This window comes from Alligator mississippiensis, chromosome 10 (genome assembly GCF_030867095.1).
Source record: "Alligator mississippiensis isolate rAllMis1 chromosome 10, rAllMis1, whole genome shotgun sequence".
Classification (NCBI taxonomy): domain Eukaryota; kingdom Metazoa; phylum Chordata; order Crocodylia; family Alligatoridae; genus Alligator; species Alligator mississippiensis.
The window spans coordinates 68,952,317-69,019,584 of NC_081833.1; the positions used below are offsets into that span (position 1 = coordinate 68,952,317).

The window sequence follows — 67,268 nt, forward strand, 5'->3', positions numbered from 1 at the left end:
AATGGACTTTGGATCAGACCCTTAGAGTCATTTCAAAATGAATCTTGCTTGTTGAATTTAAATGTTCAGCTACAGCCAGAACTAGTACAAGACAAGGCCTTACTGAATAGAAGAATTATGGCATTCATCTCTTATCACTTCATAGACAAGCGAATACATAAGATTCATTGCTACAAATGGGATACCTCATCAGTAATGTGGATTCATGGCTCTTAGCATCAGCTGGGCCTTAACAGCTGGTTTTCATTGCTTTTTGAGGTGCGCATACACACAGTATCTCCCTTGTGAGCCAGAGGCCTCCTCTCTCGATTTGTTTTCCAAAAAAGATAACTTTCTGAATGCAGTAACTGCAGCCGGAGCTTGAATTAACTATTACAGACACAGACACATGGTGCACACAACCGCATAAGGCACCGGGCCATTTGAGTTACAGGACTGTAAACCTGCCATCGTTGGCAGGAGAGCAGTTATGAGACGTGCTTGTCTGCACTACTGAAGAGGAGAGTGATTTATAGCTTGTGTGCCTCTGCTCAAGGCTTGGGCTGGACAGACAACTTTATATTGGCTTTGTTACGTGTCTACAGGCAGGACATCACTAGCTAGCCTCTTGATAAAGTGATAATAAACTACCAGCTCTGTCGATGATACAGTGGTATCTTTTGCTGTGCCTACAAGATGCCTTGAGCATGAGGAGCTGCGACTCGATGTAAATTATGGCAGATGTCCTAGATTATTTTATTTACTTACTCTGGGGTCTATGCACGACACACATAAAGCACTTTGTTTCCCCGCTATGATTCAAAATATTTGTTGGTTTACAAACACAATGGATGTGAATATTCTGCGAACCACTTGGTGAATAATTACACCCAGGTTTATATTAAGTGTTTTTCCTTCTGTTGTGCTCTGGCACAAAGAGACAATTGTGGGCAACTGTGGCGGGTGTTTTCTTTCTTCTGGTGTGTGTCTTATGACTGGAAATGGCTCGTCAAGTGGACGACTTCATTACTAGCACCAAAAGAGGGAAAAGAGAGCTATGGTCTTGGTTACAGATAAGTAATTCCAGCCACTGCACAGAATGATTCAAAGTGTTAAGGGAGGATTTATGTCTTCAGTGTGACAGTCAAGTTATACAGTACTCTCTTAGTTGGAGAACGCTTATCTTGTGTATGATGTACTGAGCATCATTTTCTCCAGGTACTGTAAACCAAATTGGAGGGTGAGATGTGCTTTAGAGAACTGGAATAACGTTGTCCAAACATGGAGGGAAAAAGGCGTAGTCTTTATAAACGCTAAAAATAAGTACAGAGTTATAGATGGAGCAGAGAGACACCATTCAGATCTGGAACTGGACTCTGCTCAACTTAGCCTGGGGCTTTGGGTTCAGGTGTGCAAGTTAATAAGAAAAAGGGCTTGCATTCAGCAGCATTGAAATGTTCTGAAATGCCAGACATCTTTGGCCACAATACCACAAGAATCGCTGTTTTCATGAGATTTCAGATACATGTAAAATGGGAGCAGAACACAGGCCCTCCTCCAGGACTGGAACCGACCCAGAACCAAAACACAGAGTTTCGATCCAAAGTCTCCAGATCCAAATGACCTTGTGAAATTCAAAGGAGTTTGGATTGCAAGATATTCTTTGGATCCTTTCTACCTAAATTCTAACAAATTAGAGAAAGAAAATACTTTAAAGTATCATGAGAATATGAGCAACCAAATGTGCCGCTGATGTTTCTCTCTCTTTGTGACGACAGCATCCTTGATTTGCTACAGCACGTATGGTTTTCTGTCGAGCGGTCTCCTATTATTGAGCAATGCTACATACTGTTGGAAAACACTTGAAATGCCCTGATTTACTAAAACGTACTTGAAGGGCCCGATCCCACAAGTGATTACACATGAGTAAGAATTCTGTAGCAGGGATATAATTCTCTGTTTCATTATGCAGCTGATTTAGGGTAATATCTGTATGCACAAATGTAATTTCTGGTTTCATTCCTGTGAAACCAAACCATGGTATATGCCGTATTATGGAAATTGCTAAAACCAGTGAAATCAAGTGCTACCGGTACATGGTTTGCATGAGTCTGTGGAGCTGGTTTACTCTGAGACTGAAGTCTAGTAGCTTAAAGGGTCTGCAAAGTAGATGAGAATCAGGCCCTTTCTGTAGTGAAGTGCGTTATGGGATATTTAATGGCAAAGTGTGTTTAGAGCATCATTCCCTTGGGATGATGGTACCTCCTAAAAGCCATGGGGTGCGTCTCTACATGAGATGTCAAATGAGCAGTAGATTAATCCTACTGTGCATTATCACATCATGGCAAAAAGTCATACTAATACGTTCATGCGGAGTAGAATGAGTCTGCTACACATTAGCATCACTAAAAGACCATGCACCAGCACTACTGTGCATGAATTAGTACCTGTTATTACAGGTACTAAAGTTAATGTGCAATAACAATGGCACATTAATGCATGTGTAGACACTCCCATGGTTTACACCATGATAAGGGCCATTTAGGAACACAGGAACTGTCAGGCTGGGTTAGACCTAAGATCCATCTAGTCCAGTATCTTGTCTCCTACAGTAGCTTGTACCAGAGGCTTTGGTGCAAAAACATTACATGTGGCAGATGTGGAATAACCTTTACCATTGCAAATTAGGTGTAAAAGTTTCAGTGTGAGTGAGTCTCTCAAGCTCTTAGAGTTTTATGTTGCATACAGCTGAGCCTAAAGGAAACTAGAAAAAAAACCCCAAAACATTATCTAGTTTGTGGTTTGGGGCCTAGCTCCAGCTCCTAAAGAGCTCTGAAAGGTCCACTTCAGCTTGAGCAGCCCTTTGGAAATTCTGCTTTTGTAGTGAAACCCAAACGCTGGCAAAGCCTGTTGGATATCAGGTTTCATCCTGAAAGACTTGTGTATCTCTAGCTCTGACCAAGAGCGCTTTGTTTCTTTCAGATAATTTTATTTTTTTTTATTTAACCCCCCCCCACCAACGGGACTGAAGAGTTAGGGTTCTGTATGGACCAAAAATGCATAGCATTCAATCAAAGAGAGTCCTTACACAGAAGCTGTAAGCAGGATATTATGAAGCCGAGATGCAGCAAAGTCCTGAGTGAAAATGTTAACCAAATAAAGGGATATGGAGGGTTGTGTGCGCTCTGGCTATGGATAAAAGAACCTGCTTCAGAAACACAGAATGAAATGAAGCATCTGTTGTACAACTCTGGTCTAACAGTTTGCTTTTACATTAACCCCTTAAAGGAGGAGGTGGGGGCAGCCTATACCACCTGCGGCTGAGGCATGCTCACTGAAAAATATGACTAAGTCATAGATACCATTAGACAGATAACCAACATCCGGACTTTTGTAATCATATGGGTGTGCACAGACTGCAGTTTTTTCCTTTTACCATATCTTATGTGTAGTTGGCCATCAGTTAATATAATATGGGAACACAGGATGGCTCAGTGGCTTGGTGAGAAAGGATAGAGATCAAGGGTTCAATTCCAGTTCATGTGGATAGGAGTTAAAATCATTATGATCAGATAGATCATTAACGCCATAATATTAGTGGCCTTCTCTTCAATGTTTAGGAACATCATGAGCACCTGCTGAGCTGGCAGACAGCCCAGGGATTAAACTGGTATGGAGAATGGACAGAGACGTATGCAAGAAGAGAACGCATAGGGGTTCTCGTTATAATAATACCCGTGTGACTTGGGGCAGGGCACTTGACCTACCTTATGCCTTAGTTCCTATCTGTAGAATGGGCATAAGGGTGCTGTGAAAATAGGGTCCCTTACTGACTGTGTGGTGCTTGAATACAATGCCAGCGAAAGCCGCAGAGGACTCCTACTGAGATATTTCCCATGTTGTTAAAAACTACTTACCTCAGAAATAGAGAATAATGAAACTGAGATTACAGGAAGATCTTATTTATACCTGGGTGGGTGGGAGGATCCCAAAGGATTATAAAAGTTTTCTGCATAAGTAATTTTATATATCCCACTTTATGGCTCTTTGTTCCATTTCACATTTGGGCCTTGGCAGGTTGGGAAGTATACTCGCAAACTGCACACTAATGTGGCTCAAAGAAATGAATAATAGTGAAACTTGGTTTTGTTTTTTTTTAATCAAGAGCTTTTTATTTAAAAACAAAATTCCAGTGGAATAACAAGTGCTTAAAACATGTATTATTTATTTTCAGCAGAGTAAAATAGCCCCTACAGTATTTTGAAAGAATGTCTGTTTTATAGGTCTGCAGTGATAACATGTTGGAAGTAACTAACAATTATGTTATTTTTGTCCTCGCTAATAATGCTTAGGGAGCAATTGATGTTTCTTTTAGAGTTAATAAGAAACATTTGCTGCAAAAGCAGGGAACTGTGGAGATGAAGCAATTGGCAAGAAATAGTATGTTTAAATACCATAAAACAGCCAGGATCCAAACAGGTGTGAGATAAAGCGGTATAAATAAACTGCTCTGTATGCAGCACATCACACAGCAGAGTTGTGTAAAAAAATTGCATGCAATAACTTCACTCCTATCCAGAGGAAAATATAACAAAACAGATCCTTGTGCCTCCTAATTAGTCTAAGCAGCTGGGAAAACATTTCTCTTGTGGAAACTTCTAAAAGTTGAGTTGTTCTATAAAAATGAAAAACAAACAAGTGGTCAGATAATCAAACCTTTCGGAGAAGCAGTTTCCAACTTTTGTAAACCTGCCCACCAGCGAAAAATCAGGATTCCTGAGAGACAAGGAGCTCTTTTTAAACCTTTGGAAAAGTATGCCCGACTCTGTAAATTAGCTCTGATTGGTTGGTCGTAGTCTGATACTTGGTGTTATATTTATTGGTGCTGCTTTCACAAACACAGAGACATTGGTCTTTTCTTCATCCAAATATTTAGTTGTGTTAAGGATTGTTTGGTTTAGATTGGAGATTTTTATTTTTTTTTTAGGACCAATTGAATACAAAAGTTAAGTGGCATTTACAAACAGGAGGTGAAAACACTTGCAGATGCTCACGTGACTGATAAGAAAAGCTATGTAAAATATCGACAACAAAATTCATCTGGTTTCTGTTGTTCTTTCCAATTAAACCCCCCCCCCCCCCCCCCCCCCCCCCAGCTAGGTTTGTCAAGGTCCATGAGCCTTTCCTACAAGTGTGAGTACAGGTTTGGGCCAGCTATGGGATCATCTGTACTGGTGAATTAGCCATGAGAATATGCTTTTGGCTCCTATGGATATGAATGTAGGAGAGACATCAGGATGTTATTGGAGTTTTACCTGGAGTTTCTGGACTCTTTCAACCTCAGATTCAAAAGAAAATCAAGGCCTTTCTCTTCTATAGCTTGAAACCAACAAAAGTATACATGCATGAAGTCCAAAAAGAGCAACTGCTGAATATGATAGCTTAAGTACTATGAGCTTTAAAATTCATTTTAGCCTCATTCACCTTGTGAGTCAAATCCTTGCCCTGGTTTTGCTAGTTCTCTGCCACTACTGTGGTGCAAACCAGTCATCTACCGGCCAGATCGTCTCGTCTCTCCTGACTCTCCTGGCCTACAGCAAAGAGAAGGCGAGACCAGGAAGAAGAAGGCTGATTCATGCAAGCTAATATTTTCTGGCCGCTGGAACAACACTTTGGGATTGTAAGCAGTGCCACATAAATTAGACCAAATTTGCAGTCTTCTCTAACTAAATCCATGAACTGGCATCACCAAGGGTTGGGAGGAGGGGGATGTAATGCAACTGTTGGTGTCAACCCTGTGATCCTGTACTCAGCCTCGCTTGGCTGGCCCACGGGACCCAGTCCCAAGACCTCACCATTTGTTCTGTTATATCATCCCATTTGTTTTCCATAAGCTCATACTCACATTTGGTCGGAGATAGGGGGCCTTTACGTTGGCAGTGGTAGTCCCCTGGATCCAAATGGAAATGGAGCCCGTGGTCTCAGTACAGTGCAAGCACGGTAATAGGTGGCTCTTTTCCTCCAGGAATGTGTGTTAAACAGACACAACAGAGCAGAGGAAAGAGGTACCACGAACGAGCCGAGATAACAGGGCAATAGCCTGAACATACGTTTCCATCAGACACATTGTAAGGGGCCAAACTTATTTCAGTGACTGGCAAGACAGGTTTCCCTCTGTGAGATCCCCATGGCACATAGGAGCTCTTTCAGTTCCTGGCTACATATCTCGGTTCTTTAGCTCAAGCTGTAGGCATTTAGGCTGTCAGTTCGACAGGTCCCCAACTTCAATCCCTGGTGTGTCTGTCAAGAGGGCAGCAATTGCTCAAGCACCTTAAAAGAACAGAGATGTCTAAAGAAAAATTGATATAGCTGTGAGAGCTACATGGGAATGAGCAGGCTTCTCTTTTTGAGTGGGCTCTTTTCTGTTAACCACTGATGGACATGATAAAACTCCCTGCATGTGCTACTAATAAGTAAAGGAAAGGAAACCAGCGTTCTTTTACACTCGACACATGGGGCTGGTTGGTTTCATTCGTCGTTTCAGACATTATTTTTTTCTTGTAGCTAGTCATATAAATAGACCCCTTGCTTATCTGATCCTCCTCGTAATGTTTTTCATTAGAAAACCACAGTTAATTTTAGATAATTGTTAGAGATAATCTCAAATTTGTGTGTAATGTATGCCCCAGTTCTAAGAAAAACATGACACTTGTGGAAGGCACTGGTTGGCTTGCTTCCCTCCATTTATACCCTGGTATAAGATCTCTTGTTCTTGTCAAATGAATGCGAGTATCTTAGACATTCAGACTCCTACCTCTCAAAGCAGATGAAAGTTTTTCTTGCTCAATATTTACAGTCTTCCATATTGTGTAACTGCTTCTGAGCAGCCTGTTCAGGGACTGACTGTGCGTCTTGCTGAACCACTAGAAAAAAAAGCTGGGGGGGGGGGGGGTTCAGAAAGGCTCAGAAAAGGAAATATTTGACTCTTAAAACTTCCATTTGGCAGCATAATTTCTTTCAACATCAACAGCATGAATTGCCAGCAGAATAAAAGCAACATATATTTTAAAGACATTCTGTTATCTTACACCATTTAAGTGTGATTTGCATTGCTAGAGATTTAAGAGGAATGAAATACTACAGATATATTCCAGGGACTTGGGGAGGGGAGGGGGAAGAGAAAGCAACGTTTCCTAGTTCCAGATCAGCTATTTGCATACCAGTTTGAAATGGTTTTTCAAAACATTTACCAAAAACAGAGTCCACAGCAAAACCAGGATATATCCATTATGAAAAAAAATGCAAAAAATTATGACCTCCCAAAAGTCCTGAGAAGTCTGAGCTGACATTTTCTAAACCAAACTGACATCAGACATAAAATGGGGTAAAGCTAGTGACTATTTCCTTGAGCATTATATAATAGCTGCAGGAGTGTCTCTCTCTCTCACATGTTAGGTACTGGATAATAAATAAAACCTCTGCTCTTTATATCTTACAGTCTAATTAGATAAGATAGGTGAAGGCAGGAAAGTAGAAGTAGAGGGAGTGGAGAGAGAGGTAACAAGAGGGCATTAATCCAAGCCACTACAGGTCAGTAGCAGACTTAAGGGTTAGTATCCATAAGTCTTCCTTGTGCCGATTTTAACAGCTTATCCACTGGACTATATTGCCTCAAATTACTTCAGGTGCTGAGCGCTGTAGATCAGTGTTTCTCAACCTGTGGGTCGCAACCCAAGAGTGGGTCGCAAGAATATATGAAAGGGTCACGAACAAACTTTAAAAATGGATTCTCCTTGAATGTGGGGAACGGCGGCTTTTCTCTTGCAGGCCGGCAGAGCTCCAGCCTGCGAGAGGCTGCTTAGGACCCCCCATGCCCCACACACCCACTCCCTGCCCCCCACACTGGGGGGGTTGGGGGCAGCAGGTCGGGCGCGAGGGGCACTGGGTCGAGACTGCCCATCGATGTTTACAAATGGGTCCTGGTACGAAAAAGGTTGAGAACTATGGCTGTAGACTGAAGATGAACAGGGGTCTACCTAAAGCAAGGAGGCAGGCTGCTGATTTTGTGGGCATGTTACCAGACCAGCTGCCATTTTAATGAGCTTATTATGGCAGGGCCATCCCATGCCTCTGGTTCAGTGAGGGCCCCAGGAGGCCCTGCCTTCCACTACTGATTGGCTGAGGGCTGTCCATCTTGCGTCCCCACCTCTCGCTGCTGATTGGTGGAAAAACACACGGCCGCCTCTCAGCCAATCAGTGACAAGCGGGGGGGTGCCCAGCAGCCATCTTGCCTGCTCCCCTTCATGTTGGCAGCACCCCCTTCCCCTTCCCTGGACAGACCGCAGCAGCCATGGGACTGCTGGCTCCCACTAGGGAGCCAGCATTTCATTTTTAATATATATTTTTTCCTGTGGATTTCATGGACGTCAAGGACATTTTGTGAATTCTGCAAAGTCTATGATATTGCAATTTGAGTAGTTCCCTAAAGTACATAGTATTTTGTAGTACCATGCACACTTCAAATGCTGCTTTTCTGTCAAATTTGACAGGATGACTCCTTTTGACATCAAGAAAACTGGAATATTCCAGCATCCTGTTCTGAATTTTCAAGCTCCCTTTAGGACAAACCATGCTTCCTCAGTGATGTCCCATATTCACTGGAAATGATGCATATTTAAAGGTTGTGGTGAAATGTTAAACCCCTCAACTTTCAAGTGTTGTTGACATTTATTGCGAAATCCTAACATTTTTCTAATAGTGGAGTCCTGAGACAAAAGCTTGAATAATCAGTCCTTCCAAGTGTGTCATTTTATATCCTCTGTTTACAGTATGTGTGGATAGAAATGGATCCAAGCCTATAAGTAAAATTCTGATTACTATGTCAAGAAGCCTAGGTGGCTGGGGAGATTTCTTTGGGCAGAGAATCCAGGAAATCTGCTTACATGTCCCCAGGATAATAGAGAAACCGTTGTGTTCAAATTTAGTGTTAATCACCTTCAAAAAAAATTTTTGTACTTTAATGCACACGCTTTAATAAAAATCAGCTCAGTTTCATGCTAACATTAACAAGGGAGAATGGAGGCTGTGATAGCTCCCTTCGTATCCAATAACTCCACTAATAAGCTTCAGCCCTTACCTTGCTATTCTAGTCCTGAACCTCAAATGAGCAGACACTGTTAATTAGATCAGAAAGAGTGGTCATTTCTAAAAAAAAGTGATCCATTAACTTCATTATCACTTGTGGATATAATGGTTTCAATCTAGGTTTAAGAAGTTAAAAGCTAATATATGAACATCACATAATAGGCTAGCCTGTGTATATTTAAATTAAGATAAAATGCCTATTATTTAGTGTGGCTGTTCCTATTGCAAATGACTCTTTTTTTTTTTTATGAAATAGCAAATGAACAAACAACAGCAAACATGTAGCATCAAAAACATACTTCATGGCATAATAAAAAACCACTTAAACTACTGCAATGTACTAGCAATACATAGCAATAAATACTGTGTCTCTAAGGCAAACACGTTGCTTTGATTTAGTGGATTTAGCTAGGTTTGATTGAACAAATGGATCTGTTTTGAGTTTACTGGTTTTTAAAATATGAATTTAAGTATTTTGGCATCAAAAAGGCTCAACAACATAGCCAGCTTCATAGCCACGAAAAGGTAGCTGTAAATTAAAAAACACAAATCCACTTTCTTTTGTAAATCTACAAATGCTCAACTTCAGTAGAGGTGAACCTCATGAATGATCATGGATTAAGAAAGCTGACTTATTCTTTAGCAAACGTGCTAGGTAAGAGGGCCAAACCTATGATGATGCTTTACTGTCAAAATATGAGGACACTGATAACTTTAACAAGCGCATTTACATTCAGTGAACACACAGTACATCTGCCAAAAGAAACCTTCTTTATGAAGCACATATCAGGGAAGTTTATAACTCCAGTCTCTCGCCTGCACAAAATGTCAATGAAATAGGTTTACAATTTAAACAATGCCCTGCTTTTCAAATGTCCATCTAGTTATTTATTCACAGAAGATAGCAAACCCTTCTTCTCTCATCCTAGCAAACCATTGCAAAAGAAGGTGGAGGTTTGAATAAACCATTAGGCTAGGGACAGTAATTACACATAAATTGGTGTAAGTGATTGCAAACTGGTTCAAATCTGCAACACGACAGAAATTCAGTGCACATAAACCACTTTCAAAATGGCCAAACCTGGTTTAAGATAAACCTGGATATATGTAGTATCAGACCTAACTGATTTAGGTTAAATCTGTTTATTGGACTTTTGTACCAGATCCTCTTCAGATTCAAGTTAACTCACAATCCCCCAGCATCCCAGGATGCTTTGCACCTCCCTTGCAAACCCTTCATTGCAGCACGGACGGGCTAGCCATGGCCTGAGCTGTCTGCTCCAGCAGAGAAGGGAGGCATGCTCTAGCATTCCCCAGCTTCTGGCCTGGGCCACTGCAGTCATATGGCTGCATTTCTAGAATCAAAATGAATGTCTGTTCACTTGCTTATTGGTTCAATCTACGCAGTTTAGACTAACCGAAAAAGATTGAATTGATTCAGCCTTGGGCTTTTTGACTGTCTGTACTTAGCTTTAAGGACTAGGAGTCAGTTGTGCAGAAAGCAACTGCAGGTTGTGGTGGGAATCCTAGCTTTCATTTTTTAGGTCTACACCACTGATTTACTGCTCCTAATAAAAATCTAGTTCTCAGATAGCAGGTTTTATTTGTAGACCTCAGAACATTCAGCAAAGTATTATTATCCCTATTTTACAGAGCTGAAGCACAGAGGTGGGAAATAACTTGGCCATTATCACTCATTAGATCAATAGTGAAGCTAAGGCTAGAACCCTGTCAGCCCTTATGTTGAGTTCAGCTCCAGTGAAAGGATGCATTTGAACCCATAAACTTTAGTGGGGCTACTCTGGATTTATGCTTGTGCTACCAAGTACAATTTGTCCTGTTGACCACACATGGCACTTTCCCTTTCAGTCTCCTGTCTGCTACCCTTCGCTTCTAGGGACATTAGGGGTGTGCAAAATGGGCCGTATTTGATTTGGATTCGGATTCGGCCTGAATCAGGGACAGTGATTCGATTCGTTGATTTGGATCACTGTCCCCGATTTGATTCAGCCAAATCTAAATCTGAAGATTTAATCAGTTCTCGGGTGCTCAGAGAATCAGTGATTTGGCCATAGACATAACTTTAAATGTTTTTCCTCGAGGTACCAGGCATGGCTTGTGAATGCTGCGATGCTTGGGAGGATGGAGCATCCCACAGGAGCACGGGGGTCCCCCCACATGCGTTAAACCTGGAAGTGGACCGAAAGTACTTTCGGTCCACAGCTGAGCATGCTGTGGGAGCCCCCCATACCTTCTTGACTTGGTGATTGGCCATGGTGGGGGGGACCCCAGGTGCTGCCCGTGATCCAGGAGGCACCAGTCGCTGAGCTGGGGGATGCAGAGGGCCCCCCCCACCATGCACTCCCCAGTGGACCTGGAAGTGGACCGGAAGTGCTTCTGGTTCACTTCCAGGTCTGCTGCCAAGTGTGCTGGGGGGCCCCCACACTCCTGTGGGACAGTCCATCCACCCCATCATCACAGCATTCATGAGCTAACTGGTACCTAGAGGTATGTAGAAAAAACATTTAAAGCTGTGTCTAAGTCCAAATCACCAAATCTTTCCGAATCAATGCGGAGGGTTCCAATTTGATTTGGAGAGATTAAAGGGTCTCCTGTCTTGATTTGGATTTGGAGATTTGGCCGCCAAATCAGGCTTAATTCCACTGAATCCAATCAGGGGCTGAAGCTTCACACAGCCCTAAGGGACACCACTTGGCAAATGGCTGTAAACTGTTTTAGGCACTGCAGAAGGCTACAGAGCAAAGGACTATGGTGGTCTGCATTAAAAGAATGCTGATAAGTTACCTACAGCTGCAGAGCTCCACTTAAGCCAAGCCTGTATTTCATTGTTCTCCTCTACTGCAATCACAGAGTGCTAATGAAGATGACAAAAAATGCATCCTGCTTTCCAAGTGCAGCATAGTACAGAGTAGTTTTGGCTTCTCTGTTCTAAACAAGACACTGATTAGCTAGTAATCAGCCAGCGATTAGCAAAGACAACTGGGTCACTTGAAGTTCAGCATGTGCATTGTTTGCTGTGAGGCACTGGTATGCTAGCAACAAGATCAGACAAACGGATACTATTGTCCACTTACTTACTGATTTTGGCAAACTTTGTTTCCAAAAATCAATTTTCTCCCTATAATAATAATAAAAAAAAATCATATGCCTTAAGAGTACGCATGACAATAGGTGCATGGAAAACAGACAGACAGACTGATCTTGCACCTATACTGCATAATGGGGCTAATGATACCAACCTCCTTCCTGAGCACTCCGAGATCTACAGATGTAAAGTATGGCTGTGCGAAATGGCACCATTCCATTTTGACTTGTGCTTCGATGGAACAGCATTTCATTTTGAATTTTGTTTCGATTCGAAACTGGTGTTCCGTTTCATCAAAACAGTTTTGCTGTTTTGACATAGGCTATACTGGGGAAGCTCGAAACACCCTATAACTTTGTCATTTCTGGCCTGATTTGAATGAACCTTGCAGGAATGGTAGCCCCTTCTGAGGGCATAAAGACTACCAAGTTTCAAGGAGCTAGGTCCAGGAGTTTCAGGGAAACTGCACCTCAAATTCTTGAAGGCAAAAAATTAATGTCAATTGTATGTGTTAAGCCACAGCAAGGTCAAAACTGCAGGGATGGTAGCCCCTGTTGAGGCCATGAAGCCTGCCAGCTGTTGAGGAGATAGGTGCAGGGGCTTCTGGGTTCCTTGGCCCTGCACCTCAAGGCTGCTGACAGGCAAAACTCGTGTCATGGGTGCCTGTAGGACTGTGTCTGCCGTGGGGCACAGGGAGGGTGAAAACTGCAGGCCTGCTAGGCCCTCTGCAGCCATAAAGCCTGCCAGCTGTCAAGGAGTTAGGTGCAAGGGGAATCTGGGTTCTGGGGCCCTGCACTTCTAGCTGCTGACAGGCAAAACTCATGACATGGGTGGGTGACACGATGTGTGTGTTAAGGTGCGTCCTCACTCAACTGACACCAAGGCAGAGAGCAGAGCAGTTCAAATAATGCTGCCTTTTATGCAGTTTTTCCATCCCTCCCCCAGAGCACTGGGATTGGAAGGGACCTCAGGGAATGATCACAGTCACTGGCCAGCTACACAGTCAGCAATGAGAGCAATTTTCCCCCCTCCTTCACCCTCCATCTCCTTACTTTAGTTTCTGTTTCCCTGCAAGCAAGCCCAGCTTAAGCTTCTGCCTCGTTTCATTTCAAGGCCATTTCAAAGTTCTCCGTTTCATTTCAATTTCACTGTTTTGAGCTCAAAACAAGTCAAAACAGCATCGAAACGAAACTGTTGGTGAAATTTTGTTCAGCCCTAACGTAAAGCACTCTATTAAAATCCAGGTATTGTTATTAAATGGCCTTGCCGTATAGTACAGACTTGCAGTAACATTTCAGCATATGAACTTACTGAAATAATTACATGTTATAATGAGACCACTGTAAACACAATCTGCCATGATGTTCTGCCAAGTAGGGATCAGCTATTCGGCTAGGTGTCTCATCAATGGCTCATGCCAGGTTTGCATAATCTACAGACAACACAACAGCTTTTTCCTGAGCAAAATCATATATGGAATTTGCACTGAATTAAACATGATCCAATGTGTGGCCCTTACTCAGACCCTGCTGACTTGGATCCCTCACAATTTTCAGCGCAGCATCTTGGTAGATAATAAGTAATACGTATTCAAATAGTAATTTTGCATCATTCTGTTGCTGCTTCAATTGAATTGACCCTCCCTGTAAATACATAAGGCACAGCCAGACATATGGACCACTCAAAAAACTCTAAACTTGTAGATGCCTCCCCCATTTGAAACATTAGCTTCTGAAAGTCTGTTTTAACCTGTAATTGAAGGGAAATTTGAAACCATTTTTAGAATTAGAAGGAACTCTGTGTTATCTTCTTGATTCATATCCCAATATAAGCTGAGTATAAACAGATCAAGTAGGCAATTGTGGGTACAGCTTGGCTCATATGTCACTATAAACCCCTGTTTACATTAGGCTATGATGTCCTATGCATTTCCTTATAGAAAATTTCAAGACAGGGGAAATATTTGACTGGAAAAGAGTAGAAGTGTGACATTTTGGAGTAACTTCACACTCAGTAAAAGGATTAAAGGTTTTATGCAAAGACTGTGGCCTTGAAAATTAAGAGGAACTCAGAATCCAGCCACTACAACACTAAGCAATCTGAAGGGGAGACACATCATTCACACAAGGGCTGGTCCTAAATAAAACCCCTTTGCTTCTTCAGAAACTATGCTGGAATTGATTGGCTTCCTACTACACCTGTGCACTGTGCCTCTCAAGCTACGGAAAGGAAGTTGATGCTCTTCCAACTGGATGCCTATGCTATGGCCTCTCAGAAATTTTCTGGCTGAGGGAATAATGGTTGGAGTGGGTGAATGTACACGTATAATTGTGTGTGTGCGTGTTTATATATATATATATATATATATATATATATATATATATATATATATATAAAATCTGACCACTAGCTCCGGAAACATGGCCCTGAACTTTCAGGCTCAGGGCTCTATGACATGGTTGCACAACATGCCTCTTCAATGACTTGTGTTTCCTGACAATATGAATTTATCTGCTATTGGATTTCCTCTTTTCCTGCTTAAAACTTAGGTCCTGTTGACTTGAAAAAAATAATGTCATGTAATATTCCAGTAAACTCTTCAAAATAGCATTTTAAGACACATTAAGAAATATCGCATGGAGCAGACCTCTGCTTGACTGCTTCATGCAGTTCTACCACAAAGCATTTGTTCAGATATTGCAAGGGATGACTGTTTCAGATAAAGAAAACTGCTAGAGGTGAATAGGTGTTTTAAAACATGATGTGGCCTGAGCAAAGCAGAGTGTAGATGTTCGAGACAGTGCATCTAGTCAGGATTAGGCTGGTTTGAACAAATGTGGGCAAATCTGAAAGCAAAAAGGCAAAATATTTTTGTTGCTGATCTCTATGACAATACAAATAACATGGCATAGCAATGCCAGTGATGAAATACTAGAAGCTTTGTGTGAAACAAGAAAAGCCTGACTGTGATCTTTAATGCTACACAGGGCTTGGCCAATTGCAGATGCCCTGAAGGAAAACTGAGGAAAAGAAGAGGTATCACACATGAGTAAAATATGGTATAAGATTATGGCAATATCTGATTAAAGAGGGCAGACAGTCTGGTTTTGCCATGCACATGTTTTGGACCTAATGTATTGGAAGAAATGTGATATTAATCCATGAAACAGTAACAGAGTGTAGACATTCACAAGTACTAAAGCAATAATGAGGAATGAGTATTTCTAAATCTCCTCTTGGCCACTAAGGGCCCCTCTAGACATTCAGATAAAGGCATGATAGGATCCGATGTGTGATCCACTCAATCGTGACTCCAGCCATTGCAGACATGTGGGATCCAGCATCAGATCCTATCACACCTTATTGTTGGTACAGGGGGAGTCTGGGATCACCATCCCAAGCTTCCTTTGCACCGGCAAGTAGTAAGGTCCTGCAGATGCAAGTCCTATAGCTGATGGGACTCGCAGCCCTGGCAGTGCCTTATGGCTGCTGGGATGGACAAGTGCAGTCTTGGTCCCAGCAGCAACCCACAGCTCGTGGGACTCTCAGTCCTGGCAGCGCCCCATGACTGCCGTAGTTGGCAGGATTCTCGGTCCTGGCAGCTGTGGGTTGCTGCTGGGGCTGAGAGTCCCCTCAGCTGCAGGTCTCCCAATGCCAGTTGTGCAAGGAGCACACTTGCATGTAGGAGCCCCATCAGCAGGGGAAAACCCTGCTTCATCTGCAGATAAAGCTGGATAGCAACCAGCTATTGGACAGCTACAGACATTACATTTTAACCAGTATAAGGGATTGGAAACCAATCTATACTGGTAACTGTATCAGAACAGAAGTTCAGCGCACAGACTGATTTAAAAATGGCAGAACCTGATGTAAGATTTGCTCCCCCATTCCAAGGGGTGAATGTATGTTCTGCCACTTACAGAAAACCACATAGCTTAGATCAATCCCACCTCAGGCACTTTGAATGTCTGTACCTTGCCATGAAGTTATGGCACATTGTCCAGCTCTAACTTTTTAGCTTCTTGGAACTTTTATGGTGTAATAGTTACCAGAGCCGACCCAAGCGGGGTGCAGGGCCCAGGGCAAATCAGCTTGTGCAGGGCCCCACTCCTGCCCTGATCCCGTGCACCCTGGATGTGAAGAAGGTGCCGCCGGTGGCAGCGCTGGTGGTAGGGGTGAGGGAGGTAGCAAGTGGCTGGACACGAAGCCAGCGGCGGTGGCTCAGAGTCACCATGGCCACTCTGCCTGGCTCCACAGGGCCTCCCAAAGTGCGGGGCCTGGAGCAGTTGTCCCAATTCAGGGGACAGCCCTGATAGTTACTTTGCTCATGTAGTTATTCTAAATTAATTGCACAGTTAAGCAGTTAATTGCATAATACATGTAATGTGTAAGGGGGGCCTAAAAATATGCATTAAAACTGCATATCCATACCATCAATGCCAGACTTCTCTCTATTTTTTTCCTTTCCCGAGTGTGCGTAGAAATTGGGGAACTCATCATAACCTTTATTAAAATATGATTATTTAACAGAATAGGATGATACATAGGAATATGGTGTAGGAAGGCTCTTGCCTTCTTACTTGAATGGAAAATGCTACATTATGGCCTCACTATTATAACAAAAGCTGATAATCAAGAAGTCATTAGGAACCTTATAAGAAAACAGGTTAAGGAAATAAGGCATAAAGTAGTAAGACTTTGCAGGAATTAGCCTCTCTGTGCTACTTTGAGAAATCCACTTAAGGGGTTGAATTTCCCTTTACTCAGAGAGTTGGTCAAGAAATCAACAATATCCAATAAAGAAACATGCTTAAAATGTGTTCACAACGAGAAAGCTAGTGATTGTGTATGGAGAAGTAATAAGGCTGAAAACCGTACAAACGTTAGCATAAATTGCTTCTCACACGCAGAGCTCATTGTATGAGTTGATGTGAAAGGATGCTATAAATACGTTTACTGCCCTGAGTTGGAAATCTACATTATTCACTGTAAATCATCTGCATTTGCTTGAATATGCGCTACCCATAAAAGGGCACGTCTTTCAGAGAGATGTAGAAAAGAGAAACTAACACAACCTCAGCTGAATCAACTGATTAAAGACAAGAGCATTTGGAGACCCAAGAGAAAGGATTTAAGGACAAATTGACACATTTCACTCAGTTGGGGGGAATATTAAGAACCTAACTTTGTACCTTAGCCCCATCTCTTATATTGACCAGGTAGATCAGAGAGATGGGTGTGCATTGAAAGCAACAACAATGATCAAAGATTGCCTGATAATTTACAAAGTGAATAAAGTGATGTGGCTGTAAATATTGCACAGGCACTTCAGGAAATACCTGAGCATGCATAAGTAGTTTGGCCTGGGCCTTCTCTCTTTTTACAGCAGATCTGAGTTGACTTAACTCCACTGAGCCCAGTCTGAGTTAACTGTCAGGGAATGGAGGCATTTGCAGACTCACTGGTTTTATTTTTTATGGACTGACATTGTGGGCATTTCAGTAGCGTACACGGAGCAGGATTTTCAAAGCCCCATAAAGGGATCTAGATGGCCATTCCCTATTAATTTTAGAAAGCAGAAATGCTTAGAAATAGCGACACGATGAGCTTTGATATAATAAAAGGGATAAAGAGCAAAGAGCAGCCACAAAGAGGAATGGCCACTGTGCCTTGATCAATGCTGGAGTTTCAGCATTTGATTGCTCGTAGAATTGAATGGCTTGATGCAGTCAACTGGAACGTCTAGCAGACCAAGAGTAAGGATGACAATAGGTGCATGGAAAACAGACAGACTAATTTTGCATCTATTCTTCAGTCTTCCCAGATATAAACCATGGGATTTTTTAAATTGAAAATTATCTTAGCAACTATTGAACAGTTTGAGTAAGGAAGGCAAACAGAAGACTTCTAGTACGTTTCTAGTATGTTACTAGAAGTTCAGGGTACATGGCAAGTATTAGACTCCTGAAGCTGGAAATACAGATTTCCCAGAATGCACCTCATTATAGATAATGACGTGCATCTCCAAGACGAACGGGTTATGTTAAAAAAGATACTTTGAGCACTGTGCAGCGCTGGCTATTGTGGACCAGCTCAGTTGGCATATAATCACTTTTGAGGAAAATGCATTGCAGAACATCATTTCTCAAAGATTTAAGTTATTAAGGAAGATTAAGGAATTTCTCTCTGGAAAAGAGACTTCAACAGTGACCTAATTGAAGTTTTTAACATTCTCAAGGGAAGTAATAAAAATTAGTTCATGCAAATTCTTCATACTTTCAAAGAATGCAAACACAAGAGAACATTATTGAAAAAATAAGATTTGAGATCAAAAAGAATTTAGAACAAAAAAGAAGGGGAAAGAGAGAAAGTGAATCATTTGGATTGGAGAGGACTAGTGCTGCCAGGTCATTTAATCTATCCCCCGTCCTTAAATCATAGCAAGATTGATTTCCTTATCCTTAAATAATCCGTAATAGATGGGTATCTAGTTGAGCCAATGACGACAATCCCACAACCTCCCTTGGCAGCTTGTACTTTCAGAAGAATAAACATATTGAATAAATTATCAAAAAAGGGCTACTGTAGGCAAGGAGAATCAATTAAATCAACAGAAAGCTTGTTAATATAGAAAAAGAGGCTGAGAGATATGGAAGAAAAATAAACTAATAGGCCAGAAGCCTGTGGTAGATCCCCCGCCCCCACCTTTTATTATTATTTTACTCATATTTTTAATAAAATATACAAAGAGGGCATCCACATATAGCTCTGGGCATCCTAGGGGTAACTTAAAGATCAAACAATATAAAACAGCACTGGTAGCAAGCAAAACGAAGCACATAAAATAGCAACAGACCCACCCCACAAACATACGTGAACAGTTTGCTTCTAAAAACTGAAAAGTCCATACTTGGAAAGGATTGGGGGGGTACATATAACAACACATTCATGAACTGAACAGCATATATAAAAAGTAGCCTTGTCCATGTGAATCAGATGCATTAAACTTAGATTTTCAAGGATATGGGGATATGTACACATTTAGGCTCCAATCTTGATCCTACTAACAGGCACATATTTAACTTCACACATATGAAGTCCTGAGAGCAGTAGGCATATACATATGACTGCAGAATACTCACTGGGGCTCTACATGCAACTCTAATTGAAGTCAAACACAGTTTCTGGCTGTGTCCTAAGTAAACCACTGGCAAGAGTAAGGCAGCCCAGTTTTATTCAGTCGCTTACACATTTCTTGGATTGTATGCTTTATATATTGTTCCAGGCCGTATACTTGGATAGGGGTTTGAAGTAAGTTTAATTGGGAAGGTTATGGTCTCCTTCTTGGATAAACAGAAATGTAGCGTTAACCAAAAATGTGTTAGTCCTTTTGATCATGCTTTGAATAATGTGTTCCCTCCTTGTCGCATGCAAATCTAACCTCAGTTATTTATCTGTGTCTTTGATGATCATGCCTCCAATGTATTATAGTAACGTACTCTATTTTGGGCTAAATTTGAAGATGAACTGGAAACTTCACATAGAGGTATCTTTATTAGGGGTCTGTTTTAATTTCTTCTTCAAAACGGCACTAAGTTCCCATTAATTTGAGGATGCAAAGCAAATTCTTAATTTGATTTTATAAAGCATTTTCAATTTGAGTATTGGCTGGTAGCTAATTGTTTTCTGCAGGACTTTGCTTTCTGGTTAAATCCACTTGCCTACTTTTGCTCCATTACAGCCCTGTAGATAGGCCACAGGCCTTTTCCAACAGAGTAGAGATAGGTCTTGGATGTTTCCCATCCATTGGATTAGCTCATTTCTCTTCATTGCATTCAATATTGACATTGTTTTCCTATGTGCAATTTTGTATTCCAAGAAGGGCGAGAAACATTTATAACAGACGCATTTAATAGAGACCGAGAAAAATAAAACAGTTGCAAAACTGGGAAAAATGCTTCACCGTTTACAAGTCACAAATAAATGTGCTGGGTTTCAAGAGAGGCAGGGGTAACTATCAAACAAATAATGGACTTTTTTAGAACCCTTATAGATTTTCCAAACCCACATGACAGATCCTATAACGTTTGCCCTGCTGTTCAGTGCATACATATGGAACATTTGATCATTTTTATTCCTACCATCGTCGTCATTCCATGAGCCCCATTGATTTAGTTTATTTTTGGTTCAATTCCACTTTTACAACTTTGCTATTTATTTAGGCTGTTATCCATGGAATTATTGGTACTCTCTTGCTTATAAGCTCCACTTTCCAAGACATTTTAAGTGATCTGCAAACTGTAGCCTCTATAAGTACTTATTTTAGTCACATCTACTGTAGTTATGTATAGGTATTAAAGCTTAACAGAATTACAGGATCATTTCTATGTAGTTTTCGAATGAAGCAAAATACTCTTTAAAATGAAAAATGGTACATATGATCACTTCTCTGTATTTCTAATGCAGCTTTAATTTATGAAGCTCATAGATAAATCTGAAATAAATAGTTTGTCCTTGTATAGCCATTGCTTAGGTACTCCCATATGCAATAAATACAAACTAACTTTGCTTTTACTGACCAGGTAAACCTATACTTCCCCAGAGACATGCTGTCATTGAGTGCTTTCACATTCATACAATACAGACTTATATTTTTCAGCCCCTTAACCCCTTTAACACCGAGATTTGAGCTTCAGTTTTACTGTAAAATACATTCTGCTCTGAAATCCACCTTGGAAGGGTTACTGAAAATTCAAATGATCTTACCGCAGCCTAAGATCCACTGTGGGAAAAAGATGACAATTAAGACAAAGATTTTATTTTCCAATATTTATACTGCCCTCACTCCTAATAAATATTTAAGTGAAACTCAATTGAACGTAACTTGAGGATTATGTAAACTGGATAAGTTATCAGTTTGTCAAAGTCAACTTTTCTGCTCAGTTTAAAATCCTTGCGTTAGACCAAAAGGATTCTTTCTCCCTCAACGATAAGTTTTTGTCTCCAGACTTGCTTGTGTAATTGTTGTATGAAAGCAATTTTACTCCCCCCCCCCTGTTTTGTAGGAAAACAGATGGGGAAGAACTTATCTGCAGTTGGGATTTGCTGCATATAATTTATTTCACAGGATAAAGCGAAAGATAACTGTGAGCTCCGCACAAGCCAAACTTCACAAATGCCATCGCTTTCAAATTATATATATTTTTTAAATTATAGTTATGAAAACTATAACTATATGGGTAGAGAGCCACTGAGGTTTTTTTCAGGTTTTCATGCAGGCTAAAAGCTTCTCTGCAAGGATACAGGGCGTTCCAAATGTTCCCTCTTGACTGGGAGGCTCCCACAAATCGAAAGAGATTGAGTCTTGTATTCCTTCACTTTCTGCAGTGTTTTGTATTGAAGAAACAATTTACACAGCTAAAAGAACTGATCACGTTTCCATCTGATGGATATGATCTTGTGAAACTTTGCCGTCTAGTCGTATGATATGAGCAGGGATGGAAATCATTCTGACACTAGTTCACTACGACAGGGCTTTTTTTAATGAAAATTTTCTAGTATGTCTGGCCATTTTAGCATTCGAATTTTATTCCTTTTCATTAACACGGTAGGAAAAATCACATTGCTTCCAGAATGTGTTGATATGAGTTGGGACGCTCTTGTGGCTAACAGTGAGTCAAGACCTGGACCACTACCAATCTTTTCTTGCACTGAATTGTGTTCCTTTTTCTTCCTCCCTAAGGAAGCAGCTTTTATTGGCCTCCATGGTCTTGTATTAACTTACATCATACTTTCGTGGCAAATGGATCGCTTTAAAAGAATACAAACAATGCCGTACAAATTAACATCATACTTAAATTAATCAATTGAAATGCACATGCGGGGCAGTGTGAAAAGGATTTGTGTAAGAAGGACGTTCAAATTATGCATCTTATAAATCACACTTCCACCCTGTGCTCGGGGAGCGATAAAATAAAATTACATTTTTGTTGCAATTGCTGGAAGAGCCACAGCAGAAGTTGTATGCAATAAGCAAGCGTCACCTTCCACACCTGTTTTAACAATGACAGCATCCGCACCACGTTACAGTTGCTTGTTCGGCCCTGGTAAGGATGCATGGAAGCCAAAAGGAGATTTTTCAAAGGCTTGAAAGAGAAGTTAGTTCTCAGTGATTTTCTAAACCTGTTAGTCTTTGACACGCTGCACCTGTGGCCAAGAGGGTTGACTGTGATCATAGGCATACTTCCTTTCCTGTTCGTTCAGCAGGGCCTTAGAAGAACATAGGCTGTAGTACGGGACCAGCGCACACTATCCGGTAGCTACTTTGCTCTATATAGGCACAATGCTCATCCCCACAATGCATCTACCCTGTTAATATAACTTTTCTCCTGGTCCCTGGATTGTCATGTGTCCCAGAGGCATAAATTAGCCCGGAAGGCTCTGTTCACCTTTCCTTGCTTTTATTCTCTGGTATTAGTACAGGATTACTGGCTACTGAAACAGTCTAGTTTTACAACATATTGAAGCTAAAGGCTCATTACAGCATTTCACAACATGCGCACAACTTCCCCCTATGGTGACTCATGATTGTTTTCTCAGCGAGTCAAACTACAGTTCAGCTTGGAAGCTGAGGACATTAAACCAGGTTTATAATCATAAACTTTTGCCATGTGGTATTTGAATCCTGGCTTTAAGGACCGCTGCTGAAACTCTATGCAGTTTCCTGCTTTGTTTCCCTGGTCTTATAGGACCTGATCCAAAACCCGCTGAAGTCAATAGAAGTCTATTCATTGGTATAGCCTAGCTTTGGATCAGGCTGGTACAATGTGTTGCTCACTGTGATGATAAAAAGCAAATGACACTGAACATGCTCAGCATTTCCAATGGCACTCGTGTAAAAAGGAAAGCGGCTCTTTCTGGCTGACTGATCATCCTGCACGGTCTATAGAAACATTAACCAGACACAGCGCTTATCCAGTTCATCTTTCTGCTCTATCAGGTCAATGCAGGAGATAACAAAATGAGAAAATTCAGTGGTCACTCTTCTTTAAGATACGTGTGAACGGCCACTGTGTCTAAGCCGGAAAAATATTCTTGTAATGGTGGGTTCCCAGACAGACACGGCTAGGGGGAAATACCACTTGCTCAGAACAGCTACCTTGTTCTAGCCTCCGGGAACCACACCGCTGCTTCGAGCCTTGAATTTTGCTTCTCCCTGAACCCCAAATCCAGGTAAGTGCTAAAAAAAAAGCAAGCTCCTGAATACTGGCCAAGTGCTTCCTAAGAGTGAAAGTCAGATGCTTAATATATCATGACAATCTGGTCCAGAGAACATCAGATCTTTTTGAAGAGGTAATGCCTATTGCTTAATGAGCAGCAAAGCTGGATTTTTTTGGGTGTGCTGTTTTATACATCTCCGTTCCCTGTGTGGCACACCACTGTAAGCAGCAGCGTCTGATCATTCAGTTCATGCCAAAATGCCACGTCTCTCTTACCAATCACTTTGAGCCCTACGAAGTTCTTAGTAACATTGACAATAAATAATGCATCTGGGAAACCAAACAATAGCTTCTCCCAAAGCTTCTTGAAAAATGGAAGTCTCTTTCCTTTTACCAAGAAGAAGAATCTGGGTCCTCAGCCCATTTAAATTCACCACCACTATTGCTGATACTTTTTATCCGGATAAAAAGTCAACAATAGATTTACCTGGAGTAGCAATCACAGTACCACAACTGCACTTATGTCCATCTCTGCATTCAGAGAACTGAATAAAGAGCAGTGAACTGTGCAGACTTAATTGCTGTTAACAGTTTTTAGTCTGGATACTTTGACACGCTAAAAATATTGTAAATAAGAACGAAAAAAATCAACAGAAACTTGGGAAGGAAGAGACACAACGTTAGATTTGTGAACGTTATGAGTTATGTTGTCTTGTTAAGTCCTTGGCTATAGTGTTTGACTCATATCACTACCTATTTGTTTACAAGGGGAACATGTGCCACCTTAAATATCCTCTCTCCCTGATAGACACAGGACCTCTATTGGATCATGACTCTCTACTCTCCATTCGGAGCTGTTTGTCTCTGTGTTTCAACTGTTTCAACTTGATATATGTGCATCGTGTACACCATGGTCTGTCAGTCTACATCAGGCTGCATCTTATCATTTATAGAAACAAATTAAGGCAACATGATTGAACTGCAGATGCATATCGCATGCCATTATAAAGTTAATAAAACTTTTGTTTTGATGGAAAATATATTTGATATGCACAAAAACCACTCTTTGGATCATATTTTCTTCTCTCCTGGCAGGTTAGAATAATTATTTTGAAGTATGTAAAATTTGAGACTTACAAGCTAACTCAGTTAATATAATTTTATTGAAATGTTCTTCTAAAACTGTCCATTTTGATTTTTTTACCCCTTACTGTTTACAGGAGTATCCATAGCTATCTTCTTTGCAAGATTATTCCTGTTTCTCATTTATTTAACCAGTTATTCTACATTCTTTGAAAGACCCATTCTGACATGAGGAGAGATAAGCAAGCTCTTGATAACCCATTACAGCTACCCTGGCAGTTGATTAAATTAAGCCACTTTCATAGCAACCAGAAGCAGGCAAACGGGGTTGGATAAAATAAGAACCACTCCAAACTTTAGGCCAGATCTTAATCTGAATTCCAGGTAATCATTTTTATGAGGTACCACCATCTTCTTTTTTTAATTGTTATTTTTAGATGCCTCATGACTTGGTGGGGCATAAAAACAGAAGTGTTGAAATGTGTAATGAAAAGCAGTTCAGCTTTCAACCCATCCTAAATAAAGCTGGCATGTGGTACAGTTGGATGAGCAGGGGTAAATTTCTGGAGAAACGATGGCCTTCAATTACAAGCATAGAACCGGGAATCAGAAAATACAAGGGTCCTGTCCCCACCTCTGTTGTACATTTGCAAGTGTGACTGCGTAAGCTGCTTAGGCCCTTTTTCAGCGAGGTACTTTAAGTATGTACCTAACTTTTAGCACAAGTAGTTTCCCAGCATTCAGTTGAAGTTAACAGGACTGTTCATGTGTTTAATGTTAGCGCTGCGGAGAAAAAGGATTTTTCGGTTTGTTGGCCAAGTCAAAGAAAGTTTGTAAAGCAGTTCAGTTTGGGGATCCCTTTTTTATTTTCTCCGAGTGAAATAAAAAAAATCTACGAGGTTTCACTTCAAATTACTCTGAAATGCTTTGTTCACCCCAAAGCAAAATGCCATGTTGTTTTTGGCTTATTCGGATGTATAATATTTATGATAACCATCTGTTTTGATTTTTAATTAGGTGCGAAATACTCTTTCAAAAACAGCACCATGAAATGTTTTAGTTTGAAAACGGTGAAATGTTTAAAAAACATCATCTCGGAAAGCTTCTCCCAGTATTTTTCAGCCAAAAGGGATACAATTTGACCTAAAGTTGTGAGTGATTTTGGCCCCCCAATGCATTTTTTGAGAAATTTACTCTTCACTGAAAAAAAATTCACCCAGCTCTACTTAAAAGTATTTTAACTGAATCAAATCCTCAATATCAGTTAGCTCATTCTCCAGCTATAAAAGATAAGGATGATAACACTTCTGAACCTAATAGGGATGTTTTGCGCATCTACTTGTTAACGGTTTGCAACGTGAAAATGTCTATGGTGCCTAGATACCAGATTGCTTGACCTTTTAAAGGGACAAATAAAGTTTCACTGAATTCAAAAAGAATCTTTCCACTGACTTTAATGGAAAGTCTTTAATAACTAACTAGCTAGATCAATAGAGATAATAGAAAAAATAGGATAGAGTGCTTTGTAATCATAGAAGGCACTATGAAAGTACAAACTACCACTGCTACTATTATTATAGCTATTTATTTGAGTTTATAGCTATTATATTTGAGTTTAAATTAATAAAATGAACATGGATATTCCATTTTGCCTGCCAGTCAGGAGTAAACACAAGTCTACAAGATACCATGGGGACTGTTGCACAGAGCTCATTTTTCATGTCCAAATAATTATGGTAATTATGGCAATAATAATTCTCTTCCATAGCAAGAGGCCTGGTACGACTTTTGCATTCAATATGATCATTAGGCACAACTCACTCTGTCCCTTGCTTGCTCAGATGGAGTTTCAGGACTATCTCCAACAATCAGGTGTCAGGTTGTTCAGACTGAAATTTTCGTTTTTCATTATATTTGACATGTTTGCGACGGAGGTTTGCTACAGACTCGTAGCCTATGGCATTGGGCAGGAGAGATGAGGTTCCTCTGAAATTTAGAGCAAACATACACAAAAAGAAAATGTATAAAACATTGAAACGACAGCTTGCTGAGGTGGCTTTTTGTCAGAACAGCTTTAGCATGGTCACACGTTGATGTGCAGTAGCTGACACAGTTTGCTGTGATGTGGGGAAACAAAATCAATGCTCGATGAGCCTAGCAGACCAGGATTTGCTACAAGAACAGATTGCCAAAGCAGGTACAACAGGTGTGCCAACAAAACGTCTCCTGTACAAAGTGACATGTCCACGCAGCATGCCTGAATCAAATAACTTATTCAACTTTGTTGAGATGAGTTCAAAGTCCTGATCGATGACCTGCAGCTCATGTCCATCCCTATTTTCACAGTATTGTTCTACCCTATGCAAGCAACAGCACAAAACTAGGTCAAAGCTAATAAAAGAAACCCAGAGACAGAATGCGAGTATAGGATTTGGGCAAAATCCTGCCTCAGATTGATGGATGATTCTCTCATTGTCTTCAGTGGAGCTGGAGTTTTGCCCTTATCTATAGAGACAAACAGACGGGTGCTGGTAATGTGAGTGTCACATCTCCCAGGTATTATTTTAACAAGTACAGTATTTGAATATCTGGGATAGCTTTGGAACATCCTTCCTAAGAGTTCCCTACACTTCAGCCCTGCAAAGAGTTACTCACATGCTTAACTTTAGCTTATTAAAACTGTGTGTGTCCTGATATCTTTACAGTGTCAGGGGCCTAGGTTTCAATCATTCTCCATCCAGCTGATTTGGTGTGAGTAGCAAGGACATGGGAGTTACTAGCATAAAATGATGTGGTGCAGAGGTGGTGGCATCCAGGAGTGGGAAAAATATTCCAGTTCACAAAGTGCCTTGTGATTCTTGAGAAGATCTCTTTTATTATTCCACTTCCATTTTACACAGTCTGAGCTGGCACAAAAACATTTTAGGATTAGCAACCATGTGAAAGTTGTTCTGGAAAAGATGTTGGCAAAATACGCCCCTATTTTCATCATCCCTAAAGGTAGCTTCTCCACTTGAAAATGGAGAATTATAAAATATGCATGCTAATTATTGCAGCCTGTAATAATGTTGAGATAGGGGAGGTTTTGTGTTCTCACAGCTTTTAGTAGATACGTTGCATCTCTCATGTTCATGTAGGGTTTATGTTTCTATGCCTACTGGCATGCAACAGGTGATGTGTTATAATCCGGTGGGGGGAAGAGAATAAAAATATCTAGAAAAGGAATACAATTGATTTGTGCACTTGGTTTTTTAAATAGCAAAACAAACCTATCTTAGCTGTCACCACATAGTTCAGCCGTCTTTGTCCTTAACATTCTCTCTGAACTCATTTCTAATGCTGCAGGCTCATTTCTAATGCTTTACCAAGGATGTAAGTGAAATGTATACGTGAGTATGGTGATTATGCCCACTTTGTGGGCAAGAATATGCCCACTTTTTGGCAGCTGTGAATACTGACGGGGAAAAAAGGCTTAAATGACAGATTCCAGGCTCCTAGTCTCTCAGGTCTGTGGGCTGAAAGGAAAATTAATGACGCATAGCAGTTGACAAAAATGAGTTGTACTCCATTGTCTAGAGTGTAGGGCCCCCAAAAGACCGAATGTACTGTACATCTTGTACAATGTACCCTCCATTAAAATGACCATGCCAACACCAGCTGTTACCGGCATGTCTAGATACTAAGAAAATAGAGAAAAAAAAAAATTGTAGGCAAACTGGGGGAAAAAGGTCATTTTCCATGACAAATGTTAGTAAACATTGTACTACTTTTTTAATGCTTTATCTGTGTATGTGACACTTCCCAGCCCCCCACCCCCCAATCTGTATATTGGCAAGTATAAAACTGTATGCTCTCAAGGCTTCAATTAAAAGTGACCTAAGCACTTTCTATGTTTTGACTTACGAATGAGAAAGAGAGGAACAGGAGAAAAAAATCACTGGATGGTCCACAGTTGCTTACATTCAACACAATAGTAATGATTTGAAAAAGGACGATGAGTCGAAGAAGAAAGGGCTGAGAATAAACACAAGCCCCAGTCGTGGCATCTGGTCTTAGTGCATCACTTAGGCTTGGAGAGATGGGTGGAGACACAGACAGGTTGACTGACATGTCTCTCCTCTTGTCTCTGCTCTCCAAGCATGGGTGAATAAGCTAGATTTCATCATTTCAGGTAATTATGGGTGCAACTGCACTCTTGCATGCAGGGGTGTCAAACTCATCTAGCCCTGCAAGCTGGATGAAAGGCACAGGGCCAGTCCATGGGCTGGATCGGGCCCATGGACCCCCTGCCTGTATGCCTGGACTAGCACACACAGCGCCTGGTATGGGATGCTGGCCCCAGCAAGTGCCGTGGGCAGCACAGCCCAGGACCTGGCCCCAGTGAGCACCACGGATAGTGTGTGTTCCCGGCGCTGTGTGGGGCAGCAGGTGGTCCAACAGGGCAGTACTAGGGGGCTGGATTATGGGGCTCCACAGACTAGATTTGGTCTGTGAGCTCCAAATCTGACCCTCTGCCTTTAGTTTCAACAAACCCATAGGGAAGAAGTGCAGCTTTGCCCATTTTATGTCCACCGATACAATCTTTATGCACAGGTCAGAAGACGAAACGTTTGGTGCTCTCTTGCAGCGTTATGATGCGTTACAATCCCATCCATCCTGGGAGTCTGGGGGAATTTCTCCTTCTTCCTATGGTTCCAGAAAAGCTGGCATCCTTGCTATTCTTGGAGCTCTCTTTTCTTTCTCATTTTTAATTCTGTTGATCAAGGACCATCTCTATTGATTTTGGGGGGAAAAAACACACAAAACAACCCCCCCTCCCCTCCTATTCAGAACGGATGAGAAGAGACTAGGGAACTTTTAACTAATCGCTAGTTCGAATGTAAATCTTTCCCATCCTTACTATTCTTTCCATGTGTATTTTTAAAACCCAGCATTTTATTTTGCTCTTCCAGAAACGCCAGTAACCGTTGAGCCAAGAAAGCCCTTTGCAAATGGACTGTGAAAGAGTTAACAATGCCCTTTCATGCAAAACCACAAACAACCAGGGGGGGAGAAAAAAAAAAGTTTTTAACTGAGAAATGGAAAGGATCCAAATTCGAGCCGAGAGAAAAAGCAAAGGGAGAATATGAAATGCACAAATCATCCCGGAGTTCACCGAGTTGATAAAGTTATTAAAAAGAAAAAGGGAGAGAGAAGAAAAAAACCCACAACTTTCAGTTCTGTCCTATCCCTTTAGGCTGTGCAAACAGAGAGAGAGAGACCAGAACAAGTCTGACAGGATAACAATCTACAGCAGCTCTATTCCCTCAGGGTGAGACGGGGAGAAAGAGTGTGGCACAAGCTTTTTCTCTTCGGCTGCTCTCTGCTGCGTTCTTGGCATGAGCTGCTTGGGTTTTGCTTGCACAAACTCGGCACTTCTTGGGCTTAAAAAAAAAAAGAAATTATTATTATTAGCAAGTGGGAGAAGAGAAGCTTTAACAGAGGCCAGAGGGATTCTGGATCAGGCCAGAGCGTAGGGGTGGGGTTTCCAGGGCCTCTAGCCAGCCATTGGGCCATCCGCTTAGCAACAGTATGAAAAGGGCCAACCGGAGCATTTATCCAGTCGGGCCCCGTTCCAAGGACTTTGTGCCAAATGCTTAACTCCTCTGCCAAGAAAACAAACAAGGGCACTTTTAAAAACTTCAGAGTTAAAGGGTTCCCCCTCCTCCTCCACAAACGGTCTCCACTCACACGGTTAATGATCGCTTTCCCTTGATTGCAGGAGTGCAAACTGCAGGGGATTCAAACTTTTGCAGGTTGGAACAGTAGCTCCTACTTTCACTGTCTATGGCCATACCACTTTCCACATCGCAGCAGCTGATAGAGTTCGAGCTCTTTAACATTCCCTTATTTCTTATTAAACATTGCTCCCGATCAGTGGAGAATCACTGCAGTCAGGGCCAGTCCTTCTCTTTACATTCACATTTCTATACCTGGCTTGTTAATGTGATCTACTTGTATAACGTCCAAAGCCTTTTAGCTCCTATTCTGTTTTCTCATGTTTTACCACTTTATTTCAATTCCATAAAGGACATGGGAAAAGAAAGACAAGGAATTGAATACACAAAAAGTGGGCTTGCAGTTATAAGTTTGTCCCTGAAGAGGAATTAGAAATCATTTTTGGAATATTCCCCGCCTTTTATTAAAGACATATTTTTAGAACATGCTTAGAAATTAGTTTACATGAGTGCTCAAGTTGGGGACTCTCCAAAATATTGCTGATGAGAAATCCTGTATATATTTAGGCAGTCACCAGCCCTGAATTCTGATAATGAACTGTCTTCTTTTCTTGTAAAGCAGAAAAGCAGAAAATTAAGGGTCCATTTCCAAGAAGTGGTGATGTCCTCGGGTCTCCACAGCTGGGGCCCCACTCATGTGAATGAGGATTGTAGGACTGGAGGGTTGCATTTAACCTCCCAAGGTATAGAGAGAAAATCTTGTTTTTTTGCTCTTGGACATTATGGTTAGTGTTGAAGTGACACAGCATATCCTGAGAAACACTGGGCCTTTTGCAAGATTAGGCCCTAACAGAGGGGCAGGAAATTATTTCGGATGGAGGGCTGCTTAACGAGTTTTGGTGAGCTGTCGAGGGCCGCAAAGGTAGCCCCACCCCTTGACAGGTGCCCTGCTCCCTGGTCACCATCTTGGGATCAGAAGTCCTGCCCCCTAACCCTTGACCTTTGCCACTGGAAGTCCCTTTCCTTGTCCCCACAAGTAAATCAGGACAAAACTATTTTTTAAAAATAAAATTGAAGTATGTTATTGCCAATGTATATATCAAACATTGACAATAACATATTTTAATTTTATTAAAAAAATATTTTTGTCCTAATTTCTGTGTGTTTGTGTGTATATAGAGGTGATTGCATAATAGCTCAAAATGAAGTCTTACTCCTGTATATTGGGGGGGGAGGTGTGGAGGGCTGTGGGTGTGTGTGTGTTTAGGAGAGCGTGGATGTGGGTACGTGGATATAGGGGGGTATGTGTGTGCGGGGGTGTTTGTGGGGGTATGTGGGGGGGAAATTGCTCCCTCCCCCTCACCACTGCCAGGCCGGTCTTGCTGCAGCCACCCAGAGCCTGTGTCAGACTGCCCTGCACCTGTTCTGTGCTGCCACCACTGCCCTGCTAGGCAGCCTGACAAAGGGCAACCCTGCATGGCATGGGTCTGGGTGGCTGCAGCAGGAGCAGCCCAGTGGTGTTGAGAGGGTGGGGTTGCTTTCCCCCCACCCTGAGCAACACCGTCTGCACCACCGCTGCTGAGCCTGGGAGAGTGAGCCCAGAGCAGGCGTGGGGCGCATGGGGTCAGGGCTGTGTGCATGGGTCCCTACCAGTAGCACGGGGCTGGGACCAGTGGCAGCCAGGAGCTGCTGCCACCTGGGCTGCTTAGAAAGGCTCCAGTCCGGCTGCGTGCCCAGGGGCGGCAAGACATGCCACAGCTGAACTGTGCCTGGGCCAGGCGGGACTGAGGGACCTGCCGTGGGCCAGACAAAGACCCACCATGGGCCATATTTTGCCCACTCCTGCCCTAACAGCTCAATTTTATCTTGCATTTCTTGTGCAAGAAGTTGCATTAACTTTAGTTGGACCATTCACATGGCTGAAGATAGTCAAGTAAAATCTCACTGAAGAGTGACCTTGAGTCCAGAGGATAAATCAGAGCACTTGCAGTCATGATTCCTGGTTTCACTTCCTGGCTCTATCACCGATTTTCTGGATGACCCTGGGTAAATCACTTAGTCTTAACGAGGTTAAGTTTACCCAGGGCAGATGTGTTGTGAGGCTTAAACAATGTTTGTGAAGTGCCCTGAGGAGGGAAGAAGCTATGCACTTGCAAACTATTGGTAGAGCTGGCTGCCTCTACATCCGACTCAAATGCTCAGAGAAATGTTTGAGCAACCACACGCTGAAACTGCACATTTCATTGACACGTCTATTGGCTCTTGCCTGTGTACTTCCTACCACCGTGCACACAATTGTAGAAATTATGCGAGTAAACAGGACATCAATTAGTTTACATAAACCCTTTTCTGAAAATGTGGCAAGGGTTTTTCTGAATTTCATGATTGCACAGGTCTGAACTATTGCATTATCCTTAGGTAACTATAGTTTTGATATAGCCAGGTGCTTAGTTAAATTTAGATTCCCTTTGGGTTCCTAATTTTCCTCCTGTAAAAAGATATGGGAAGTTTCCAGAGATAACCACCTCTGAAAAAATTGAGTTTTCCTATTATGCTTAAGTGGGGACAGGATTTGACTGCCTAAATCTGCAACAAATAGTGACAGTTTTCTGTCAGGATACCTGAAGAGATACTTCACTGAATGCACAATCTCTTGGGCAAAAAAAACCCAACTGAAGGATCTCTTGTGAACTTTTTGGTACCCCATCCTTTTAGACAGGTTAGAAATAATGCAGTCGTAACGTGTGTGTGTCTACTTCCACTCCCAACCAGAACAAGGAAATACAAAGGCACAGAAATGAAAACAACAGGAACCTCACAAAAAAAGATTTTGGGTTGAGTTTGGGCAAAGGTTCACAGTAGGGATAGAAGGGAAGGTGCTTCCTATTTATCTTAACCGGTTCTGCTTATCTTTGACTAGAAATTGTTTTGAGCGATGAGGAAGTTCAATGAAAAATCCATTTTGTTCTGCACAGGACACAGCAGCGCTCACATTTAATCAAATTAACATCCCTTCTACACCAAAGTTAAACGACACACAGCTCAGTGGGGATTTACCTGAGTAGGGACTGTAACAAAGCAGAAAGAGTATGTTGTCCTATATTGTGTTATATTTAAACGGCCCATGCATTACATCAGTGATTCCCATATACATTAATTGGTCTTATAACACCTGGTTACACTATATAGTGTAATCTGCCAGGAACTTGATATGCATGCATTTCATAACATAGTTTATATAATCTATTATTAAAGAATAAGGCTGCATCTGTAATTATATTAGAAAACATATTTTACTGACTTTTACATAAAAGCATGCAGTACACACTGCACCGTGAGCAAAGTAGTACCAGCTCTCAGAAGGCAGCAATTCACATACTTTATGTTCCTGTTGGGAATAAGGTAACAGGTACAAAAATCAACTGCCATTTAATGAGTATTGAACTAAACCCTCAGATTCAATTGTCCCTATATTTTCTAGAAGGGACAGTTTAGTTTGGGATGATGTGGCCTAGATGAGTTGACTGTGTGCAGCTTGACTGAGCAGATGTCCCTGGGTAGATTCAGAGTCCTATCTACTCCCGAGTGATAAAAATAAGTTTTGTGCTGGTTTTTACTTCTGCTTGCGCTGCAGAATCTGCACAGCTATAGAAGAGGGAGCTGGAAAATGCCCTCGTGCAGGCTCATCCAAAATGTTAAATCAGCTGCAAATTTCAGAGGTTCATTTTGGCAAGGAATAAAGCCTGCAAGAACCTAGGTTGACTGTCACATCGCAGGCCAGGAAGGGGAAAAGTTACCTTGGCAGCTCCTGGTCCTGAGTTAGCTGGTTCACTAGAGCTGCACACCAGCAGAGTTTCTTGGCCTTCCTACTTCCAGCAAAACTCTCCATCCTGCTGTTCATTTCCAGGAAATCAGATGTTGCTACCGCCCAAGCTGCCTTTCTCAAGCTGACCCTTCAGACCCTTCCCCCTTGTCCTGTAGCTTAACTCTGAAAATATCCAACCTCTTCCACCCAATCCCCCAATATTGATCTATTATCATGCGTGTATCTATTGTGTATTTAGATACCAAACACCTGAGGTTTGCTGCACTTTTATCCTGGCCTCAAAATCCATAGAAACACGGCATGAATGTGGTAAAAAAAAACCTTGGGCATTGTAAATTAATTACAGCTTGAACCGTTTTCCATTTATGGTGAGCTTTCTCCTTCCCTCCCAGCCCCCAGGGTATTGCACTGTAAAACACTCTCTGTAATAGGTTTTATCTCATTCTGCCTCCCCTCCATTTTTCCAGCTTCTCTAGCGAATATTTGTCTTTTCTACCTGCTGCCCTGTTAAATCAGCCTCCGAGGCAGTGACATATGCCAGATCGCGGGTGCTGTCACTTTAATTCCCGGTGCTCATATTTTTCTCCTCCGAGTGGGGAGGTGGGGGCAGATGTTTTAGAGCATGGGCCCTTTTCCTGGCTGGCACGCAGAAGTCCTGATGTCTGCTGCTAATTACTGGAGTTGAAATCTTGGCCTTCACTGACTGTGCCCAGAGTTAAACAGCAGGTTTCTCCCAACCGCGGTGGAATCCAGGTGTTAGATCTTGTTCGAAACGAAACCCCGCACTCAGCTACATAACATTTCAGCTGAATTCTTCCTATGTAAATCTGATTTTCGCCTGGAAACAGACCTCCAGAATAAGTGATGGTGGGCTCCAGCTGCCCTCCCCTGTCTCTTTTCCATTATCTAGTTATTGCTCCTCTAAGGCATGGGAACGGTGAGCCTGAAAATGCAACAGAGAGACCACAGTTCCCCTGTGCAAATGAGGAGAGGTCATCGAGACACCATGGAAGGGAAATCCCTCCACCTCCTGTGTACTCCCAGGTGGATGTGGGGTAGGGAGGAGGAAGGAACTGTAAATAGTCCAGGCAATGGGAACAGAAGTGGGGCATTTTTGTTGCACAATGCATAGACCTTTCGGCTAAAAGCTCCACACGGCAAGTGTATACATTGGGCCATGCCCATTTTGGAAGGAGACGGCTATGTGGACAAACCAACAGGGACATGCTCTGCTGGGTTTCCCTCTAACGCAGGTGTATGCTGAGCAAAATCATTTCACTCCGTGTTCCCATAAGGAACGAGATCTCTACCCTATTGTATGTCGGGAGCGCTCCAAAGCTATTGAAGTCAGTGGAAAAAATCCCAAAGGCCTGGGATGTTACAATTTCACAGGGGCAGATTTCCAATCTCTAGCTGGTATGGCAAGGATGCCAAGAGTTTTCCTGCCAGTGTGACCAGGAGACCGTATTGTTCTGCTGGCATCTTTTATTTGAAGAGAAGCAAAATCCTAAAGCTTTCAACAGGTTGTTAAAAATCCCAGTTATATAAACCACCTTCTAACCTCCGATGCCAAATTGGATGCGCAGATCTCAGGTCTTCCTCAGGGCAGGGGAAACGGAAGGCTGATCCAGATTGAAGCTTGATAGAAAAATATAGCTGTGATGTATTTGTGGGCCTAGAAGTTTGAGTTGAGACTGATATAAATTAAAAAATACAAGAGGGAGGAAAACAGGGCAGTCGCTGGTTAATAATGCAGAAAGGAGGTGCAGGAAGGATTGCACTGTATGGGAAAGGGATAAAATGGAGCTCAGCCAGGGTCACCAGTCTCTCTCCCACCTCCTACTAAGACTGTACAGGGGGACTCTGGAGGCTCTAGGATTCAGATGATGCCTCTCTTCTCCTTCCTAACATACAGCTGTTGGAAAAATTGCCGAGGAGGCAGCCAGAGACTCCACTGCAGAAGCAGTGAGTGCAGGGATTTTTGGTCATTCAGAGGCTTTGAACAGACTTTCTTTGCCTCTCATTTGCTTCCTCCACCTCCTCCCTCCTCCTGGGTGTGGTGTTCAGTAATCTGTGCCCAAGATACTTGGAAGAAGATCATCTTTATTCAGCGAGGCAGCTCCAACTGCCTCTGCTTAACAGAACATCTGCTTCTGCAGTGCCCTTCTCTCAGGCTCCTTGCGTTTAGAAAGCTAAACCTCTTAAAATATACGCTTCCTGATCACGCGTCTTCCTTTTTCCAGCCAAAATGCTCACCAACGAATGACATGTATTGAGCTTGATTCCAAATACTTAACCAACCTAAATTTACTAGGAGTGTTCAGTTAATCCCTGTAGTACCTTGCACTGTCACTGGGAGGATAAGCCTCCTTCGAACTATCTGCTACTGTTGTCGAAACATGGTGAAGTTGGCTTCTTCTAGCAGTGCTAAAGCCCGGGCTTTGCTTGTCATAACCTATTGTGGTTGCTGCCTAACTGAGACCTCCTGGGACAAATGACTAACTCGAGGCCCCTCATTTCCCTCCTTTCTGGAACTCGAGGTGGTAGCATTTATTTTTGCACCCCTATGCAGTTTGGGGTTACACACTTCATAGGACAGCAAGGCAACTTCTTGTGATACCACTGCTAATTGCAACCATCAGTTTAATGGATTCATAGATGTTAGGGTCGGAAGGGACCTCATCAGATTGAGTCTGACCCCCTGCCCTGGGCAGGAAAGAGCGCTGGAGTCAACGGTGCCCCCCCGCCAATGAATTTGTAGGTGGCCACAAGATCCCCTCTCAGCCTTCTTTCTCGGAGGCCGAAGAGATCCAGGGCCCCTAGTCTTTCCTCATAGGACTTGGCCTGCAAACCCTTAACCATACAAGTCCTCTGGACCCTCTCTAGGCTATCCACAGCCTTCCTTTCCATCCTAAACAGGAGCTGTACCATGTTTGTGAAATTGTGGCCGCTCCCAAAACCCCAAATCATGCATAGATGCATTATCTTTGCTTAGTTTTATCAGTCTCTCCACATATCTGAAAAGCCCAATTTTTCTTTCATTATAGGCATTCGAATTCTCAGTTTTCTGCTAAACAAAATGCCTGCAAGTGATAGATGATCTTTCATTGGTGCTATTGGAGAATTTAACACTGTCAAGTACAAACCAGTCTGACATCCATATTTTCCCCCCCCAATAGTTTTTTTTGAGCACCATTTTTCATCAGCCTGCTAGACTAGGAATAACAACTAGTGACTACAAACCAAAACTTCAGTACAAATTCCTTAACTCAGGCCTCGAACCTCAGTCCATTGTTCGACTTTACTATGGTGAGGATGCCACATCTAGAAATACATAATTTTGACAGAAACAATCACCTGCTTAGTGGTAGCATCTTCTTGCAAAAATCTCTGATGGAGATGAGAATGGTGTGTAGAATAAACAGGAATTTATGCTGACTGGAAAAAAGCGCTATATCCATGCCTACATTTCTAGAAGGTCAATATTGTCTATGCCTTCATGAGAAAGCTTTTTTCTTAGCTTGGCCTGTACATTCCCCATGTACAACAAGCCATGACTATGCGGTTAATGTCTCAAGCCATTCCTTTAAAAAAAGGTTAAATCCTTCATTGACTTTCACCTACCTTTTAAACCTATTTTTCTATAACACCTCGGGGATCACCATTCTAGTGTCTCAAAATGAAATCTCACCTAGAACTGAGAGCGCCCGTCTGGAGTGTTGAAGGGGCCGAGAACATGTCGTGTTGGCTATTTAGTGCTAACAACCTTCGGAAGAGCCGCAGGTTTTCACCTTGAGCTCTTAATCTGGCAATTGCCGTCCACATTTCATACAACTTAATTTTTTTGTTATTAAATTCATGCGTACAAAGGGGATCAGTGCTTGAGTAGTTAGGCTGTGTCTCTAAAGATCCAGAAGCATGAGTCTGAGCCTTGTTTCATAGTTATACTGAAGGACACCTCTATTTGATCCAACTGTAAATGGGTACCTGGTCATTGCAATGGGGAATCAGCCTAGGTGATGCAAAAGGTCTTCTGTTTCCCATGCTCCTAGATACAGAAAATGACCTGCTGTAAAAAGCCTACTAACCTGATGAGCCACATATGCTTGGGATGGACCGTTGTCCTTGATCTTTGATAAATGTAATGCTTAGCTCCGGGCTGTGCCCCACTGTGCTTTTGTCCAACGTTCTGGACAGTGTCACCAACCACCAAGTCTTTCTCTATATTTGATTTGCAAATCACGTATTTGAAACTGAAAGTAATCTCTGTGCTCTTGAGGACGAGAGGGTTTGTCAGGCCCCTCTTGGCATTGGTAGTCAGTGATTTATGGCTGGCTTTCCCTTGAACAAGACTTCCCATAACACATGACTCTTTATGTGTATGGGCTAAAGCCAAAGCCTCTTTTCTCCAACTGAGCATACTGACACTCATTCAGGAGTGGTTAGAGCTCTTGATACATATGTTATTGATCTCCAGTTTTGAGCATATTGCTAAAAGAGGAATGCACAGATGCATAGCATTTCCATTTTTTAATTGTTCAGCTTTAGCCACTCTGGCTTTTTTCAAAGTTGCCTAGCTTCACTAATCATGTTGTTCTGCTGTTCCCCCCCTCCCCGCCAGAGCCAGAATCCGACTGTTATCTATATAAACTGTAATCTCCTCCTTTCCATCAATAGTTCTGGGTCTCAGCCATGAGTTTGGGGTTTTTTTAATTGCTCCAGTCATTTTACTGTCCTCTGTACACTGGTGGCTTTCACCGGTGCTGCTTACATCTGAGACACAGTGCAGCTAACTGATGGCAGATGAGAAAAGCTCATCTCTAGCTGAGACTTGCCAACACGTACTTACAAAAGTACACTCGGGATTAGGCATTAAAGTGAGAATTCACAAAGGGCATTGTTCTAGCTTCACAGGAGGGAGAAGTTATCAAGAGAGGTTCCACTTCTCTGAATGCAGATCTCTTTTGCTAATGAGAAAAATATCAGAGAGGCTGAGTGATAGATTAGAGTCAGTTTTATTAATGAGATGTACAAAAAAGCCTACTTGAAAATAAGGAAGGTGGGAATTCTGTCTCCAACTTGCAGAGGAGCAGAGGGGAAGAGCAAAGGTAGGTTTAAGCAGAAGATGCGCTGCTCCTGGCACAATGTGATCTCTGAAATTAGTAGAGTAGCCAATGGGGTTTCTCTACATGCATAGAAATGTCCTTGCATTGTTCTGCCTCCTTTCCCATGCTTAGCCACACCCCCGACACACCCGGGGAAGACTGTGAGAGGTGAAGCATGGCATCACCTGCTCTGATCTTACAACCTCCACATGCATTCTGTACAGACAATTTCCATCTCCTTAAAGGCCCCCCTCATGCCTCCACATCAGGGTCAAGGACCTCATCAGAGAATTGTACCTGCCCTTAAGAACATTTCTGCAAATCCAAGAAAGAGATGATAGGCACAGCAGCCTGGTTACGTGTCACAGGTTATCGTTCAGAGGTGAAGGCAAGTGAACGAATTAATGAAGGCACTCGCCCTAAATACCTGCGTGAATACTGCAAAAAATAAAAAATGCTGCATAAATGGTTGCTTGAATTTCAATCTGAGCTTGCTCCAGTTGTGCTAGTACAAACTTGCAGGCTTGATTCTTGCACCTACCAAATTTCAAGCATGTGTGCCTGCTTTTTTCTCTACCTCGGGCACATTTCAGATAGCCTGGGCTAGCTACCCGATTCACTTACAGGAACAAGAGTTCCCAAACATTTCTCCTGGCACTAAGGCAACTAATAAATGAGCCTGACAAGGATGCAGCCCCACCCTTAGCAAGGGGGAGAACTATTCGCACGCACAATTATATTATATGTGATAATTATTCCAAAAATTACAGAGCAATAAATATAATGCGCATGGTTATGTCGTGTAGAGGATGGGAGTAGGACAATGCCTAACCTAGCAAAGGGACACAGCTCCTGGAGTCCCAACACAGAAGCAATTAAATGAGCCAGTCAGCACCTGCTGGAAGGAGGGCAGTGCATACGCTCTGAATGACTTATATATTCCAGTTAAGAACTCAGCACCAAGCCATGTGCTCCTTGCAGAGCTTAAAGAGGAAGTAAAGGAGTGCGTAGCCCTGCTATGAGAGACGAACCCCTCCCACAAGGGAGGAAGGCAAGCCAGTTGTGAGCAGCTGGTAGGCATCCCACAAACCAAAAAAGGAAAAACAAATTGCAGAGAGCAAACCCTTTCCCCCCAAATTATTCACTCTTGCAATTCTAGTGTTCATGTCTTTTGTCAGGGGAAATGCTAATGACCCAATGTAATAATCACCCTTGGATAACTCCATATAGCTCTAGCCTAAGACATGCTCCCATTCAGAATTTTGCATGGTCTTCATTACCTTGCAGGTGCCAAATTAAGCTGGATCTCCTGCTTTGTGTCTCAGGCTGGCAAGCAAGCCAAAGCAAGTCGTCTGGCGCAGAGGGTAGATAGGTGTACCTACACATGTGCATACATATATGATAACAAGCACTCAAGACAATCCCACAGGTTGTCTTTGATGATTTGAACTATTTTCCTTTGGCCACAGGATTCCCTCTGGCTGAGGTGATGCTGGGAAGCTGAAGAGCTGGTTAGATATATTAAAAAACAAACAAACAAAAAAACATGTCATGGGCACAGCTGAGTACTTTCATAGGGAAGTGCATTGGTTTGCCTGACTTCCAGAGCTTCTGACATGGCATAGAGGGTATGTTGACCACCACAGAGAGAGGCTCAGCGGCAGCGTCTACTACAGAAATACAAGAGGGGACTTCTGATCTGAAGTCTGCATGACAAACTGATGTAGACCTCAGTGATCAGAGCAATAAAAAGAAGCAAGCATGTGAAGGCTTGCTTAAAAATAAAACTTACCTTTCACTCTATTATCATTACCCTCTTCCCAGCTTGCTGCGCCGCCACCCCCACCCTCTTTTTATGTGCAATGACTTGGTTCATCGGTCCCTCAGGCCACTCCTTCTGGGTGTGGTGCAAACTGAGCTGTGCTTCCCTCGGGCAGCGATGTGCTAAGGCTTCAGGATGCGCTGACTCAGTGAGGCAAGGATAATTTTAGGCAGCAGTTCCAGACAGCTTTGCCTAGTGCATAATATACCTCTACCAGACAGACCCAACCACTAACTTCTTTTCCACACAGACTCTGGAGCCTGAATAAAGCAGACCTGGCCGTGCCAGAAGGCTGGCACAGCAATTCAGGGTGCGGGCAGTATAAAAACGGACCTGCATCCTCAACGTCTGGATCAGCTGGGAGCTGGGCACAACACGTGCCATTTCCCAGCGCAATTCCAAGCACCTCCAAAAGCTGCTATAATTAATATGGGAGGTGGCTACCACGATGGGACTCAAGGAAGAAAACAAGCACCCCAGGCAAACCCTGTTCCCAGCCTTACTTGCCATGCCAGTTCTGTGGCACCAAAGGTCCCCTGTGTACGGTTTCACCAATACGCCCTAAAAGCTGACAGATTCAGGTGCCTGCAGACTAAATGAGGGCAGAGAGCAAGCTCTGAAGTTCAAAGCAGTGCCCACAGAAGCAGTCCTCTCTTTTGTAAAGACATTGCAGCTGACATGCTGCTGCTCATTGCCAACATCCCTTGGGAAGAGAGGTGCCTTTCAGGTAGACAAGCTTTTTAGAGCTTTCTGGGCCTGGTCCCAAGCCTGCTGAAGTAGAGGGGAAATCTTTCCATTGATTCCAAGAGATTTGGATTAGGCCCAAATGTGAAAGCCAACACCATAAACTCCACCTGGAAGCCAATAAGCAGCCAAGTACAGGCCGTGGAGCATGGGTGTCATGTGCTCGCAGCAAGCTACCCTGCTTACTAAGCAGGCTGCTGCATTCTGCATCGGCTCCAGTTTCCCAGTGGATTTCAGAACGAGCTCCTTTACTGCATTGCAGTTGTCTAAGTCTTCAGGTGACAAAGACAAAGGACATGGATAATTGTAGCAATGACCAAATCCAACAGAAAAGGTCATAACCCTCCCAGTCAGGAAAAGATGGAGAAAAAGGACAAAAAATAAAAAAATAAAAAAATCAACAAATGAGCAGCGTCCTGTATACAGTAGTGGGGTGTCACTGTTCTTAGCCAATTATGCTAAATGCTTCAAAAATCTTTTATTTCTTCACAACCAAATGGAACAAAATGATGACACAATGGTCTTAAAGCTTTAATCAGCAGGTCAAGCCAAGCCTTTTATTTCTTTGTATGTTCCAGTCAATGGAAAGTTATTGCTTAATTAACCCCCTTGAATGAATACCTGATAATTAATAAACCTATATACTGTACCCCAAGGCTTTGAGTTTAAGAAGTCTCCTCTGTTCAAGTATGAAAAAAGAAAACATGCTGAACTAATGGGAAATAATTCCGGTAGAAGGCAAACCAATTAGGATTAGTGAATTCCATTTCATTTAAAGTTCGAAGATAGAGAAGTAATTTATCTAGTAAATTAATAGTGTTGGTGACTTTCCTAATATATTAGCAAGTCTTTCGTATCATATTAGTGAAAACCAAGCTGGCTAATACAATAAAAGACTTATTATAAAGGTATGAAGGTTACTAATGTGATAAGATTTTTTGCATCCAATTAGTATTAAAAGAACATGTTTCTAAAATGGGTTTTTATATTTATTTATATCATTCCCGGTGCACTTCACAAGCCATATTTTATTTTAATAAATTAATTCTCCTCCTAACTTGGGAGTGAGTGTACAGGGGATATCTCCCCAGCCAAGAGCTGTGCATGTGAAAGAGCGTATATATGCTTGAGTGCATGTGTATTAATGATTCAGATGGTCAGGGTGTGGCTGCATTGTTTTTAGCAAATCAAATGCATTTTGGTATTTTTCTAACCCTGGGCAAGCTACAGATGAGGCTGCTGTACCCAACTATGCCAAAGCCTAAATGCTTCCTTGAAATGACTTTGCCATTGGTCATAACTAGTGCAGTTTTGTGTCTCCACCAGTTACTGTTATTCAGCTCCTTCAAAGGAAAGTGAATGATCCTGATAGCACTGCATTTGTGTAATAAATTACTCAGTGGCATAACCAGGGTGGGATGGATAGGGCAGCTGCTCCAGTGATGTGGAGGGTGGGGGGCGGAGAGGGGTAGAAAAAAAAGGCTGCTACTGCAGCCACACAATTGCACCAGAGCACGGAGGCAATCAGAAGTTGCCACTGTCCCTAGGTACAGGAGGACCTAGGTGCCTGGCTACATTGTTACACCTCAGACTACCCATAAATGGTGTTTCTTCTTAACCTCCTTTAGCTAGAGATTGGGGTATGGTATGAAGCTGGAGGAAGAATATGGAAACCCTGTTTCTATAGATATAAATGGATATTTCTATATCTTTCTCAGACTCTTATTTTAATCCTTACCATTTTAGTACCTTTAATCCAAGCATTCAAAGGCAACCTTTTCTGGACCCTGCTCAGGTCTTTGTCTCATCTTGAAGCAATGGGTTCCAGAGGTCCATTACATGAAAAATTATTTCCTGTTGTTACTTTAAAAATCTGCTGCCTTTCACATTACATCCAGAAAAAAAACACATGAACACAATCTATTCTTGTGTGAGCTCTCAGTTACTTCCCCTTTGGTTGCAGTTGGGTGGGGGCGGTGGAAAGAGACTTTTGCTTTTGGTTGTAATTGGACCAAAGACTATATATGGTGCCTCATGCCAACCTTTCTGAACCCGAAATGAGCATGCAACTAAGTTTGACTTGGAGGAATGAGCAAAAATTCAGATCTGTACATACATGTACTGTTAAAATGCAAGATAAAGTATGGTTCTGTATTTAGCTTTGTACCAGGCTTTACCTTCTCTGCTGAACCTGTGGAGTCTGTAGCTATTATCCTTGGAAATAAAGCTTTCAGACTCCCATAAAACCCCTTCGTATGGTGTTTGCACTGGGAGTTTACAGAAGAATCAGAAATGTACACACAGGTGCTTAAAGATCAATTGTATTAGAGAATATAATTGGTGCTATTTTTCATCTTTAAAGTTCCTGCAAGGGTAGTTTTCCTAGGCAGATTGAATTAGTAAAGTAGAAACAGATGCAGTCGATTGTCCATCGTTCAATTAGAGCTATGGGTTATAAAGACTGATCACAATCAAGGGGGTTGGTAACGTGCAAAGATATATTCCTTCTTTGTTCCATAGGAATCTGTGTTGCAAACTGAAGATGAATTTGATTTGCTGAAGACCCTGGAAATCCTGAAGGTTTGGATTGCAGTCTCATTTCTTTTTACTTCACTTACATTAAAAAAAATGCAGTGAACCATTGGATCTTTGCCTGAAACCCTACCCTAACTCCAAGCCAATATAGAAACGGTAGAAACTGGAAAGACCTGAGGTGGATGGCAAAAAAAGGGTGAGAAACATGGCAGGATTTAATACAAGAAGCGGCAAAGATTAGGGTTATTCCACCTGGGATAGAACAGCTGATCGACCCCTCTTTTTAAATGTGTCCCATAAAATGAGACAAGGAGAACACTCAATGTAAGAAAAAGTCAAATCCTTTAGGAACAAAAAAGGCAGGTGAATGTTATGTAGTTGAGTCAGTCTTTGGTATCTTCTATTACAGAAGATCAAATCAATTGCTATACATCATTTTAATAAAGAGCCTGGCACTTTTGTCAACAGCGGCTATGCAAGCAGAGGTAATGATAAAGGGAACTAAGGTCGTGCATCAGAATGTGTATTTATTGCCCTTATGGGTCAGGAAGGAATCCAGTTCCCCTACCCACCGCAACGTAAAGTTGACTTGAAGTATTTGTTGCCATTCACTGAATTATTAGCTATCGGTTTACACGTTGCATTTACAGGTGAGCCTGGGACTGCAACATGTTGAGCTGGGGCAGAGCAGCCCTGGCTGGTAGGGGGCCCAGGGCATCAGCCCAGAGTTGCTCCGACTTGGCTGAATGTGCTGCGGAGGGGCTGGCTGGGGCACGGGGCTACTCCCATTCAGGGCTAGCCAGCAGGCAGCCCCCAACTGAAGCACCCTCATGCCCCAGCCAGCCAGGTCAACATCTACACATGCATTGCTATGCATGAAAAAATACTGCAGAAAAAGGCAACTCCGCAGTAAAAGTCTCATGTAGACGCACATGCTGAGATGTTAGCTTTTCACTCAGTCCTACCAGTGGCCCTCTTGTGTTCAGGTAAAACTTCATTCACGTCAAAATTCATTGGATATGGCTCTGATGCTCTTGCTCAGAGGCTTAATAGAGGATTTCAGTTTGGGTCTGCCAAGTCTAGGGTCCAAATTATGGGGGAGCACAGGGGGTGAGCCCCCATTTGAGAGATGAGAGCCCCCTGTGGGCCAGTTGTCAGATTCATCAATTCATAGTTCTTCCCCTTCCCCCCGCAACATGGGTCCCCCCCCATCGCAACCGCCCAGAGCCCATGCACCAAGGCGCACAGCCCCCAGCCCACCCTAGGCAGCCTAGGCGGTGGTGGTGGTGGGTCCTTCTGGCTCCCACCACCACTGGCCCCAGCCCTATGGTACTGGTAGAGCACAGCCCTGACCCAGGCCAATTATTTTTGCAGACTCCCCACCCCAAGAGTCAAACCCTGGTCAAGTCATGATTTGTCATGAACGCTGAAATGACCTACAACTTAAATCATTTCAATAATCAAGACACAGAGCATGAAACAGGAACATAAGATGTGGAGGAGTAGGCTGAAGGAGGGGAGAGAAAAACAAATCGAGCCAGATGCATAAGCACAAGCAAACTCAAAGACTTGAGCAGGGTCTTAATGAGCCATAAGTTAGAGGTTGTGAAGCTCAAGCAAAAGCTAGTGAAAGGAATTAGGCAGATGTGTCCCAAAGAAGTAATTTCCACAGACGTGAAAAGGGAGCAAAGTGAAAAACAGGAAGAAGGCTAGATAGGAGGAAGTGGGAATAGCTGAGGTAAGGGATAGTGTTGCTGTGGACAATGGTCACAGCCAGAGAACTAGAAAGGACAGGGATAAACTGGTTTTTGAATTACTGTAGTCATCCTGGATGCAGGGAGGGAAAGAGAAAGGGACTAAACATAGGGCACATCTACACGTGCCCAGGACTGCACGTTTGGTACTGCGCCACCTTGGAGGTGCATGGGTTTTTTTAGACGCTATGTGACTGCTCTGGTGACATAGCATCTTGTGTACACAAATGCACAGAGCACCAAAACTATCTACCTGGTGCCTTGGGAGGATGCTGGAGTAAGGGAAATCGGTGAGGAAAAATGGAGGACTCTTCGAACAAAGGCAAGGGTTTTTCTCCACTGTCTGAACGTTATCTGACAGTAAGATCAGGTTCAGTAATGTTTCTATGAACATTATCTGACCGAATGAGCTGCTAGAAAGAAAGGGAGAGGAAGGGAGTCCCAGAACCAAGAGTTGGGGACTTGGAAGAAAAGCTGATTTCAGGTGTAGAGACAGTAGGTGAAGATCTGGGAAAATCCTATGAAGCAGACTAGAGACAGATCTCCGAAGGAACTTGGAGAGCAGAAGAGGTGCAGGATACTGCCACTGGGACAGATGCTGGCCAGGCAATTGGAGAAGTTAAAAGACACATTAGAGAGCAAAGAGTCATGAAAGCCTTAGGAGGAAGAAGAGGAGGAGGAGGGAGGAGGAGGAAATGACTGACTGTGTAACCCCGCACAGGGATTGAGGCTGCTGAGGCTCCAGAGGTCATGGAAACAGCACATGCAAGGGTGGATTGTGGGGGAAGGGGAAGAATGAGAACAGTCATCGGAAATCAGATGATTTGATAGGGAAACTTAAATGCAGAGGTCAAAAGGGAAAGCAGGGCTTGGTGAAAAATAAGCCAAGGGAGCACCCTAGCCTTGTTATTTTGCTCTTGGAGCCCTTGATCTAGCAGTTGCTAATGATAGACAATGCAGGAAATTACATTTGTATTAACCTCTAACACTGATGTAAAAATAGGCATAATGCTATGTTTGTGGTGATTAATGCAGTGTGAAAAAGATAATTAAATGAGGCCTCGTTTACTTTTGCTTTCTATGCCTCACTGCTACAGTGGCTCCTGCTCAGTCTCCTTGGAAATCTATTAGGTTTTGCTACCATTATTTTATCACTTCTCCTGCATTGGGTTAGACACACCCGCCCAGAGCTGTGGGTTTTAGAGACTGATTCCCGGGGGTTTTGCATTACTGCAATACTGCCTGCTATTTTCTGCTCAGAGTACGTGACCACAGCTATGCAGCGGCTACACTTAACGCTTTTACTGGCCTTACTGGTTTTATCTCCCATTATATTTAACACCACCATCACCACAACCACCATCACCCCTTACCACGAGAGCTGTTTGGAAAAAAGCTCCATAGAAGTTGAAGGACTCAGCAAAACGGAGTCAATTTAAATGAAATGTAATCTCTGTTATAACTGGAGAAGTATTTCTGAGGACACCCTAAAGTTTAAAACAATTTTGCTTGCTTTAGTTTTGAAATCATGTCCCAATATTTTCTTTTAAATTTTGGATTAAAAAAAAAAAAAAAGCAAAAATTGAAACAGACTTTTTTTGTTTCTTACAGAGACAATGGAAATGTAGTGGGTTAGTTCCTAACTGAAAAGAAATATCAAAATCTGGGAATTCTTTATGAAACAAATATGTTCTTGTCTGCACGCCTTTATTTAGCACAGAACTAGCTTTACGTATTCAAAACACGTCACCGTACTTAACTCTTTAAGAATCAAGTCTAGCTTGATGTTCCTATAATCCCCACATTTTATATGCGAGGAAAGAGATGCACAGACAGAGAAAGTGAAATGCTCCAGGCTATTCAGGGAAATCAGTGTCAGAGGCACTATGAGCTCCCAGGACCCTTTGACAAGCAGACCTCTGTTCACTCCATGCCTCAAGCCAGCAAAACACCAGAAAGGACACCAACACTAAAAAGGCTACAAAACAGATGTAATTTGGGTAGTGGGATCAGCTGTGCCAGAATGTATCCCAGCATAGCTGATCCAAATGATTGACGGAGACAGATGTCATTCAGAGCTATTGTCCCCCAGGATTAGACCCCTGCTGCTCCAGGTGCCTGTCCCCAATCTGGGAGCACCCCGGGGTCTTCACTTGCAGATGTATACCTGCAGGGGCATTGCTGGGCCACGGGTCTGCAAGCATGGAGCAGAGAATGCATGGGCTTCCCTTGCTCTCCAATGTGAAACATGTGCCTTGCGGGGGAATTTCTGGGGCATAAGTCTGCAACTGCTGACCAGGGAATATATAGGGTTCCCCAGGGTGCCCCTGGGTTGGGTTCAGGAACCTGAGGCCCTTATCCCATGGGATCAAGCCCTGCCCAGGACAGCTGGAGACCATGGTCAGCCCCGGCTGCCCATGCTCTTATGCCATAACCAAACAGATATCCACGATGAAAAGGCAGCATGAACTATTTCTAGGAATTGTTGCACCACTATTTTGGGGCATTTGGGGTACAACAAGGGGCATGGACATCTGTTTGCTTGGGTTTTGTGCCCCCATCATTTTTTTTTATGGTGACACATAGATGATGTCTATTCATAGTTTAACCAAGGCTATTGTCTATGGCAAGTCCCTCAAAACTGGCCCGTCCTTTCTGCTGTGTGTAGTTGCCACTCAGATTCTCTAGCTGTCTCTCCTTCAGTGTTAGCTACTATAAAAATGCATCTCCCCGTTGCTTTAGTTTTAATAACATGTGGGTAAACTGATTCACATCAAAGGAACTAGAAAGACCAATTCGGTTACTTTGTGATCTCATGTTATCTGATCTAGCTTGATGTAACTACCAGGTACGCGTTTGCTGTTCTCTGAAGGGATATTACATCATTTAACCACCACAGTACAACTTATTATAAACCACTTTGACAGCTTGAACTATCTTGACATAAAATTCATTTAAAAGTAAGGAGGAAAAAAAAAAAGACTTCTTTCTGTCTTGGTGACTATCAAAAGCTAAATACAGAAGCATGATCTGCTTAACCAAAGACATACATGCCACTTTTTTTAAACACCACCCCCTGCCCAAATACCTCTCTGGATGGATAATAAGACATGCACAAGCAACCCTTAGCTGACACAGAGTTAATGCATTTTTTAAAACATTTCCTTTCTTTTTGCTGAGTAGGGGCACAGGAAGAATAGCAAAGAAGCATTTGGAGTCTTAGCTGTCATAATATATGAAGATATCCACAGAGCTGCAGCTTAGGGAATTCTGCTATTTAATCAATCTTGTTAGCAGGTGGCATGTGAAATAGGTAGCAACAAAATAAATAGCAGGCCATTCAGACTGGCTTTCTATGAGCAATAATTGATATACATCAGGATTTGAGATTCCAGTAGAAATCCTAGAGTTTTATCCAAGTAATATATGTGCTTTTCATATTGGCACATATTTGTCAACTGAGACACGTAGAGCTGGTGGCTCTTCTATCTGCAAAATGGACCAGAGAATAGGGTACTATTAGCACTGGCTTCCCCACACTAAATCAAGCTAACAAGCTTCAGCTAAATCACCTCAGCCTTCAGGTCTCTTCAATCCTTGACCTCTTTTTTGAGGATGCCAGGAAGTAGGTCCAACTGCAGCAAGGCCTTTGGCAAGGGAGATAAAAGTTCACTGGGAGCCTCATTTCATGTAGGCCAAATATGGTTTCAAAAATCAAATGAAAAATCTTTGGTCGGGAAACTGAGCAAGTTTCAGACCGGATAGAAAGAAAAACTGCTTCACGGTTCGTGTGATCAGACTCTGCAATAGACTCCCAGCAGGGGTGGTGCAGGCACCTAGCCTGGAGATCTTCAAAAGGAGACTGGACCCTCATCTTGCTGGGGTTATTTGAGCCCAGCAGCCTTTCCAGCCCAGAGCAGGGGGCTGGACCCGATGATCTCACGAGGTCCCTTCCAGCTCTAAACTTCTGTGAAACTGTAAATGAATAGCAACGTGACGCTTGACCCTGGATGAAACAGTGGACATGTTTAGAAGTGCTTCTGACACCATCCCTTCCTTCCCAAGAGGTCCCAGAGCCTTGGGAAGTAGGCATGAGTTTTTCTTGGAGACAATTTCCCTGTATTGTGGCTTGAAAAATCAGGGTATAAGAGATACTGTAGAATTATTAGATCCTGACAGGTGCTGCAGAAATGCTGTGGTATAAACATGCAGTGATGCAATAAACTGGCAAATTAATATGGCTGGAAAAAAGGAGAAAGAGGATGAAGAAAACTCCCCCATCTCAGACTTCTTTTTCTCAAAAATGGTTATTCAGCAATTTTCTTTGAACTTAGATGCTCAAGACCAGATAATGATTTTTTTTTCGTTCTAAATTAAACAAAGGACTCCCCTGCCCCCAACTGCTGCTATCTTGGGTGTGATCTAGCACGTGCACTTGGAGATTGAGGTGATGCTTTCATATGGCATTGTTTTCCTTCTGAGGACTAGAGATTTTGCCATCCTGAAGTCTAGGATGAATCAGTTGAATTTTCTAGCCTGAAACCAATGCTTAGTTTCTCCTTGTTCCATGTAGGTAGAGTCTGAGGAAGACCAACTCTCTCTGTAGCACCATCCATTGTGGGGATGTCCTCTGTGTGACAGAAGGAAGGACTACAGAGTGGGTAGACATCGGTGAGTGTTGGAAACACTCAAGCCATGTGGAAATTTTCTTAGCAGATTCGAGAGTGTATTTGTGTTGGGGGGAGTGGGGAGAGGGATGGCTAGAAAACTTGGGACTAGAAACCATGCCTATTCTCCTGGTTTGCTGATGAAGGGATATTACATCCACTACAGTATGGATTTGATGGCTTTCAACAGGGAACCTTACACAAATTTCCTTTTCCAACTGTTGTCTTTCGTAGAAGGAGCTACTTGGGCAATTACATGTACCTTCCAGCTCAGAGTGCTTTAGAAATATGAATGAATTCATTTGTAGACCACAACCCTCTCAGATAGGAAGACATTAATCATGTATATAGATGAAGAAACAAAAAAAACTCAGAGAGATACATTCACACTTTCAAACATGGTTGCCAAACACTATAGTTATTCTCTGGCAGTGACCCAATTTGCATACTTGCAGTGGGGGAAAAACAGCTTTGATTAGAAATTTAGCTACCACTCGTATGTCTCTAAGCATGGAATTAGGAATTGGTATTAAATTGTCACATTTGAAATGGTTGGCCTAAATGACTTGTAACAATGCTCTGATGCACGCAAAAAATCTCAATGGATATCGCTCTTAAGGGTTGCATCCACATAAGTGGAAATATCTAGTTTGCAGTGCCTCAAAGCCTTTTGAGGTGCTGCAAAACACAAGTGGTGCACATGGATCTGTTCGCTGTGCTGCATACTTGCAGTGCAGCAGCAAAATTAGATACTGGAAAATCCAGGTATCTAAAGAAACTGTGGGGAAAAAAAACAGGGCGGTGCACATGGCTGCAGCATGTCCCACCAGAAACCAGAGCCTGGCTGCTCAGAGCCAAATTCCCTCTGCCAGGCAGGCTCTGCATGCCCAGATTACCACCACTGCCACCCTGGGCAAATCCATGTGCACGCTCTTCTGAACGTGCCCAAGGTATCTGATGTTGAGTAGAAGCTTCTCTATCCTCTCTGTTTCATATGCCATCTCTTTGAATCCATGGTGGATGTGAAGTAGGGGCTAGATGAGCACATGAACCTGCACGACACATTCCTGCATGTCCAGTCTCCTATGTTCCAAAAGTCATCCATAGATTTTTGTATTTTTTGGCCAAAGATTTGTTCCTTGTCATTTAGATCTGCCACTTCTGATCTCCTCCAGCCAAATTATGTGCAATATCAGCAGCTCATCTATGTGGAATTGGAGAATATATTTGGCATGCTCACTTACAAGGGTTGTTGAAGATGACTAACATTTTTATACTGCACAGAAGAAGAGACAATAAATAGAGGAGTAGCAAATAGAGCCAGCATGTTATTTCCTTCCCTGTAAATAAGTAAACTATAATACTTATATTCCAATAGTGAAACCTGGTACCAAACATATTCATGGGAAAGACATTTAGAGCACTCACAATGTTCACCCACGACATTGATGATGAAGGCTTAAGACAGCACGAATTATAGGGAACATGAAAGAAACTTTGCTTCCCTCGAAGATGCCACCTGTTTAAACACCTGGGAAAAATTATTCATAGCACTTTACCAATGTACAGACAATAAAAAGCTCCATAGAAGAATTTTTGCTTGCATTAAAAAAAAAAAAATTCTCCTTTCAGATCTTCGTTCTGGAGCCCATCTTTCTCAGCACAGTACTTGGAATCAGTCAGGATTTCACCTTATAGTTTAGAGTGAGAATGAAATCATCTGCCTTTTCTCCTAGCTCAGCCACCTGAGTTCAGTATCTTTGTGCAACTCACTACCTGACCCTATAAAAGGACCATGATGCTCAGAGTGTCCTTGAAACTCATGAGCTGAACCTATGAGGAGAGAGCACTCCAAGATCAAACCTCTAATATTTTGGTGCTCTACCTGAGCTTCTGCTTTGCAAAATAGAAGAGTTTGTCTGCTGTGCAGGCATGCATTTAAAATGGCCAAGTCACTGGCATGTAAATTAATGTAGAAGTGAAAAGTACTTCTACATCCTGTTTGCAGTAGAGGTTTTTAGCAGGTATAAACAGCAGATTTTTTTTTTTAAGTCTACAATTGCCCTGTTTAAAACTAGTTCCAACTGGCTTTCAGTATGTTTCTACAGCTGATTTGTGAAAACTCATTGCTGATTTCATATGCATTCTTTCACAGTAATATCATTGTGTATTAATATGTCATCATAGACAGCAGAATATTAGAGTGTATTTTGTGTATACAGCAGCTGGGCAGGTGCTTTGAACCCCCCCAGATATACCTAGCATATAATCCCGCTGGAAAGGGCTAGAGTTTAGATGCATCACAGAGAGCATGCCTACACATGCATTAATCCACCATAGTTACTGCACATTAAGTTTAGTACCTGTAATAACAAGTACTAACTCAATGTGCAGTAACCAGCACTATTGCACAGTAGCACCAGCGCATGCCTTTTTAGTGATGCTAAAGTGCAGTAGGCTAATTCTACTGCGCATTAGTGCAATAGGACGGCTTCTGTCGTGAGACGTTAATGCACAGTAGAATTAGTCTACTGCGCATTTAGCGTCTCGCATAGACATGCCCTAAAAAGGGTGGGGATAAATCCAGCGTAGGTTGTTTCAATCCCCTGTTTGCCTGCTTCTGCTCCTCCAAGCTATTTTGGTTCTGGCTTGGGATTTTCCCAGGGATAATGTATGTATGTGTTTCCTTGTGCTTATGAAATAGGTTTGTGGCTAATAATAGTATGGATTTCTAATCCATTCTCCCCTTATCTCTATAGCACATGAATGCTGAACATGTAGCCCAGGTTGGGAACTGTTAAAGGTTAAACTTTCCCCCAATAGCTCTTTAATCACAAGGTTTCCTCCTGCTCTCGTCTCTCAGGAGAATACCTGGAACCCCTCTCACGTTCCTTCAAAGCAGCAGGCAGCCTTTGAACAAATAGGAAATGACAACTACCTTTGGGGCACGGGATGTGGGGGGATGAAAGAGTGGCTAAAAGGCATAGACTTTTTCATGTCTTTTAAAAGGAAGGAAGAGTAAATATCATCCTGCCTCCTTCCCCACTCTTGTCTGAGTCTTTCCAACTTGTCACGGCTCTGTTTCCAGCTCTGCCTGGTCTAGTCATCACTAAAGAAGGGCCCAAAGCAAAGGAATTGCAAAATAGGCTGAAGAATGCATACGGTTAATTTTTAATATTACTTATAACAGTATCAAGCTTGAAAGTGAGAGAATATATTTGCTTTCCTAGAGGAAGAGAAGATGTCAGTGTAAGGGACAAAACATCCCCTTCTTTTGACTAGGCCAGAAGCCCGGCCTTTGGGAATATGATAGGAGGCTGATGGATTTGCCACTGGCCTGCTGAAGTGTGCAAGGACATCACAGATTCACAGAGATCTGACTATGCAGGCTGTCCTCTTGGCATGTCATAAAGAAGGACTGTGAGATTTCATTGTAACAATATGCAGCTGGAGGAGAGACAGGCGGTAAAGGAGAAAGTAGGCATTTACACTGGATGCCCTATCATAATTATATGTTATGAGAAAAGGACTAGGGAGAGTAAGAGGCAGGTAGATATAAATTGCAGTGTCACTGGTTCATATTTTTGACTGAAGGCCAGAGGGGAAAGCATCCTTAAAATGCTCCCAAAGAAACTGAGCCTGGGCTTACTATTAGTTAGTGGCAGATGTTTGTGCTCCCTTTTGGAGGACACAACTTCCTTGGTCAAAATTTGCACCTGCGTAATTTTTTTCTAAGAGAATGGCAATGCAGATAACAGGTATGGGTCACAGAAATTGTAAGAAAGAAATTGTAATGGGTCGCAGAAATTCATATGCTCCTGCTGGCATGTAACCAGTGATGCAAGCACTCTGGCTGGCAACTGTGAGACAATGGTGGGTGCAAAAACCATGAGGCAGGAGCCATCTTTCTAAAATGTATCTAAAATAAGTAGATTTAACTATTCTGGCAACTCCATCCAGCAGATACCTACTGTCATCATCCCCACTTTTGCAGCGGAGTAACAGCCCAGGACAAGTGCAGTCAATAGTCACCATCACAGCATCCTAGTGTAACCACCAGGGTTAGGCCACCAGGGTTCTTGGCTTCCTCTCCGACTGATCAGACCATTGCGCTGGCCCAGCTTTTCCATTTTAATTTGCTTTTAAAAATACCTTGAAAGGGTAGAGAGACATTATCAGAACAAACAGGAAGATTTAGTGCAGGTATTTCATATTTGTTTGCTCTACCGTCGCCAGAAGGTCTTTCGGACTCCTTGTCATTTTGCTCTCTCTGACCTGAGTAACACTGATATTTATTGCTCATTTTCATTTAGCTCTTTGAAGCTCAATCCACTTAATGATCAAAAAACCTCACACAATTTAGCAGATAACATTGCTGAAACTTGTTGGGAGATTTTAATAAGCCAAATGAACACTGGAGGGGCGTTTGGGCTGGCGGTTGCGTTCCTGGGTGATAAGGATCTAAGTCAGACCTGCTCATTTTGGCACCCCAGCTATGCAGAAGTGTTCAAAGTGGACATACGTTTCGGCAGAGGCTGCTATAATACTCATCTAAAGTGCCTGTACAACTATCATAGCATCTGACTGTTCCACAGACTATTGCATTTATCCTCTCAGCTCTCCTGCGAGGTAGAGAAATGCTATTGTTATCCCTCTTTTACAGACGAGGAACTGATGTAGCTAATGATCAAGCAGCTCATCTCAAACCACAGAGGAAATTTGTAGCGGAACCAGGGATGGCATCTGGATATTCCTCTTTCCCTCGCATCCTAGGGCTGGATCAGCCTTGGTAGCATGTGAAGAGATGACCGTGTTGGCATTTGTTCTACTGCAAATATTTCCAACTGTAAATGTACCTACACCAGCCAGATAGAGGATTTTATTTATTATTTATTATTTGTATAAACCTTGAATAAAAATTTCTCTTTGTGAAATGGCTAGCTATGGCAGGTTACAAATGCCATTAATATTCTTTTACTCTCCATGCTCCACAGTGTGGGGGTGACCCTTCTTTATAAGGAAACGGAGCAACTTGTGAGTAATGGGTAATTTCCTGATATACAAATACTGCAGCCCATCTTTTCCCTTCAGATCTTCAGGCCACATCTTTTATCATAGGTTTTTCCCCTGGTGGAGAACCACGTTAAGGTTTTTTGGATAATGTAGGGTTCAATCCTAAACCCACATAAAGCAATAGGAAATATTGCCCCCAGGTACAGATTATGCCACTATTGGAAGAATGTGTAGCAAGATATTGAATCTCTCTCCGATCTCCAGGGTTAGAAATCCTGATGTTTTTCACCTCTGCATCAGTAACTAAAGCACTATATCATCTAGCACCCCACAAAACTAGGAGGTTTTATACAAAACCACTGCATTTTGTCCAGCTCTGTTTATGATGCAAGGCCTGCACAGGAAGAATCAATTCCTTACGTAAAATCATCAATAGCTGCCTAGAAAAAAGGCCACGATTATTTGTTCATATTTGCATCATTTTATATACACTCAGAAAGCCCTGAAAAAGGTCGAGTGAGCATAAAACAAAGTTAAACTATATTGAAAACTTTCCAGCCCCCACTCTTCAAGTCAGAACACCAGGGTTAAATCTGTTTCTATTTAGACAAAGCCCAACCAGTATTTTTATTATCCTGCCTGCAAAGTGTTGGATGTGCATGTGTGGAAAATGCATTGTCTCTTTAAATAAAAGGACTGTGGCTGGATTATTTGCCCCCCCTTCTTTTTTTTAAACCATGAACACAAAAGTAACCATTTCTCCATAACACTGAACTTTTTGTGGCCTTCCTAGAAACAATAAAAGTATCCAAAAATAAACATGTCCTCAGAATAAATATTAACCACTGAGGCCTTTCAATACGAAGAAAATAGCTGCTGTTGTATCATTTCTTCTGTGATAATGCAAAAACCACCCCATGGGGTTAGAAGATGACTGTTTTCAAGGCTTCAGGGTGTCTTACAATGCTCAGTCTGACCAGGCTGCTTGCCAGGCTGTGTGAGCGGTTCGGTCTACGAGTACAGAGCCTTAATCGCTTTCAACTTCTCTAATTCTTCACATTCCTTCCTAGCAAAATAACTGGCTGCCTTATAATGGCAGAAACATTTGGAGACTAAAAGAAACAAACAAAAAATAATCAATTTTCAAGGTCCACTTGCAGACGGAGGGAAATGTTTATGAAACATTTATTGCTCAGTTTCAGGAGAAAATCTTGTCATAATAGCAAAAGGGGAAGCATGGAAATTTGGAGAGGATTTCTTTTTTTTTTTTTTTTTGCATACAAATACACAATTCATGTGATTGACTTTTCCAGCAAGGAGGGGAGCTACCCTTTCCATCTCACCCAGAAAGCGTAGCATTCTTAGCAGTACAAAATCAGTAGCCAATAATGAGATCTCACATTAAAAAGGGTCTATCTATACTACAGTCGAAAGAGCCACAGCAACTCATGGAGAAGTACCTACGTGGGTTTTAAGCTAGCTATCAGTGTAGCCACAGCTCAGTTCAAATGCTTACATAGCCAGGGCAGCTAGTTTAAAGCTACCTCTGCTATGCTGTCGCAAGATGCGGTGACTCCTGGCCTACAGCACGGCGTGTGCTGAAAAGCCACAGCTAAAAAGCTGTGCTGAAAAGCCACAGGGTAAAAGTGAATCATATTGTAGTCTATCCAGTGCAAAGCTGATGCTATAGCTACTTGAGCCCTGTCAACCCATGGTCATAGCCTCCCAATACCTCCAACAGCTAGCACTGACTTAGGTGGGCTTTGTATTAAGCCCTAAGAAAATATTGCAACTCCAGGCTTTGAGAGCTTGGAGCTGAATTTTCTGGCCCCGAATTTGATGTCTTTCTGTTGGTACCTCTGCCTGTGCAGTTCATCAGTTATACCCAGCAACTGGAGCAACATGCATATTCAACAAGAATGAGTAAACGTCCCCATGTGCTTGATATGTTTCTAGATATTGAGAAGGAAATGGCAACTATTGCCTTGGGCTTTTGTGAATTTAAATAACACTGCTTTAAACTTGACAAATCCTTGCAGAACAGAAGTGACCACCCCACCACAGAATAGACTGGTCCTTACATAACTACCTGGACAATAATCCTCTTTTCTACTGGGAGGTGAGATAGAGGAAATACTCGCATGTTTTTTGCCCAGAGGGTTAAGCAGGTGACAGTGTTATAGAGGTGCCTAAAATTCTCTCAATGAGATCTGGACATACAGTATTTGGTTCAAGGGACTACTGTTGGGTGCAAGTGGAGGGTTTTTTCCTGTGTGTAGAAACTTTGCTGTGAAGGGAACCTTCAAGAAGAGACCTTCAGGAAGACTCTTGGCAAAGAAGATGCATGAAGAGAAAACAAAGCAGCATTACAGAAAGAACAAACTCCAAGAAGGCCAACCCCATCTTGCCATGATATTAAATACAAGGTAAAGAAACTGGTAAAGATTCAGGATACAGGCCTGAATCTGCAAGGTCATGCTTGAGCTAGCTGTAGCCTGGTGTCTGAAGATGATGCCGTGGTCTGAGGACTACATCCAGCTTGAGTTGTGAATAAGAATCCCACCCCACCTCTTGTACTTTGTAATTGGGAGCCCCTGATGTAATCACATTTCCAGGAATGCCAGAGAACAGCAATTTCTACTGCTCCTTTGAAGGGCTAAGCACAGACAGTCAAAAAGCCCATAATCGAACCAATTCAATCTTTGCAGGTTAGTCTAAGCTGCATAGGTTGAACATATAAGTAAGTGAACAGACTTCACTTTTGATTCCAGAAATGCAGCCACCTGCCTACAGTGACCCAAGGCAGAAGCTGGGGACACTAGAGCACACCTCCCTGCTTGGGCCAGGGCTAGCCCACCCACCCCGTTGAGGGTGGGGGTTGTAGAAGAGGTGCAAAGTATTCTGGGATGCTGGGGGACTGTGAGTTAACTTGAATCTGGGACAGAAGTTCAATAAACTGATTTCACCTAAATCAGTTAGTCTGATACTACATCCATCTAGGTTTACCTTAAACCAGTTTTGGTCATTTTGGAAGTAGTTTGTGTGCACTGAACTCCTGTTGTGTTACAGATTTGAATTGGCTTTTGATCACTTATACCAGATTATGTGTAACTTCTGTCCCTAGTCTAGGAGACTACAGTAGTACCTCAACTTTTACAAAATGCTTTTCATATTTAGGCTACAAAGTACGCTTCCAGAGAGTTCAGTGTCCATATTTTACTAATGGGAAAACTGAGGCACAGGAAAGGAAGTGGTTTGACTCAAGTTATTCAGCAGGTCAATGGCAAATCCAACAACTGAACCCTTTTTTTCCTGAATCCCAGACTAGATTCTTCTGCACAAGGCTACTCTGCACCTAGAAAGATCGGAGTTCCTCCAGAGAAATTATACTTGTCGCTAAAACCTAGTTTACCTAACTTCTAGCTAAAAAGGAACATTTCTGCCTTTACAGAAGTTGGATATGGTACTTCAGTCTTTAAGACTTGATTGGCAACAATCAAATCTCTGTGTGTTTCTGTGCACACATTGTTACCTTTACTTTGTATATCTAGTATTGCATGACTCCACACAAGTGAGTATTACATATGCATCTATTCCAAAAGAAGCCTATTTAGCTGTGTGTATATGAAAATGCCAGAGGGTATGCACTAGTTAATAGTCATACAAATCAAATGTCCTATGGTATAGTAGGTCCTTCACTATCAAACATGGCCAAAACTGAGCTCAGTTTCAGCTCTGCAAAGCCATCGTCAGGTGTCCGTGTGAAAAAAAACCACAACACAACAAACCACAGACCTGTAGTTTGGTTCTGACTTGTAATTGAGATCCAACTCCAACAAATGTTGCTGGGATCATGTCATTGTTTGATGCCATCTTCTGATTTTTACACATTTTCATATAGGATGGGTTCCTATATCCATGGTTTTCCTATCAGTCTATCGGTGTGCTGAGCAACATTATAGTGCCAAGCTTTTGTGACTTCTCCTCAAAATGCACAATCTACCAAGACCTAGTTTTTAACAATGGCTTTGTGGACTGAAGTGGAAGGGAAAGGAATAAAATAGAAGGTAGCATAACGAAGCAGCTGGCCTTTCCTCGCCTTTACATTGGCTAGGCTATCTTAAGCTAGAAACGTTTCTAATTAAAACCTCATGAATTTATCAGAGTCTATTGAATGGGCTTCTAATCATAGCCAGTCATTTCTTTTAAAAGATCTGTCTGGTGTCCACCAGGTTAGAGGTTCAGTGTTTTGTAAGGTTTATCTTCTGTTTGATCTGGACATGATCTTTATCTCCTCTAGAAGTACTTGAGGAATTTTTTTAAAAAATAAACTTGCATTGCCTTGATTTGAAAATATGCCTGGCGTTTCACTTCTAGTTAAATAACTTCATTTATTCTTTCCAGTTGCTGAAGAAGTGATATGTACAAATGAAAAGCACCCTTTCTAAAAATGTTACTGGGAAATCTTTCTGATTGATTTATATTTTTCTTCTCACAGCATAATATCGCCATTGCATGCTTTCTTGTGATGCAGTTTGGTAACGTTCCCTACAGGACGCGTACAAATAGGCCGAGAAGAATCTGAACTTTAGAAGTCCTGGAATGCCTGCAGCTCCCTTAAATTTCAGTAGGAACTGCAGTGCTGAACACTTCTCTAAGATCAGGCTTGTACTGGGTGCCCCCTGCTTAAGTCTTCCCTCCTTATGTCCTCACCATACTTAGAGCAACCCATGGCCCAACTCTTGCCCTCTACCCTCATCTACGTAGGGTCACTGTATTTCTCTAGCTCTCCACTCAACCACCGACTAGTAAGGTAGGATGGCATGCACAGAGCCATTCAGTGCATCTGTGAACGAGTAAAAGAACAGAGTTCAGATCCCCTGCCTCTCAGCCTTGCATTTTATCCCCACACTTCTGGACATAGCAAGTAAGACGTTTTCAAAGCATCCAGCAGTAGCCTAAATCTGCTGGATGTGGTGGTTTAGCCAGGGGGGCTGGCCTAGGAAGCCTAATGAGGCCCCTTCCAGCTTTGGTATCCTATGATCCTATGAACTCTGTTCTCATTGGACGTAAATGGTAACACTCCCATTGCCTAAATGGGAAGGAAGTTTCATTAACCCTAATATAGGGTTGAATAGTCCTTTGGGAAACCATGCCTCGTGCTACACATGAGCTCGAGCTGCAAAAAGAGCAGTGCATTTCTTCCTAAGTGTGGGATGGCTTATGGGATAAGATTGATTTTCTGCCACCTTTCCACATTTCCAGAATAACACCCATAATTGTTTCTATTTTCCATCTGTCCCTCATTTTATAGATGTATATGTTATCATCTTCCTTTACCCCCTTTTTCTGATAGCTGACATATTTTCACGCTGGGTTTACATATTTGTGAACGTTGTGGCCAAGAACTAAAGGCTTTAATGTTGTAAAAGAATTCTGTAATGTTTAGCCTGAATTCTGAATTGGTGAGTTTAATTATGACAAGCAACAGCTCTGTTTATAAAGTCTCAATGGATTGTTATTAGCAATGTTACACACAACATGGGAGTTTGCTTCTTGCATCCTACCACACCATAAAAGGCTAAATTTAGGTTTCTGACCATAAAGTGCTCTATCGTGACACCCCCTAGAGCTTCTTCATGACCTCGGCCTTCTGCAACCATATTTAAAATTTGTCATTTTGCTGTCATTTTCCATCATCTGTTGCTGAGGACATGATTTCAGGGTCATATGATGGTTATGGAGTATCAACCTGAACAGGAATTTTACTAAGAATAAACCAAATGTTTTAAAATAAATGGAAAACCTGAGTGTTGTCTCAATTCCAGTATCTAGTTATTAACTGATTGCGGATAAAGAGATTATCTTTGAACTGAGACTGCTGCTGAAAATTCCAGGTAGATGCTTTCTTTCACAGTGGTAGACCAGCATGAGACTTGCTCTCTTGCTTAAAAGTAAGCATGTACTTAAGTCCAATTACTTGAATCAACAAAAATCATGCATCTTAACTGTGCTTTGCATGTTAAGGAGACACTAAAGTACTTTCCTGGATTGGGTTCTTAATTGCCTTTTTAGTGACGTCTGGGATAATTCTGTTCCACACCCTGAAGTGAGTACATCAGGGCTCGCTCCTCAAGTAGAATAAACTGGCATAGCTCCTTTAAGTCCTTGAGATTCTGATGGATAAATCTGTATAGTGATTTTTCCATGAAACAGTCCCTTACACATTTCCATTCATTTTATTTATTACTACTTACCACTTAAGAGCCTGATCCTGCAATCTTCATTATGGCATAACTTCCACCTCCTGTCAGAGCGTTGCCAGCACATGGCCTACTGGATTGAGGCTTTAATTGACTGAGCAGCTACTATAACGTTGAAGAATAAATGGTACATATATTTCTTGGAATTTGTGTACAGCTCAATAGCGGTTGTTGTTAAGTACCGTACTAAACCAAACAGTCAGAACTAACGGAGCCATTCTGTTTAGCTGGGTATTACACATTTTACTTTCATGGGCTTTATGCTTTAATGGGAAGATTTTGTTGGCTTCATAAATTAGTCCATCACTCAGCAGTCAGATGGCATGGAAAAAGAGCAAGGGCTTTTTTGTATTCTCTTTAAGATTTATTTTAAAATACATTCCCTACATATCTCTTTTTTAAAGTATAGACAGCTGTATCAGTTCCAAGTAGAGCATGCAGGGGGGCATTGCTTATTAATATGCTTTCCCCCCAAAAAAAGAAATTATGGGGAGACTTTTCAGCGTAGCCTCATGGACTTCAGTGGATGGCACTGGCCATAATTATTCCACCATTATTTTCTCGACTTCATTTTCTGAGCCATTTTGCTTTCAGGTCATTTAAGGTTTCTTGTTTTCCAGAAATGGGGTTAAAACTAAAACAGAAGTTTTCAGAATGCCAGCACTATGGCTTTTGAGCAGCTCCTTTATCTGGGGGTCAATGGTGACATGCGATATTTGCAGGGAAGTAAGAACTTCCTTCACGTCCATCTGTGAGCGAACTAGACCCACAGCAGATGGGCAGGGAAGGGCGAAAGCCTTATTCTTAGGAAACCTCTGCTTGCCAGCCAAAACACCTGAACCAACAGAGACCAGCAGCTAATTACTACCCGCTGGAGTAGGTGGGTAGCAGGGAGGGAGCCATGTCTGAATTATCATAATGCCTTTGAGGCTAGTCCCGTGGTGGACCTAACTCAGCCATTGCCTCGACTCAGATTGTGCTTTTAGGCAGAGCTCAAAGTCCTTAAAGTTTCTTATGTAGGAGCATTTTTAAGACTCCAATAATTAGCTAAAGATGTTAATCATGGATATTCCATTAAAGAAAAAGAAAATGAACGCTTGAATGATCGAGATATTCACAGAGATCCAAATGTATATTCAAATAAAGCATGTACCTTATTGAATGCGTCCAATGCCGAGCTTTCCAGATTCAATATAAATAATTAGACCTGTCTCTCTTTAGACAAATTATCAGTGGGGAAAGCTTTAAAAAATATTTTCTTGTGAAATACGGTGCTATTTCTTTAAATAAAGGGCTCTGGCAGATCTGTGAAGCAGTTAGCTTAGCACCATTAATATAGAATACAGTCTATCAGCATTTAGTGAACTCTCTGTGACCCTTGTGGAAAGTAACTACTTTAGCTTATACTTATGAAAAATATTATTAAAAAATGCTGTTGAATTGGAAGCATCATTTATAGTAAATGTAAAAGCTGAGCAATATTGCCAATTTACAAGGTGGGGACCACTCATCTTTTCCTTTTCCTTGAGAAAGAGGAGATACCACCCCAGGAGCTGAAAGGAAAAAATGGGAAGCTTTCAAAAGATTTCTTGTAAGACAACTCTCACACTCCTGACCATCATCGTCTCCTCTGTTCAGTGCACATCCCTGCTCTCTGCAGAAGTCACCTCCTAACATAGGCCCACAGAGCGGTGATTGATACCCAATTGCATTACAATGAGTTACCAAGGTGTGGGTGTACTCAAACATGGTCTTCAAAAGCCATGGCTTATCCTACATGGGAGGACTTTTGGGCTCAGGAAGAATTTCTGAGATGTGGTTCAGGAGTATGCTTGTACTTCCTGCCTAGGGACAGAAGTTACATGTAAACTGGTTTAAGTGATCGGAAACTGGTTTAAATCTGTAACAGAACAGAAGTTCAGTGCACATAAACCAGCTTCAAAATGGCTGAAACTGGTTTAGGATAAACCTGGTTGAATGTACTGTCAGATTTAGCTGGTTTAGGTCAAACCAGTTGATGCAACTTCTGTCCCAGACCCCTGTTTCTGGAAAGAAGAGAAATTATATGTTACAATGGTGTCTAGGTCAGTGACATCTCAGTGATACATGGGCAGCGCATTATTAACGTTGCTGGATGATCATAACAGTTACAAGAGTACTTGTACCCGTCAAGAAAATTTATACAAAAAAATACCACCTGAACCTTGGCTAGCATATGAATAACAGTAAGAAAGTTACTCCAACTGATCTGACAACCATTTAAGAGGACTAAGCTCTGCTTATGGTTTTCATATTATGTTTATACTATACAAAATACAACAGCCACAAACCATGTGTTAGCATCTGCTTGGGATTCATTAGTGAGCTGAATTAGCACTGCAGCCTGACCTGTTGAAAAGCTTAACCTTTGACCTTCCAAGCAGTGGTGGTTGCAATTTGCAGGCCATTCTTGTCAGGAGTGGCTGAAAAACATAGTTATTTACTTGTGTAAAGCCATAAAAGAAATGGCTTGGCTGAGTCAAACTTACTTCCCAGTTCATAGTGCATGACACAAAATGCTAACATATGTTCAGCAAGTAATTCAGCCTGGGGACTGAGTGCTACTGCAAAATAGCCCATTTTTTCTCAGCAGAGAAAGAACTGATTCTGTTTGTCCAGAATAAAAATGTTGAGAAATCAAGAGGGTTTCTTTCCAAGTCATGTTTATCAGAAACTGAAATGATAACAAATTCTTTGAAAGTTCTTTGAAATTTCCCCATAAATTTGCCAAATTCTGGATGTAACAGTATTCATTATACTGTGGGGTAGTAAAACATATGTTTCCTCATACTGCTTCACCACTGCCACTCAGCTCCGACCTGGGAGGATCTTCTGTGGGGAGTGAGATAATCCAAGCCATCTTTCTGTCTTCAGCCCGTCTGTCAACAGTGTAAATGGCACTACTAGAAATGGGTTTTGCAGTGGAGACAGAATTACTGTCTCCCAGCGGTAGGTCTCTTATGCTTGAAATACTTGAATTTTTATCTTAATGTAAGGTTGTGATTTTAAAAGCACAATGACTGAAATACTGGGGATGCGTGTGCATGTACGTGTGTGTGTACTTGATTCATGTTGTGCACAGCCTTCATATGCGAGTGCGTATAGTCTTCATAAGAGCAGAAAGAAGGTGACACCATGAATCAAGTACAACCTAAAGGGTCAGAAACCAGATGGGAAATTATAAAAGAAGATCTGATATGTGTTCTTTTTCTATATACAGTCTTACAAATTTTAACCCATGTCATGATTTTTGGCTTCCAATTTGTGAATGCTCACTGTTGAAAAAATACAGGTTGCGTATAACGTTTTGTTTCAGGATTTCTTGTCTCATGAGAACTGCTCACATTTAATCAAACAAATCTTAAAACTAGAGAATTTGGATAGATTAAATTGGTGTTTTTTAATATGGAGTTGTATGGTGAGTCATCTCCAGGTCATGGTTGGATCTGGAAATGGATCTTCCTTTGTTGCCCTGACCTGTCTGAATGCATATACCGCAAGAAGGCTATATCAGATCCGAATCCATAACTTTCCACAATCCAGAAACCATGTAAATCTAAGGTGCAATTATGGCCCATGCCAGAGCAAGACTGGAGTTGCTAGGTTCAGAGGCAGGCTTGCATCAAAATTTGTTCAAATTTCAGTGGGATTAGAGCTTGGTTTTACCATTCTGGCCTATCTGAAATCCTAATGCGCGTGCGATCACATACCACCATGGTTTGCTGAGTAGGCAAGACCCCGATTCTGCTGGTGTTTCTATGCACGTACATTAGTCATTCACATCTACACCGTAAATGACCTGTATCAATTTTTCTTTCTTACTTTGATTTGAACATGAATATTTTCCTTGCTTTCAGGACACGACAATAGGAAAGCAGAGACAATATATGAGGGTATTTTAGAAACTGATGGCAAAATGCTGCCTAAGCTGCATGTTTGAGACGAAGTGGGAAACTACACAGCAGTGGGGAACACTGGTGGAGGCATTATTGAATGTACCTATTTTTTAAGACTAAATAGAGAAGTGATGTGGTCCAGTAAATGATCATTGCACACAAAATGGTTCTATTTAAATTGCCGTTAGTTTCTGAAACACTCTCATACATTTTTGCCACACAGTAAAGAAACAGCAGACACACAAGGTTTCGTTCTCTCTTACTTGAGAAGATTTACATTATCCAGAAAAGCTCAAAAGCCCTAGATGAGCCAGGAAAGGGTTTGAAAGGGATGTGGGGGAGCAGCACGTTACATATATTGATGCTTTTTCGTTGCTCTCATACACATACCATAGGCAGCTGTAGCCTACAAATGTTAGGTTAAAATGTGACACAAGCCCTGGGTTATATCAGAGGGTATGAAAGGATGACATGATAAGCAATGGAGGATAGCGCTTAGCAGAGCAGAGAAAGAAAGGTTCGATTTGCCATAATTTCAGACATGTTTTTGAATCTTGGCTTCAGAACAGCATTGAAATGCTGCTTTTTACTTTATTTTTAGAATTAGGGACAAAGTGGCAGATCATTTCATTAAAAATAATAACGACGTTGTTTTCCAGACAGGGGGACAAGCCAAGCACATCAAGTCACCCAATAGTAGCTTTCAGCTTACGATTCAAGTTAGAAGTCGAAGGAGTCTTGGTTTTTGAAAACTACAGATTGAACATAGAAAATATTCTCTTATTAAATTCTCAGCGCTGTGCTTTCCCCCTACCTTTTTCTCTAGCATTTAAGGGGGCCTGGAGTGTGGGGGTCTTTTTACTGAGTTTGAGCCTCATTCTGCACTTGGTCTGAAGACTGTGCCCAGGTGAATGAACGGTCAAGCTGTATGTCGAGGACAGCCAATATGATATCAGCCACATTGGTTCTGGAAACTGGTGGGCCACTTAAACTTTGGCATCCTTTTGCCCTTCGTTGGAAGTGGATATCAGAATTACAATACATTCATGCTACCAATGTTGGGATTATGATTGTTGATTGTGAAAAATAGCCTGAGTTTTGTTGTTTCATTTCCGCACTACTCCTCTCCACTGGTAGTACTCTAAATGTAATAGCTCTGGAGCCAGAAGCTTGCAATAATTACACCTTGGGTTTTGTGACCATTTTGGATTGGTGTGAACATGATAAATGGCACGTTTTAATTTGAACTATTGCTCAGCAGGCTTGCTCAGGTAGGCAATAATTCACTCAAGCAGGCAATAAACCTAAACAGGCAATAGCCCACACTTCGAAGTGTGCCAGCAAACTCTTTAGCAA

General features: G+C 42.1%; 1 long non-coding RNA gene across 1 annotated transcript; it reads left to right on the forward strand.

Annotated features, from left to right (window-relative positions):
• The first annotated feature begins 23,193 nt into the window (after nucleotides 1-23,193).
• Nucleotides 23,194-56,421, forward strand: LOC109283354 (uncharacterized). Its single transcript, XR_002090480.2, has 4 exons — nucleotides 23,194-23,461; nucleotides 44,266-44,325; nucleotides 50,608-50,705; nucleotides 55,365-56,421. It is a non-coding gene; the product is annotated as an uncharacterized LOC109283354 (long non-coding RNA).
• The last annotated feature ends 10,847 nt before the right edge of the window (nucleotides 56,422-67,268 follow it).